At 48.4% G+C, this 71,940-nt stretch overlaps 2 protein-coding genes across 2 annotated transcripts; both read right to left on the minus strand.

Annotated features, from left to right (window-relative positions):
• Positions 1 to 20,359: 20,359 nt before the first annotated feature.
• LOC119921558 (olfactory receptor 14J1-like) lies at positions 20,360 to 23,831 on the minus strand. The gene is made up of 4 exons (XM_038741690.1): positions 23,632 to 23,831; positions 23,183 to 23,369; positions 21,301 to 21,339; positions 20,360 to 20,764 (listed from the first exon to the last, which is right to left on the minus strand). The coding sequence occupies exons 1-4, from the start codon at positions 23,829 to 23,831 to the stop codon at positions 20,360 to 20,362; spliced, it is 831 nt and encodes a 276-aa protein (XP_038597618.1).
• A 31,416-nt stretch (positions 23,832 to 55,247) lies between these two features.
• Positions 55,248 to 56,072, minus strand: LOC119921559 (olfactory receptor 14A16-like). Its single transcript, XM_038741691.1, has one exon. It carries the CDS (start codon positions 56,070 to 56,072, stop codon positions 55,248 to 55,250), a length of 825 nt encoding a protein of 274 aa, XP_038597619.1.
• Between the last annotated feature and the right edge of the window lie 15,868 nt (positions 56,073 to 71,940).

Below are 71,940 nucleotides of genomic sequence, written 5' to 3' on the forward strand. Positions count from 1 at the left end.
TGGTGATACGCTCTTTAACATGACTCTGGGGGTGGCAATGAAAGTTGGAAAATGGGAGGTGGTATGGGAGAAGGGAAGTGAGGATGACCGCAGCTTCATCTGTCTTGTCACATCTGTCCTCTAACTTCAGTTAGTCTTTCTTTCCTTCTTTTCTTCCATCCTTCCTTCCAACCATTCGTTATACATCCATCCATCCTTCCATCCTTCCATCCAGAGCACAGACCCGTGAGTCAGAAGTCGCAGGTTCTAATCCCCGTTCTGCTACTTGTCTGCCATATGACCTAGGGCAAGTCACTTCACTTCTCTATGCTTCGGTTACCTCATCTGTATAATTGGGATTGAGACTGTGAGCCGCATGTGGGACAGGGACTGTGTCCAGCCTAATTACCTATTATCTACTCCAGCACTTAGAACAGTGCTTGACACATAGTATGCAGTTAGCAAAGACCATAATTATTACTATTATTATTATCAATGATATTTATTGACCACATCCTGGGTGCAAATCAGTGTAGTAAACTCTCAGGAGATTTGTAAAGAGATAAAATTGCATTGCTCCTGCTCCCTAGGAGATTATGATTTAATTGGGGAACTAGACACAGAATAAATCATACAGAGGAGGAAGGAGAGAAGGGAAAGATGAGAAAGTGTGTGAACGCTTGATTCAAGAGTACAGTTTATATAGTCAGTATGAAGAGTGTTTCAATGGATTTGTAATCAGGACAAGTCAGAAGAAGCAGCGTTGCCTAGTGGGTAGAGTATGGACCAGGTATTCAAAAGGACAGGTTACGATCCTGTTACCACCACATGTCTGTTGTGTGACCTTGGACAAGGTTGATTAACTTCTCCATGCCTCAGTTCCCTCATCTGTAAAATGAGGATTGAGATGTAAGCCCCACGGGGGACATGGACCCTGTCAAATCTGATTAGCTTGTAACTACTCCAGCACTTAGTATAGTGCCTGATATATAGCAGTGCTTCACAAAGGCCATAAGTTAAAGTTACAGTTGGCTGCTTGACTGACAGGTTGAGTATTTCAGGTTGTGAATTAGACAAAGATGAAACCATTCATAGTGGCTAAAGACTGTCGTTGAAAACAGGAACAGTTGGGACGCTGGAATGCAGCTACTGCTGTTTCCACGGGAACACCAAGGGCCGGAACCATCCCTGATGCTGCAGGGGCATGCCCTTGTCTCCCAGAAGCCTCAGAAACCACGTGACCAGAGGGTGCCTGGCTTGTCCAGGCCCTGAGGTCCCTTGGCAGGGCCCCGAATTATCCTCCACGGATCCCACTCTTAGCAGCTCCTGGTTTATCAATAAGGATGGGGGCCTTCTGGAAAACTTTTCAGGGTCTGAGGTGGAGCAGTGAACTGAGCTCCTCTCAGTTCCTTCCCGGCTGACCGAACCCAGGAGTATGAGGGGGTAGAGTGGATCAGACCAGCCCTGCAGACGCTAGCGACCAGCCCCACGCTGCCCCGGTGAGAGTGACCGGGGATGAGTGGGATGGAGAGGTATGGGGCACGAGGCACTCTCTCCTCGACCCCCTCCAGTCTGGCTTCCGTCCCCTACATTCCACGGAAATTGTGCTCTCAAAGGTCACCAATGACCTCCTGCTTGGCAAATCCAACGGCTCCTACTCTGTCCTAATCCTCCTCGACCTCTCAGCTGCCTTTGACACAGTGGACCACCCCCTTCTCCTCAACACGCTATCTGACCTTGGCTTCACAGACTCTGTCCTCTCCTGGTTCTCCTCTTATCTCTCCGGTCGTTCTTTCTCAGTCTCTTATGCAGGTTCCTCCTCCCCCTCCCATCCTCTTACTGTGGGGGTTCCCCAAGGTTCAGTGCTTGGTCCCCTTCTGTTCTCAATATACACTCACTCCCTTGGTGACCTCATTCGCTCCCACGGCTTCAGCTATCATCTCTACGCTGATGACACCCAGATCTACATCTCTGCCCCTGTTCTCTCCCCCTCCCTCCAGGCTCGCATCTCCTCCTGCCTTCAGGACATCTCCACCTGGATGTCCGCCCGCCACCTAAAGCTCAACATGTCGAAGACTGAGCTCCTTGTCTTCCCGCCCAAACCTTGTCCTCTCCCTGACTTTCCCATCTCCGTTGACGGCACTACCATCCTTCCCGTCTCACAAGCCCGCAACCTTGGTGTCATCCTCGACTCCGCTCTCTCATTCACCCGTCAAATCCAAGCCGTCACCAAAACCTGCCGGTCTCAGCTCCGCAACATTGCCAAGATCCGCCCTATCCTCTCCATCCAAACCGCTACCCTGCTCATTCAAGCTCTCATCCTATCCCGTCTGGACTACTGCACTAGCCTTCTCTCTGATCTCCCATCCTCGTGTCTCTCTCCACTTCAATCCATACTTCATGCTGCTGCCCGGATTATCTTTGTCCAGAAACGCTCTGGGCATATTACTCCCCTCCTCAAAAACCTCCAGTGGCTACCGATCAATCAGCGCATCAGGCAGAAACTCCTCACCCTGGGCTTCAGGGCTCTCCATCACCTCGCCCCCTCCTACCTCACCTCCCTTCTCTCCTTCTACTGCCCAGCCCGCACCCTCCGCTCCTCCACCGCTAATCTCCTCACTGTACCTCGCTCTCGCCTGTCCCGCCATCGACCCCCGGCCCACGTCATCCCCCGGGCCTGGAATGCCCTCCCTCTGCCCATCCGCCAAGCTAGCTCTCTTCCTCCCTTCAAGGCCCTACTGAGAGCTCACCTCCTCCAGGAGGCCTTCCCAGACTGAGCCCCTTCTTTCCTCTCCCCCTCGTCCCCCTCTCCATCCCCCGTCTTACCTTCTTCCCTTCCCCACAGCACCTGTATATATGTATATATGTTTGTACATATTTATTACTCTATTTATTTATTTATTTATTTATTTATTCATTTATTCATTTATTTATCTTGTACATTTCTATCCTATTTATTTTATTTTGTTGGTATGTTTCGTTCTGTTCTCTGTCTCCCCCTTTTAGACTGTGAGCCCACTGTTGGGTAGGGACTGTCTCTATGTGTTGCCAATTTGTACTTCCCAAGCGCTTAGTACAGTGCTCTGCACATAGTAAGCGCTCAATAAATACGATTGATTGATTGATTGAGGATGAGGATGGAAGAGATGGAGCCAGTCTGGGGCCTACGTTCGGGTTCAGACAAGGGCCGCGGCCCCAGCGTGGCAGGGATGCTAGCAGGAGGGCAAGTGTTTTCCATTTCAGTAACCCCCAACCATCACACGCCTCCCCTTTCTTCCTCAAACCTTGCTATCATGCCAAGCACCCGCCGGGCTACGGTGCCCCAGGACAGTTTCAGCACTGTGGACAATCAATCTGGATTTCGGTGGATCCTAGAATGCCTTGCAGAGGCTAAATATCAGGCAGAACTGAGAGGGTGTGACAAGCTTTGGACCGCAACTGATATTCACAGCAATTCCTCCCTGTAAGAGATCTTTCCAAATGTTGGGAGAAGACATATAGTGAGAAAGGTTGTAATCCCTGCCCTCAAGAATTTTCCTGCCTACTGAGCTAGGTTGACATAGTATAATTTACTATCAATCAATTAATCTTGAATCATATTTATTGAGTGCTTACTGTGTGCAGTAAGTAGCCGAGGTATTCCACCACCACGGTGCCCAGCGTGTACAGGCCCTCCAAGTCCACGGCGATGTAGGTGCGCAGGCCGTTCAGGTCGTGGCTGGGGGTGGTGTAAGCGATCGTTTCGCCCCCGGAAGTCCTTGTAGTGGTCGCGCCCATCGAAGCCCAGGCTGAAGAAGATGTTATTCTAGAAGAATATCTGCATCTTGGTATCCTCGCTGGGGTTGATGGCCATCACGTTCCCGTCGATCCCGTCATGGCCCCCCGGGTGACTGACGCCGTGAGGTCACTGTGTACCTGGAGGGGGCAGGGGCTCGGCTCAGGGAGGAAGTCCCCGGGACGGATGATGCTGGTCAGTCTGTGGGCTCAAGTGTCGAGAGGCGGTGTTGGGGGAGAGTGGGGTCAGCTGCCCACCCCAACCCCCCACCCACACAGAACCATCCCCTAGCCACCCCTGTACCTTGAAGAAAGCTAGTTGCCTCAGCGGCTGCTCAGGCAGGTTTCTTCCAGGGAAGCTCTCGCGTTGTCTCCAGCTCCTAGTTCCAATCCCGCGTTTGGTGCGTGGGGAAATGGAGGTGGGAGGGCGAGAGTCAGGGGGCCATCACTCAGCAGGGTGCGATCTGCACCCCAACCTGGTCTCTCTGGGTTTTCAGAGGGGAGATGCCACGATTCTCCCAGGGCTCCACGCCAGGGAGTTTGGGAGGGCAGACACGGCTTCACCCGAACCCCCACAGCCACTCCCTCAGAAAGGGCTGTGCCCCCTTCAACCTGGAGCCACAGTGACAGGCCAGGAAGTGTAGACGGGACATGGGAATGCCGGGGTGCTGACCCTATGGGGCAGGAGGCGAGGAGGGTGGGCAGGCAGGCACCTGTCCAAGGATGAGCTCCTCGTAGCCCAGACGCGAGGTGTAGGTGTCCTCAGCCCTCACGGAGTTCATGGTGTACTGGGCCGGGGTCCTCGTCCTGCTGTACACTTGGAATAGGGTGGTGATCTTCTTGAAGGGGTGGCGCTGTACGCTGCAGTCGGAGTTGGGGAGGGGGAGGGGGCACAGACATCATCCCCAGGGTACGAGGATTCTCTTCACCACGCCGGCCCTTCACCAAGCCCGGGGGCTCCCAGCTGCGCCCAGACCAGCCGAGCTCTTGGGCTCATTTTCTCCAGCCGGTCGGGGGCCCCGGCTACCACTTCCCCCCAACCCTGTGCGAGAGGACGGAAGAAGTCCCGATGTTAAGCCCTTCCCCCTCCCCAGGGACTGTATTCTGGGCCACGCTGGAGCACTGGGGGACAAGCCCTTCAATCTCGTTAGGCCATGGCTGTTGGCTCCCCGCACCCAGGAGCAGGAGGGGGGAGCCTCCCTCCTCCAAGTACCTTTTCTTCGGCAAGGCAGCAAAGTTTTTTTTTTAAAGGCCTGGCTGATCTGGTTGAAGAGCTCCACCAAGGAGCTGAGGAAGCGGGGGCTGGTAGTCTTGGGGCTGAAGCTGTATGCCGTGGACCTGAAGGGGGACATGGCACGATCACCTCCCCTCCCACTCCGCCTGCCACCATGCCATGAGCCCAGAGTCCTTCCGAGGAGACCCTCACTCACTGGTTTAGGTAGAAGCTGGGGGTAGAAGCGGTGATGCTAACATAGCGGTCCTTGGCCGTGACCAGGTACAAGTAGGCCAGGTCCCCGTGCATCTTGCGGTTGCCGGGTGGTCGGTTCCACCCGCTCATGGGGAGCACCTTGTGCACTGCAGGGGCTGGGGAGGAGGGGTTCATGAGCAACAGGGGAGGCCGGCCAAGGCTGTTGCACTTTCCCTAAATCCCCGCCCAACGGGTATCGGTGCCTTTCCCCCGCCGGCGCCGAACCCGGTCCCCGCGGCCAACCCACCTTCCAGTCGTGGTTCTAGGGCTGCAGGGCGCACAGCGGCCGCTCCTTGCTCCCGGGAAGCCTGTGCTCGGGGGTCGTGCAGTACATCTACTCTAGCTCCCCGGCCTTCTTCTTCAGCTTGCCTCTGTCTGTGGGGTTGGAGGCCGCCATCAGCGCCCTGTCGCTGCCCACCCAGGGCCAGAGCCGGCCGGGGAAGCCCTCCCTGTCCCACTCCCAGAGGGCCCCGCCGCCGCTCCCTTGGCCCCTACCGCCAAGGTGGCCGTCAGTGAAGACGCTCAGGAAAGACAGCGAGTTGCAGGCCAGGCCGGTGAAGGCGTCAGACGGATCCAAGCTCTTCAGCAGGTCCCGGATGTGGCACAAGTGGAACAGGGCCTCGAGGACAGTGTAGGGCTTCTGGGTGAGGGGGAGAGCCAGAAGCGGGCTGACGGTCGGGGCAGGGGGAGGCTGGGGACATGGCGAAGAAGAGGTAATCCCAGAATCTCCCCCCATGGGCCAGAGACACAGATCCGCAAGGTCCCAGAATGACCGGGGTCCCATGCCCTTCCTCCGCGGCGGGAAACCAGGCCACCCACCCTCTGACCCAGCCCCGGACAGGGTGGGATGAGGGCGAGGGCTTCCCTTCCACCACTCGGAACGAGACCCCCTCCTGCAGCCCCTCGATGGTCTTGAGGTCAGCGAAGTTGTGGAGGATGTTGCTGTCCAGCTGCAGGGAGAAGCACGTGCGATGGCAGGTGTCTTCTCAGTCCATGAGCACCTGGTGGATCACCTGCTCCATCTCCTGCGTAGAGACCTGCAGCCAACAGGGCCAACAATCATGGTCTGACCTTGGTGTCCCCTCTGCCCTCTCCCATCCGGCCCCGGAGACTCTGACTCCAAGGTCTCTCCTCCACTGGGACGGAAGGAGAAGGGGCAGGAGCAGCCTGACCTTGTCTATGAGGGATGGGGGCTGGGTTGGCCTGGAGCAGGGAGTCTAGCTAGACCTTGCCCCCGAGCCGCCAACGCCCTCGGGGGTTAGGCCCAGTCCTTCCCAACGGAAGTCACTCCACAGGCCCGGGCAGGCGGGGTTGGCTCAGCCGAAGGGTTCTCCTCAGCAGTGGTGCGATGGCTGAAGTTCAGCCCAGGGACGCCCTCTCGGACTGCGGCTGTCGCCTCTGCCTCCATCTTGGCTTTCCTGTCCCCCACAGGCCAACCGCTCTCCTCCTCCCATCTCCCGTCCACACCTGTAGAGAAAAAGAAAAAGATCTTGACGGTGAAGCCTGTGCCCCGGATGTTGATGACCTCCTTCTCGTCGCCCGGCTGCCCGTCCCCGTCCTCCTCCTCTACATGCCCGTTCGACCATAGCTCCTCCTCTTTCCCGTTATAGCTGCCCCATTCACCAGCGCTATGACCGTCAGGAGTTTTGTCCAGCGGTAAAGGGAGTGGAGAGGGGAGGTTAGGGGTCCGTTAAGGCCCAGTTCCCGAGATTGTGCGGGCACACCCGCCCAATGAGATGTTATGTGAGCCTGCCTATCGGGCAGCGCCCTGGAAAAGGGGAGGCAGGCAGAAGAGCGGCCCCCTGACCTCCACCTCCACCTCTCTGAAGCACCCCCCACCACCACCACAATCCACCCAAGGAAGGCTCTATGGACAGGAAGCCCCAGGGCAGCCACTGTCCTCACCCGCTGGGGAGTGCTGGGGAGTGGGATTCCGTTAGAAAGGGGGTGGGACTGGCTGCCAGGAGACCTGGGTCTGAGACCCAGGTTCGTCACTGGTCTACCAGGTGACTATGAGCAAGTCATCTAGCCTCTCTGGGCCTCTGTTTCCTCCTCTGCATTATGCAGGGCAGCGGACTATGAGGCCCTGACCATCCCCATTGAATATCAGCCGGCTCCTCTGGGTCCTTTGGGTCAGTGTCACCCACTGGCCCTGCTCAGGCCCTTGGCGAGGTTGGATGGATACTGCTCTCCCCTCAGCCCCCCGACACCCACCCACAAGGGTTCCCAGAAAGGTCCTCGGCGGTAGTACTAAGCACTTCGAGAGTAATAATAAAATAGTAGTACTTGTTAAGCTCTTACCCTGTCCCAAGCACTATCCTAAGTGTTTGGCTAGATAAAGGGTGAGCAGGTTAGATACAGTCCTTGTTCCACATGGGGCTCACAGTCTTAACACCGATTTTACAGATTCATTCATTCAATCTTATTCATTGAACGCTTACCGTTTGCAGAGCATTGTACTAAGCGCTTGGGAAGTACAAGTCGGCAACATATAGAGATGGTCCCTACCCAACAACGGGCTCACAATCTATAAAGGGGAGACAGACAACAAAAGAAAACATGCAGACAGGTGTCAAAATCGTCAGAACAAATAGAATTAAAGCTATATGCACATAATTAACAAAATGAATAGGATAATAAATATATACAAGTAAAATAAATAAAGTAATAAATCTGCACAAATGCATGCAAGTGATGTGGGGAGAGGAAGGAGGTACGGCGGGAGGGTTGGGGAGTTGGAGAGGAAAAAAGGGGGCTCAGTCTGGGAAGGCCTTCTGGAGGAGATGCACTCTCAGTAGGGCTTTGAAGGGAGGAAGAAAGCTAGCTTGGCGGATGTGCGGAGGGAGGGCATTCCAGGCCAGGGGAAGGACATGGGCCGGGGGTCGATGGCGTGAAAGGCGAGAACGAGGCACAGTGTGGAGGTTAGGGGTAGAGGAGCAGAGGGTGCGGGCTGGGCTGTAGTAGGAGAGAAGGTAGGTGAGGTGGGGGTGGGGGCGAGATGATGGAGAGGGATGGAGAGCCTTGAAGCCGAGAGTGAGGAGTTTTTTCTTGATTCGAAGGTTGATGGGCAACCACTGGATATTTATGAGGAGGGGAGTGACATGCCCAGAGCATGAGAAAATCCGGGCAGCAGCGTGAAATATAGACTGAAGTGGGGAGAGACAGGAGGATGGGAGATCAGAGAGGAGGCTGATGCAGTAATCCAGTCAGGATAGCATGAGAGATTGAACCAGCAAGGTAGTGGTTTGGATGGAGAGGAAAGGGCTGATTTTGGCGATGTTGTGGAGGTGAGACCGGCAGGTTTTGGTGACAGATTGGATGTGTGGGGTGACCGAGAGAGCAGAATCGAGATTGACACTAAATTTGAGGTCTTGTGAAATGGGTAGCATGGTAGTGCCGTCTCCAGTGACGGGAAAATCAGGGAGAGGGAAGGGTTTGGGAGGGAAGATAAGGAGCTCAGTCTTGGTCATATTGAGTTTTAGATGCGGGATAGACATCCAGATGGAGATGTCCTGAAGGCAGGAGGAGATACGAGCCTGGAGGGAGGGAGAGAGAACCGGGGCAGAGATGTAGATTTGGGTATCATCAGCGTAGATATGATAGTTGAAGCCATGGGAGCGAATGAGTTCAACAAGGGAGTGAGTATAGATAGGGAACAGAAGAGGACCAAACACTAACCCTTGAGGAACCCCTACAATGAGGGGATGAGAGGGGAAGGAGGAGCCCGTAAAGAAGACTGAGAATGAACAGCCGGATCGATAAGAGGAGAACCAGGAAAGCACGGAGTCTGTGAAGCCAAGGTTGGATACCGTGTTGAGGATAAGGGGTTGATCCACAGTTTCGAAGGCAGCTGAGAGGTCGGGGAGGCTTAGGATAGAGTAAGAGCCGTTGGAGTTGACAGGAAGGAGGTCACTGGTGACCTTTGAGAGGGAAGTTTCGGTGGAATGTAGGGGATAGAATCCAGATTGGAAGGTGTCAAGGAAAGAGTTGGCGTTGAGGAATTTGAGGCAGCGAGTGTAGACGACTCGTTCTAGGAGTTTGGAAAGGAAGGGTAGGAGGGAGATAGGGCGATAACTAGAAAGGGAGGTGGGGTCAAGAGAGTTTTTTAGGATGGGGAAGATGTGGGCATGTTCGAAGGCAGACGGGAAGGAACCAGTGTAGAGTGAGTGGTTGAAGATGGACGTTGAGGAGGGGAGGAGGAAAGGGGCAAGATATTTCATAAAATGTAAGGGAATGGGGTCTAAAACACAGGTGGATGGAATAGCACTTGAGAGGAGGGAGGAGATTTCATCTGAAGATACTGCTGGGAAGGTTGGGAGAGTAGTGGAGAGGGTTGAGAGCAGGGTGGATGGAGAAGGGGGAGGAGTGACTTTGGGGAGCTCAGACCTGAAGAAGTTAATTTTACTAATGAAGTAGGAGGCCAGATCGTAGGGGTGAGGGACGGAGTGGGGGGGGGGGGCGGGTAACTGGGAGCCTGAAAAAGGAGCAAAATGTACGGAACTAATGACGGGGATGATGGGCATGGGTGTTAATATAGAGAGGAGAAATGGTTTTGCCGGGCAGAGGAGAGGGCAGAATTAAGGCAGGAAACGTTAAACCTAAAGTGAGCAAGGTTGGCTTGGTGTTTAGACTTTCACAAGCAGCGTTCAGCAGCTCAAGCATAAGAGCGAAGGAGGCGGACAGTGGCAGTGATCCAAGGCAGTGGGTTAGTGCTACGAGAGTGGTGAACGGAAAAGAGAGTGATCGAGTTGATTTGAGTAGAGAGGGTGAAGTTAAGAGCAGTTAATATGGTCATCGAGATTTCATAGAGAGGATAGGGAGGTGAGGTGGGGTATGATGTGCAGAGAAAGATGGATGAGGTCGAGAGACGGGTGGTCTCTGTGGGGTGGTAATATAGATTTATAGCGGGAAGGAGTGTGAGCGAGGAGACAGGTGAGAAGGCTATGATCAGAGAGAGGGATTTCAGAGTTGATGAGGTATCTGAGGTTCAGAGAAGTTAAATGACTGGCCCATGGTCACACAGCAGGCATGAGGCGGAGCTGGAGTTAGAACCCAGGTCCTTCTGACCCTTGACTCCCAGGCCCGTGCTCTATCCACTTTATAACGCCATGGGAGACACATTTCCTGCCCCTTCTAGAAGGAAAAAAAGAATGAAAAGATCAATATGCCATTATTGCATGCCATTTTACATATGTGGAAACTGAGTACCAGTGAAGTGAAGCGACTTCCCCAAGGCCCCACAGCAGCGAAAGGACAGAGCCAGGATTTTAAACCAAAGTCCTCAGACTCCCATTAAGCTATGCCTAGGACAGTACAATAGAACAGAGCTGGTAGATGTGTATGCTGCCCTCAAGGAGCTCACAGTCAGGAAGAGAACTCCTGGGCCCATGCTTTTTCCACTAAATGAGGATGGAAATGAGTTGATTCGCCCTTGAGTTAGGTGAAGTTGATTTAGAGGGCTGGGAAATGAATCGGGGAAGCTGTTTGGGGGAGGGGGTATTTAGCAGTAAAGAATTCAGAAAGAACTGTGCTCTTTCTGATATTGAGCTGATAAGAGAGGGAGTTACAGACTAGGATGGAAATGGGAGAGTCGATCGTGAGTAAGAACATGAAAGTTGCTTTGAGAACTGAAAAGACGAGCTGAACGATGCAAAGAAGGTGAAGTGCAGCAGTAGGGTGGAGAATCTTCAAGACGATTGCGAGTTTTTGTTCTTGTGAAAAGAAACAACTTGTCAGGAGAGGAGGTTGAGGAGAGGAGAAGACGTAGGCTGAGCGATGTATTAGGAAAGAATTAGATGAATGAAAAGGTATACTTGTGTTCGTATGTGTACTGGTGTGAATGCAGAAATGTGAGTAAATGTACTCAGTTTGATGTATATGTGGATTTTTTTGTTGTTTATTTTATGATATCGTTAAATGCTTATTATATGCCAGGTACTTTACTAAGCACTCGGGTGGATACAAGCTAATCAGATTGGACACAGTCCATGACCCACATTGTGATTTTAGTCGGATGAGGTAACAGGCACAGAGAAGGTAAATTACTGCCCCAGGTTATACAGGGGACAAGGGGCGTAGACAGGATTAGAATCCAGGTCCTTCTGTCTACCAGGCTCATTCTCTCTCCGTTACATGGTTGAATTTTCGTATAAAGGCACCTCTTGTTTGACTCTAAAACCACCGGAAAAAGTTCACATCAGTCATGTTCATATCTTTATGTTCTCTGACCTCTCCTATCCCTATTCATTTTAGTTTCAGTCTCCTCAACCGAAAATAATATCCTTGATATTTCTTAAGTGCTTACGATGTTCCAAGCAAAGTATTAAGTCCTGGGGGAGATTTAAGGATAATCTGGTAGATTCACAAAGGATTCGCAAAGTTGGAGGGAAAACAGGAATCGAATCCTCATTTTACCATTGGGAAAACTGAGGCTTCGAGAAATTAAGTTACCGTCCCGTGGTTATGCATCCGACAAGTGGTACAGATGAGATTGGAACCCAGGTCCTCTGACTCCCAGGCCTGTGTTCTTCCCAATAACACCCTGCCTCTACACAGTTCGAAGCTCGGTGCTTCCAATAGAATGGAAGCTCCTGGGGTAGTGATTACGTGTCCTCTATATATCTTCAATAAATAGAATTGATTGACTTAGTCCTATTCCTTCTCCCACAACATCAATGTCTCTAAATCAAAGTCTTTCCTCCCTCATCCAGTACAGGGAGTCGACATCATTTCCCAGAAATGTTCAATGTCTCCACGGTGAACTCAGAGATCAGTTTGAATTCAATAACTCTCTCCTCTCCATAGTGAATCAACCTTAAGTGTCCTGTCAATTGCTTCACTCATCCCATCAATTGACTCTTACTTTGGCTCTTCCCTCATCCATTGCAGAAAGTCAAATGCCGAACATCTCCACGGTGAGGGAATTCCTCCTGCTGGGTTTCTTGGAGGTCCGGGATCTGCAGCTCGTCCAGGTCTCCTGTTGTACCTGGCGGCTCTGACAGAGAATCTCCTCATCGTCGTCGTCGCCACCCTTGAACGGTGCCTCCACACACCCATTTACGCCTTTCTCAGGCACCTGTGTGTCTCGAACCCTACCTCGTTTCTGTCACTGTCCCCAAATTCGTCACCATCTCCTTGAATAATAACAGCCCCATCTCCTACCTGGACTTTGTGGCCCAGCTCATTCTGTTGGTCTTGTTTGCCACTTAGGAGTATTTTGTTCTCACGGTGATGCCCCACGACCACTACGCCACCATCTGCCTCTCCCTGGACTACGACGTTGTCATTAACAGAGTGGCCTGTGGGGTCCTAATTGAAGTATTGCTTTCAACTCCGACCTTCTCTTTGTCCATTTTTAGGCCCAACATCAACCAGCAGTTTTTCTGGGACGTCCCCTCCCTGCTGAAGATCACCTTCTCCGAGGACCATATCGCGGTGAGCATCACCCCCCGGGGAAGAGTTAGGAGGATGCTGAGGATGCCGGCCGCTGAGGGCCAGAACAAAACCTTCTCCAACTGCTTGCCTCTCCTCGCCGTTGTTATCGTTGTCAATTCTACAGCCATCACCGCATATCTGAACCCCCCCTCAGACTCCTCCTCGACGCTGGACCTGCTGGTGTCCATGTTCTACTCAGTGTTACCTCCTGCTCTGAACTCCCCATCTACAGCCTGATGAACAGGGACGTGAAGGCCGCCAACGGGAGAGTTATACAGAGTAGATTTTCCCACCCTTTTCCCTGGAAAAACTGTCTCCTTGTGTTGGTATTGCCATTGCTAACCTCAGTAAGACACACTACAGAAGAGTGCATATGAACGGTTGTCTTTTCCTGCTGAAAGGAGACTCTCTCGGAGTTCGGACGGACGTCTGATAAGATCAGTGTGTGATGGACAATCTTGCCTTAGAGGGCACTGCTCTGGGGTCGATACAAGCTAACAGGTTGGATCCAGTTTATATCCCACAATGGGCGCAGTCTTCATCCCCGCTTTACAAAATAGGGAACTGAAATCCCAGAGAAGTGAAGTGACTTGCCGAAGGTCCCACAGTAGACAGGTGGCAGACCTGGGATTATCACGCAGGTCCTTCTGACTCCCAAGCCCGAGCTCTATCCACTTGTCCACGCTGCTTCTCTTGGGTAAGTCATTTAACCTTCATAATTAACAAAAGTATTTTTCCTTCCCAGACCACTGAAGCTCTACATAATCTCAGTCTCACGTGATGTGGAAAAATTCCCTCCTTGTGTTTCATTCCTTAGTATCGATATCTTCTTCTGAATAAAGTTTATCTCTCCGACTTGCTACTTTTCCTTTCTGAGAGTGAACGAGTTATCAGTGCTGTGACTTGTGAAGTGAAGTATTGTGATCTAGTGGAAACAGCATGGGTCTAAGAGTCATTCGTTCATTCAATCGTTTTATTGAGCATTTACTATGTGCAGAGCACTGTCAGAGCGACTGGGTAGACTGTAAGCTTATCCAAACTGCCAAGGCTGTGCCACAGTGCCAAAACCCGGCAGGTGGCTGCCTGGTAGCAGTGGTTGTTCAAATCGTGCAAACTGCATGGAAGAAGGCAATAGTAAACCACTTCTTTATGTTTACCAATAAAACTCTATGGATACACATACCAGAATGACTATTGGCAGTTTATCCATAAAGTCTCCTTCCATGCAGTGAAAACCCCAGTCTCTGCCGTTGTCTTTGATGCACATTTTGATCATTTGTTCATTCTCCTTTGAAGCTTTCCTATCCTGCTGCTGCCCAGCACTGGTAAATCAACTTTGTCTGATGCTTCCGAGGCTATCTCTCAATGGCATAGCTCTCAGCATCATTGGCACACTCAAACTCTCCTGCCACGGTAAGGCATTGATTCGTAGAACTTTCGTTCAGAAGAATTGATGGTGGTGCTGTTTTTTTTTTCTCAGAATCAGTCACTCTCTCTCATCACTGACAATCACGTTCCTGCTGAAAACGTTTTTGACATATAGGAACCACTGACAGCCGAGGTGACTGTAGTATCGTGCCAATGTTCGGTTGTAGCATCCCAGCCTGTTAGGCTGTTGCCTTGATAGCCAGGGTGGGGATGATTGAGGGAGGAGAACTGTGTCAGCGATGGGGCCACTGGTGGATAGAGCTCGGGCCTGGAAGTCAGAATGATGTTGGTTCTAATCCCGGCTTCCTCACAGGTCTATTGTATGACCTTGGGCAAGTCACTTCACTTCCCTATGCCTCTTTTACCTTATCTGTAAAATGAGGATAAGAGTGTGAGCCCCATGATGGACAGGGATTGTGTCCAACCTGATTACCTTGTATCTAACCCAGCGCTTAGAACGGTGCTTGGCACACAGTAAGCGCTTAATATGTACCAAAATTATTTATGATTTATTATTACTGGGAAGCCATTCCCCTCTTATAAGCCTGCCCTGTTTGGGGCATGGTCTTGTTCTGAACTGCTCTTTCCCCTGTAGTCTGTGAGCCCATTGTAGGCAGAGATTGTCTCTATTGCTGAATTGTACTTTCCAAGAGCTTAGTACAGTGTTCTGCACACAGTAAGCGCTCAAAAAATACGATTGAATGAATGAATGAACTGTAATCTGTTCCCCGAGTGCGAGAATCTCTCCAGAATGGCTCCATCTCTGACGTCACCTTTCTGGTTCCATCCTGCCTATCTCCACGCCCCCCTCACTCTCACCAGGGCAGTTGGGTTTGGCAGGGGGAACTGACCTCCTCTGAACTGGGCTGGTCTCCCCTTTCTTCTCGGATTCTGGTTTCGGTCAGCCACAAAGGGACGGCCAGGAGCCCTCAGCCACTCTCCACTCTCCCATGGATGCTGACGTGCTCTCCAGTTGGTCCCCGTCCCCATAGATAAAGCAGTCGCTGCTCCGAAGGGCATCTTTGGAGGACCGGCCTGGGCCGCTGTTGAGGGACCCCGTTGGCCAGGCGACACGAGAACCCTCTGGAGACAAGGACCTGGCACTCCCAACTGCAGCAACGGTCCTGGCCCATGATGTTCCCATAGCAACAACAACATCGTTTTCTACATAGGTATCCCCGTGCCCAGAGAGACAGAGAGACAGGGAGAGAGTGATATCCTTCTGAATAGGAGAAGCAGCATGATTTAGAGGAAGGAACCTGGACATGAGAATCCCAGCTCTCCCGAATGCTTGCCGGGTCACCTTGTGCAAGTCACTTCACTTCTCTGGGCCTCATTTTCCTCAGCTGTAAAATGGAGATGCAATATCAGTACTCCACCCCTCATAAACAGTTCATGTGTGACAGGGATTGTGTGCAACCTGATTGATTTGTATCTATCCCAGCGCTTAGAACAGTGCTTGACACAAAGTAAGTGATTAACAAATACCATATCAAAAATAGAATATATCCTCATATCCTCATTGGGGGAGTACAATTAGTTACTCAGAGTAACCAATGGAGAATCAGAGCCCTCAACACAGAGGTAGGGAGTGACATATTGGCAAGCTAGTGAGTGTCTCGGGACTAGAAGCAGCTTGGCCTAGTGGAAAGAAACCAGGCCTGGGAGTCAGAGAACCTGGATTATAATCCTGATTTCACTGCTTATCTGCTGTTTGACCTTGAGCAAGTCACTTTATATCCCAATGCCTCAGGTACTCCCCTCTGTGGACTGAGAGTCCCTTGTAGGCTAGGGACTGTATCCAACGTGATTATCTTGTAACTACCCCAGCATTTAGCTACATGTTAGCTAAGTGACCTTGGACAAGTCACTTTAGTTCTCCTATGCATCAGTCTCCTTATCCGTAAAATGGGGATCAAATCCTGTGCCCTCCTTATTTAGACTGTGAGCCCCATGTGGACAAGGGTTATACTCAACCTGATTATTCCTTCTTTCATTTATTCAATCATATTTATTGAGCGCTTACTATATGCAGAGCACTGTACTAAGCACTTGGAAAGTACAATTCAGCAACAAAGACAGACAACCTCTGCCCACAACGGGCTCACAGTCTAGAAGCGGGGTGACGGACATTAAAACAAGTTAACAGGCATCAATAGCATCAACATAAATAAATCAGATTATATATGTATATGTATATATATATATATACACACATCATTAATGAAAATAAACAGAATGATGAATATGTACAAATATGCACATGTGCTGTAGCAGGGGGCAAGTAGAGCAAAAACAGTGAGTCGGGGTGATGGGGAGGGGAGCAGAGGAAAAGAGGGGCAGTCTGGGATTGGCTTGTATCCACTCCATTAAATAGCTCAGTGGCTGGCACAAAGTAAGCGTGTAACCAATACCTTTAACAAAATGTCCTCACTGGTCTCTGAAAGGATTCAGCCTCCTCCTAGCTGGGTCTACAAAAACATGCATAACCATAGAGGTGGTCCAAAAGTGCTGAAGAGGTAATTTTATCAATCATTCAATCTGTAGCATTTATTGCACTCCTAAGGTTTGCAGAGTCCTATGATAAGATCTTTAAGAGAGTACGATAGACTATTAAGACATAAACCCTCTCCTGAATCAAGAGGAGGGGAAACAGACACTAATGACAGAAAGAAGAAGGAAAAGTAAGAGTTTAAGTAAAAGGGTATGTGAAAAATCAAATGGCTCCTTTTGTTGACCTTTCATCGGTTCCACAGCACTTACATCCTTATCCATCATTTATTTATTTATATTCACGTCTGTCACCCCTTATAGACTGTAAACCCATCGTAGGCAGGGATCGGGCCTACCAACTCTGTTATATTTACTCTTCCAAGTGTGTACTTCAGTGCTCTGAGCTCAGTAAACACTCAATATGTACGATTGATTGATTTATTGATAACCCCACCAGGCCTCTGTCCTCCGCATCTTCAAAATCCTTCTGAAATCTCATCCCATGCCACGCTAAGAAGTGGCAGGGCTTAGGGGAAAGAGAATGGGCCTGGCAGTCAAAGGACATAAATTCTCCAGCCTCTGCTATTTGTATACTGCGTGATCTTGGGCAAGCCACTTTGCCTCAATTACCTCATCTGTAAAATGGGGATTAAGACTGTGAGTCTCACGGGGGACAACCTGATGACCTTGTATCTACACTAGTGCTTAGAACATTGCTTGGCATATTGTAAGCACTTAACAAATACCATAATCATCATCATCATCATCATCATCATCATCATCATCATCATCATCATCATCATCCAAAACGTTTCCCCATTCATTTCTCTTCCCCCCAGATCACACCCACTAACTCCCTTTGCTTTTCTAAAGATTTCTTAAGCTTGTTATTATGAAGGAATGTGTCTGCTAATTCTGTCGGATTGTACTCCTTACCCAAGCCCTTAGTACACTGCTCTGCAAATAAAAAGCATTAAATTAATACCACTGATTGATTTTTACAGTCTATAAGGGGTGACAGACGTGAATATAAATAAATAAATGATGGATAAGGACGTAAGTGCTGTGGAACGGATGAAAGGTCAACAAAAGGAGCAAATCCAAGCACAAGGGTGACACAGAGGAGAGTGGATTGAGTGGGGAGCAAGTTCCTGACAGGAGTAATGGCAAGAGCTGGATGGCTGTTACAATCTCTGTGATCCGGGGCTCCCCTCCCTGCTCAGGGATCAGAAATGGTATTTGTTAAGCACTTACAGCATGTCAAACACTCTTATAAGTGCTAGGGTAGACACAAGTGAATTAAGTTGGACACGGTCCTTGTCCCGCATGGGGCTCTCCATCTAAGTAGGAGGGAGAACAGAAGAAGAGAGGCACAGAAAAGCAAAGTGAATTGCTCAAGGTCACACGGCAACGTGTCGGAGCTGAAATTAGAACCCAGGTTCTCTGACTCCCAGGCCCGTGATATATCAATGAGACCATGCTGCTTCTCACTCCTTAACTTTATAGACTTCATCCACCCCACCTTCTCACCAACTTAGTGCAAGCTTGATCTTGTCAACTCTAATCGTTTTACCTTCATTCATTGAATCGTATTTATTGGGCACTTACTGTGTGCAGAGCACTGTACTAAGCTCTTGGGAAGTACAAGTCGGCAACATATAGAGACAGCCCCTACCCAACAACGGGCTCACAGTCTAGAAGTCTGTATATGTTTCCTATTACTGTCTTCCATACAGAAAGAATCGGGGTTGCTACATTCCGGAAAGCAATAAGAAATTATAACTGTAATCAATTAATCGGTCAGTCAATAAACGGTGTTTATTAGTGTTTTTATGTATGAAGCACTGTACGAAATGCTTCGGAGTGTCAATAAAACTGTTCAGTGAGGTGGGAGTGAGCTCTCAAAGTCATAGAAGCAACAATCGCCTTGCAGGTAAACCACAGGTCTGAAGGTCAGAGGACTTGGGTTTTATTCCCGATCTGCCACTTTTCAGCTGGGTGACTTTGGGCAAGTCAAGTAATTTCTCTGGGTCTTAGTTACCTCATCTGTAAAATGGGGATTAAGACTGTAAACCCCACGTGGGACAACCTGATTACCTTGTATCTATCCCAGTGCCTAGAATAGTGTTTGACACATAGTAAGCACTTAACAAATACCATCATCATCATCATCATCGTCATCATCATTATTATTGTTATTATTAATTTCATCACCTCCATATGTCTGCTGTGTGATCTTGGGCAATTAACTTCACTTTTATGTGCCTCTGTTTTACAACTACACCCCAGCTCACACTCTTTAGTCCCTTGTAATAATAATAATAATTGTAGCATTTCGTAAACACTTATTATGTATGACGCACTGTATTAAGTGCTGGGGTGGATACAAGCAAATTGGGTTATACACAGTCCCTGTCCCTCATGGGGCTCATAGTCTTAATCTCCATTTTACAGATGAGGTAAATGAGGCACAGAGAAATGAAGTGACTTGTCCAAGGTCTCACAGAAGACAAGTAGCAGAGTCAGGATTAGAACCCAGGTCATTCTGACTCCCATGCCCGTGCTTTATCCATTAGGGAGTGCTGCTCTTCAAGCCAACCTACTCACTCTCCTTTGCCTTCCTATTTTCCATTGCTGGTATCTCGGTCACAGTTTCTAATCCCGGCTGTACCACGTGCCTGCTGTGTGACCTTGGACAAGTCACTTAACTTCTCTGTGCACCAATTCCTTCTGCAAAAATGGGGATTCGATTCCTGTTCTTGCTCCTACTGTGAGAACTGTGTGGGATCTGAGTATCTTGTAGCCATCCCAGTGTTTATTGCAGTGCTTAGCACATAGTAAGCACTTAACAAACACAATTCTTATTACAAGTCCCTATTTTCCTCCCAGACTAAGTCCCCCTTTTCTCAGCTCCCCCTCCTCTCCGCATCATCCCATCTCTCTTCCTTTGCTCTTTCCCCGTCCCACAGCACTTATGTATATATGTACATACCTATAATTCTGTTTATTCATATTAATACCTGTTTACTAGTTTTGTTCTGCATATATCTATAATTCTATTGATTTCTATTGATGCCTGTTTACTTGGTTTGTGGTCTGCCTCAGCTCTTCTAGACCGTGAGCCCATTATGTACAGGATTGTCTGTATTGCTGAATTGTACTTCCCAGGCACTTAGTACAGTTATCTGCACACAGTAAGCGTTCAATAAATATGATAGAATAAATGAATGAATTGCCTGTTCAGAATCCTGTACCACCTATGAACTTGAGTACTCACAAACCCCCATAGCATTTATGTAAATACTGTATATATCTTATTATTTACACACTAAAATATCCCCTTTTCTTTCTTCTTCTTGTCTGTAGTTTATTCTGGTAGCTTTTCCCCGTTAGATTGTAAGCTTGTTGAAGGCAGGGACTGTGTCTTCTAACTCTTTGCATTCTCCCAAGTGCTTAGAAAAGTGCTCTGCACAAAGTCAGAGTCTAATACGCACCATTGATTGACTGATTGATCATGCCTACTACTTCCACTCTTCTATTCAAAGCACCTCGTACAGTGCTCAGGCTCAGTTGACTCACAATGAGTGGTCCTGAATGGTTGACAGCGAACGTGTCTACCAACGCGGTTATACTGTCCTCTTCCAAGCGCTTAGTACAGTGCCCTGCACATCGCAAGCACTCAATGAATATAATTAATTGATGGATTAATTGATTCCTTTGGAAAAACTTGGGCAACTCACGCTTGGGTACAAAGATCAGGTCTCTGACCAATATTGGGATCAGTCAAGTCAGAAGATGACGATGTTCTCTCAAATATGGAAGCCATTCCCTCCAAGGATCCTCCCCAGGGTGGTCATCACGTTCCGGTTCCTCAGGCTGTAGATGATGGGATGAGTCAGGGTGCACCACGGTGTAGAAAACAGATACCAGAAGGTCCAGGGTCGGGGAGGTGTCTGATGGTGGCTGCAGGTGATCGAAGGCGGACGTCGTGAGAAACATGCTGACCACCAGAAGGTGAGGCAGGCAGATGGAGAAGGCTTTCGACCGACAATCGGCTAATGGGATCCTCGGTACAGTGGAGAAGATGGAGTCATACGATGCAATGATGTAGACCAAGCATACGAAACCCAAACAGGAGCCAATAGAAACACTCACATCGATGGCGACATGGTTCTCGGGGCAGTTGATCTTCAGCAGTGAGGGAACGTCGCAGAATTACTGAGGGTCGACGTGGGACCCACAGAAGAACAGGGAGAAGGTCGAAGCAGAAAGCAAGACTCCAAACAGACTCCTGGTGATACAGGAAGCGGCCGCCATCAGCCCACAGGCCCCTCGGCTCATGACGACCTCATAGAGAAGGGGATAGCAAATCGCAATGTAGCGGTCTTGGATATCGCCGTGATGATGAACGTCCCTGAACCGCCAAACAGAGCCACCGAGAAGACATGAGTGGTACAGCCCAGGAAGGAAATGGATCTACGGTCAATCAGGAAGTTGTGGATAGATTGGGGGACGGTAACAGACATGAGGCAGAGGTCGATGATGGACAAGTGCCTGAGGAAGAAGTACATGGGGGTATGGAGGCGCCAGTCGAGGGTGGTAATGGCGACGAAGAGGAGATTCCCCATCAGGGCCACCATGTAGAGCAGGAGGAACAGTGCGGCCTGGACCAGCTGCAGCTCCCAGACCTCCGAGAATCCCAGCAGGAGGAATTATGTTTTCACGGTGATGTCAGTCATTTTCCGGCAATTGACGTTGACTGCCTAAGGACATTTAGAAAAACTAGGGATGAGAATATTGCAGAGAAAAGTGCAGAGGAGAGAAGAAGATCTTTGGGTTGGAGGGAATCTCCGTTTTTTTTGGTAATTTTTAACGCTTACCTTGTGCCAGACATTGTACTGAGCACTGGAGTAGGTAGAAACATATCAGGTTGTACATCTCCTCCAGTCAACCTGCCTTGGTTCAGGACAGTACTGAAACCATTCCTGACTCCTGGAAGTCTATTCCATTTGCAAACATCTGCAGTCATTGTGGTCACATAATTCTACATAATTGGAGAAGCAGCACCGACTAGTGGAACAAGGATGGACCTGGAAGTCTAGCGGACCTTGGTCTTAATCGCAGCTCTGTTACTAACCTGCTGGGCCACCTCGGGAAAGTCACTAAACTATTCTGTTCCTCGGTTTCCTCATCATTCCCTTTCCGGAAATAATAAGAACCCTGGAGATTTGAACCTCATTTCATACCAGGAATTAGGACCATCTGAATATCTCAGCCAAAGCAGTGTGGCCTAATGGAAAGAGTCCGGGCCTGGGAGTCAGAGGACCTGGGTTCTAATTCCAGCTCCACCGTTGGTCTGCTCTGTGACCTTGGTCAAGTCCCTTCACTTCCCTGTTCCTCAGTTCCCTCCTCTGAAAAATGGGAATTCAATACATGTTTTCCCTTTTACTGTGAGCCTCATGTGGGATCTGATTATTTTGTACTTATCCCAGTGCTTAATATAGAGCTTGGAACATAGGAAGCACTTAACACATACTATTTTTAAAAAATGTGGGGAGGATTGAGGAGGTAAGCAGAAAATTGTTGGAGGAATGAAATCTAGGTGGGCCGCACTGCTCAAGGACCGTGTTCTACGGAACAACAGTAGGTCAGGGGATGGACACTGTATGAACTCCCAGAACTTTATTGCAGACTCTGGTGGCAAGCAGAACAAGAAGCCATTTTAGAAAGATCTGGTACAGGAACCGTTTTAGGATGCAATAAGTGGTGGCCATTTGGGAATAGTAGCAATCAATTTATCATACTTATTAAGCGCCTACTGCTTGCAAGGCAATGTACTGAGAATTTGGAACTACAATATAACAGACTTGGTAGACATGTTCCCTGTCCACAGAGAGCTTACAGTCTAAAGAGAGAGACAGATATTAATATCAATAAATAAATTGCAGTTATGGACATAAGTGGTGTGGGGCAGAGGGTGCAGTGAATAAAGGGTGTACATCCAACTTCAAGGGTGACACAGAAGGAAGTGGAAAAAGAGGGCTTAATTAGGGAAGGCCTCTTGGAGGAAATGCGCCTTCAATATGGCTTTGAAGGTAGGGCGAGTAAATGTCTGTTGGACGTGAAGAGGGAGGGCGTTCCAAGCCAGAGACAGGACATAAGCCAGGAGTCGACAGGGGGTCGAGGGGTCGAGGTACAGTGAGTAGCATTAATGAGGCAGAGTGTGTGGGCTGTGTTTTCGTGGAAGATAAGGGCAAGGTGATTTAGGAAGAATTATCTGACTCCCGAGAAATGGGTATTAACTCAAAACCTTCCTCAGAGCGACCTTCATATCCCTGTTTCTCAGGACCATCCTCTCACACCCAGCTGACTCCCCAAGGCAGCCTACATGTCCCTGTTCCTTAGACTGTAGATGAGTGGGTTCAGGGCGGGGGGCACCACAGAGAAGAGCACAGACACCAGCAGGTCCAAGGTCGAGGAGGAGTCTGACATGGGCTTGAGATAAGCAAAGTCTCCGGTAGAGAGAAAAACGGTGACAATGGTGAATTGGGGCAGGCAGGTGGAAAAGGCTTTGGCCCGACTCTCGGTGGACGGAAACCTCAGTACGGCTGAGAATATGAGGACATAGGAGACGACGATGGAGATGAAGGAGACGAAAACAAAGCCGATACCCACAGCCACCCGGCGTGAGACAACGTGCGTTTCTGAACAGGAGGTTTTCAGTAAGGAGGGGACATCGCAGAAGAACTGCTGGATCACGTTGTACACACAGAAGCTTGACGTGAACGTCTGGCTGAGCACATCGCCCCGAAAAGCCCTCCGTTGAGCCAGGTCTTCCCAAAGGACCCTAGGTCCATGATGACGTCGTAGCACAAGGGGGAGGCAGATGGCGGTGTAGCGGTCGTAGGACATCGCCGTGATGACGGACAGTTCTGAAGCAGCAAACAGATCCATCCAAAAGACCTGGGCCTCACAGCTTCTGAAATAGATGGATCTGTTGTTGATCAGGAAGTTGTGGATCGATTTGGTGGAGGTTACGGAGATGTATCAGATACCCAGTACGGACAGGTGGCTGAGGAAGAAGTGTGGAGGTGTGGAGGCGCCGGTCAAGGGCGGTGATGGCGTCGATGAGGTGATTCCCGATCAGGGCCTCCAGGTAGACCAGGAAGAACAGCACGGCATAGACTAGCTGCAGCTTCCGGACCTCCGTGAATCCCAGCAGGAGGAAGTCCCTCACTGCCATGTCGTTGGCCATGTGGTCTTAGTACTTCCTGAGGGTACCAAGAAAGCAATTGAATATCACTCCGAGAAAAACATAAACAAGTGAAATTGTTAGGTTGCATCGGACCTCTCAGATTCCTCTTTCTCCTGCCTCTGGCCTGGAATGAAGACAAACACTCAAACCGATTTATTCTTCCGAGAACTTTCCCTGTTCTTAAATGTTTGTGAGGACTGAGATACTGAAACTCCTCTATTTATCTATTCACTAAACTATCTGCCTGGAACGCCCTCTCCCTTCATGTCTGGCAGATCACCACTCTCAGAAGAGAAGTCACTTAACTTCTCTTTTTTAAAAAAACTGGTACTCATTAAGCGCTTACTATATGACAAGCACTGTTCTAAGCACTGGGGTAGATCCAAGCTAAACAGGTTGAAGACTGTCCCTGTCCAACTTGGGGCTCAGAGTCTTAATTCCCATTTTACAAGTGAGGTAACTGAAACACAGAGGAGTGAGGTGTCTGGCCCAGAATAACAAAGCAGAGAAGTGGCAGAGCCGGGATTAGAATCCAGATCATCTGACTCCCAGGCCTGGGCTCTATCCACACAACCAGCGGCTACCATTCGAGGAAGGATGCCAGCCCTGGTTCTGACCTATGACCTTACATAGTCAGTTAACATTGATTGCATCTGTGAGGCAAAACAAAAAAAAACTTCCATCTTACCTCTAAAGGCTCCCCTTCCCTGTTCTTCATACACACCGGGGCAGGCCGGGAGGATAGGAGGGGCCTCTCTCTGTTGGCTTCGGCTGGTCTCGGCTGGGGCCGAAACCCCTCCCATCTGTCCTCCTGGCTGATCCCAGAACGCTCTGGCGCAAGTACCAAATATTTCCGTTCCATCTACCCGCCCCTCTCACAGAGGTGGAAATACTCTGCCATCGAGCCGGGCTCTGTGGAGAAAAGGGAGGGGTCCCTCTGGGAGGACCCGCTCAGATTTCGTTTCAGGAGTTGCTCCATAGGAACCCAGCCAGTGTGTGAAGAAGCAGTGTGACCTGGTGGATAAAGCATCGGGTGGGGAGTCAGTAGATCTGGCCCCTCCCCTGGCTTGGAATGCCCTCCCTCCGCAAATCCGCCAAGCTAGCTTTCTTCCTCCGTTCAATGCCCTACTGAGAGCTCACCTCCTCCAGGATGCCTTCACAGACTGAGCCCCCTGCTTCCTCTCCCCCTTCTCCCCCTCCCCATACCCCCGCCTTACCTCCTTCCCCTCCCCACAGCATTTGTATATAGGTATATATGTGTTCACATATTTATTACTGTATTTATTTATTTACTTGTACATATTTATTCTATTTATTTTATTTTGTTACTATGTTTTGTTTTGCTGTCTTTCTCCCCGTTCTAGACTGTGAGCCCGCTATTGGGTAGGGACCGACTCTAAGTGTTGCCAATTTGTATTTCCCAAGCGATTAGTACAGTGCTCTGCACACAGTAAACGCTCAATAAATACGATTGAATGAATGAATGAATGAATGAATGAATAGTACAAACTCAGCAAGCTGTCTACTCAGGGACCTGGGACAAGTCACTTCACTTCTCCGTGCCTCAGTTCCCTCATCTGTAAAATGAAGATTAAGACTTTGAGCCCCATTTGGGACGATTTGCTTGTATCTATCCAAGCACGTAGAAAAGTGTTTGGCATATAGTAAGCACTTAACAAATTCTACAAATATTGTCATTATCATCCCAGACTAAGCCCCCTTGTTTTCCTCAGCTCCCCCTCCCAGTCGCCTTCAATCAATCAATCAATCAATCGTATTTATTGAGCGCTTACTGTGTGCAGAGCACTGTACTAAGCGCTTGGGAAGTACAAGTCGGCAACATATAGCGATAGTTCCTACTACCCAACAGTGGGCTCACAGTCTAAAAGGGGGAGACAGAGAACAAAACCAAACATATTAACAAAATAAAATGAATAGAATAGATATGTACAAGTAAAATAAATAAATAAATAGAGTAATAAATATGTACAAACATATATACATATATACAGGAGGAGTGGGGAAGGGGAGGAGGTAAGATGCGGGGGATGGAGAAGGGGACGAGGGGGAGAGGAAGGAAGGGGCTAAGTCTGGGAAGGCCTCCTGAAGGAGGTGAGCTCTCAGTAGGACCTTGAAGGGAGGAAGAGAGCTAGCTTGGCGGATGGGCAGAGGGAGGGCATTCCAGGCCCGGGGGATGACGTGGGCCAGGGGTCGACGGCGGGACAGGCGAGAACGAGGCACGGTGAGGAGATTAGCGGTAGAGGAGCGGAGGGTGCGGGGTGGGCTGTAGAAGGAGAGAAGGGAGGTGAGGTAGGAGGGGGCGAGGTGATGGAGAGCCTTGAAGCCCAGGGTGAGGATTTTCTACCTGATGTGCAGATTGATTGGTAGCCACTGGAGATTTTTGAGGAGGGGAGTAACATGCCCAGAGCGCTTTTGGACAAAGACAAAGACTTGTTCCTTTTGCTCTACCTCCCCACCCAGCCCCACGGCACTTGAGCACTTGAGAATAGATATAATTCTTTGTATTTATATAAATGACAGTTTATATTAATGCCTTTATTAATGACTTGTTTTGATGTCTGTCTCCCCCTTTCTAGACTATAAGCCCTGAGTGGGCAGGGATTGTCTTTCTTTAGTGCTGAATTGTACTTTCCAAGCACTGTGCTCTGCACAGAGTAAGCGCTCAATAAGTATGATTGAAACAATGAATCAATGAATATCATCATTATTATTAATCCCAGCTCTACCGCTTATCTGCTCAGTGACTCGATATCTATCTGTAATTATTATCATTTTAATGGCATTTGTGCAACATTTACTATGTGCCAGGCACTGTACTAAGCTCTGAGTTAGGCACAAGGTAATCAGGAAGGACACAGTTCCTTTCCCATATGGGGCTCACAGTCTGAATCCCCATTTTACAGATGAGTCAATTGAGGCACAGAAAAGTGAAGCGACCTGGCCAAGGTCACACAGAAGACAAGTGACAGATCAGCTCCTTTCGATTCCCAGGCCTGTGCTCTAGTTACTAGAAACATGTTTCTTCTGTTATCCCATCACTTAGTACTGTACTTGAAACATAGTAAGCATTTAAGTACCATTAAAAACCAAAATTTAAGGCTATAGTCTTTCTCTCCAGATCCTGCTTTCTCCCTGGGCAATTATGACCCAGGATAATAATAATGCTAGCATTTGTTAAGCGCTTACTGTGTGCTAAGGACTGTTCTAAGCGCTGAAAGGTATAAGGTAATCAGGTTGTCCCGCATAGGGCTCACAGTTTTAATCCCCATTTTACAGATGAGGTAACTGAGGCATAGGGAAGTCCAGTGACTTGCCCAAAGTCACACAGCTGACAAATGGCAGAGCGGGGGTTAGAACCCATAACCTCTGACTCCAAAGCCCTGAGACACGCTGCTTCTCAAGATCTGTTCTATCTGGTCCTCTAAAGGACTCTGATTGTGGCCCATTTCCTGTAGCATTGCTTTCTGGGTATTCCTAGTCTTTTACATCCCTACCTCCTTGGTCCTGGATGCCCTGTCTTTGAGAGACGACCACCAGCCCCACAGCAGACTCTCAGCATCCTCTGACCACTCCACCCTTGGTTTCCGGGATCTGCCCAATTTCTCTCTGACCATCGCCCTTCTCTGCCTTCTTTGTCTCTCCCATCGTCTCCTCTGAACTTTGTGGCTTCCAGTCCCCGTGCATCGTTGGGGATTGGGAAGGAAATCAATCAATCAATCAATCGGTTTTTATTGAGCATTTACTGTTTGCAGAGCACTGTACTAAATATTTGAGAGAGTACAAGGCAAAGGAGTTAGTAGAAATTATACTTGTCCTACGGGGGGAGACAGACATTAAGGTAGAGAGGGTTAGGGGAAATAGTAGATCATGAGACTATTTGTGCGAGTATCGTGGGGCTGGGGTGAGTATCAAAGTGCTTAAGGGGTACACAGTCAATTCCAAAGTCGAAGCAGAGGGGAGAGCAGACAAGAGAAATGGGTTTCAGTCACAAACGTTCCTCAAGGCGGCCTTCATGTCCCTGTTTTTCAGGTTGTAGGTGGGGGGGTTCAGGGTGTGGAGCACCATGTTATAGAACACGGACACCAACAGGTCCAGCGGCGAGCGGGAGTCTGACACGGATTTGGGGTAGGTGAAGATTCCGGTCGAGAGAAAAAGGATGACAATGGCGAGGTGGGGCAGGCAGGGGTAGAAGGCTTTGGCCCGACTCTCGGTGGACGGGAACTTCAGCACGGCCAAGAAGATGCTGACATAGGCTACGACGATGGAGATGAAGGAGAAGAAACCAAAGCCGATACGCATATCCACGCTGAGGTCAACGGCATTGTGCATTTCTGAACAGGAAATCTTCAGTTAAGAGGGGACGTCGCAGAAGAACTGCTGGATAATGTTGGACTCACAGAAGCTAAATATGAACATCCCGGCTGTGTACATCGCCCGAACAGCCCCACTCTGAGCCAGAAGTCGGCAATCATCTTTCACAGGACTCTCTATTCATGACTACATCGTAGCGGAGGGGGTGGCAGATGGAGGCGTAGCGGTCGTAGGGCATTGCCGTGAGGACGGACAGCTCTGAACCACCAAATAGAACCACCAGAAAGTCCTGAGCCGAAGATCTTCTGAAATAGATGGATCTGTTGATGCTCAAGGATTTGAGGATCGATTTTTGAATGGCGACGGAGGTGTAGCAGATGTCGAGGACGGACAGGTTCCTGAGGAAGAAGTACATGGAGGTGTGGAGGCACCGGCTAAAGGTGATGTCGGCGACAATGAGGAGATTCCCCTACAGAGCTGCCAGGTAGAGCAGGAGGAACAACTGCAGCTCTTGGACCTCCGAGAAACCCAAAAGGAGGAATTCTGTCACAAGTGTGTAATTGGCCATGTAGTCTGAGGACTGTCTGAGGGTACCAAGAAAACAGTTGAGTATCACTCCGGGAAACACATAGGAAAAGTGAAATTGTTGGGTTGCATTGGGCCTCTCAGATTACTCTTTCTTCTGCCTCTGGCCTGGAATGAAGACAAGCACTAAAACCAATTTATTCTTCCATGAACGTTCAGTGATCTTAAATGTTTGTGAGGACTGAGATACTTCAACTCCTTTTATTTATCTATTCACACTAGCCTATCTGGCCTGGAATGCTCTCTACCTTCATATCTGACAGACCACCAATCTCCTCTCCCAAATAAACACAAAGATAAACACGAAGTGGCAGGATGACAAAGACAGGCAGATGCAGAGAAATAGAGATAGGGAGACTGAAGCACAGAGACCAAACAAGATTCAAAGAGATACCTAAACCAAGAGACAGAGTTTTAATTACAGCTCTGCCACTAGCTTGCAGTGTGACCTTCTGTGAGACCCTGGGACAGTCACATACCTTCTCTGGCCTCAGTTACTTCATTTGCAAATAGTGATTAATTACCTTTTCTCCCTGCTATGTAAACTGCAAGCCCCATTTAGGAGAGGGTCTACGTCCAATCTGATTATTAGAGAAGCAACATGGCTTAGTGAAAAAAGCAGCACAGGCTAGGGACTCAGAAGATGTGGGTTCTAATCCTGCCTCCACCACTTGTCTTTGCACTTGCCCCCTACAGCCTGGGAGGAAAGGTCTAGTAAATATGCACTTAGCATAGCCTAACAACATCAGTCAATGGTATTTGAGTGCTTACTCTGTACAGAGAACTGTACTAAGCCCTTGTGAGAGTACAATAGAACAGGTTGACATGATTCCTTCCCTAAAGAATCCTACAATCTAGTGGTGGAATCATCATTATTTAGCATTAAGTGCCATTGAGTCGGCACTTATGTACATTCCAATCAATCAATCAATCATGTTTACTGTATACAGAGCATTGTGCTAAGCACTTGAGGAGGGTACAGTGTAACAGAATTGGAAGACACATTCCCTACCCCCAAGGAACTTAGGCAGAGTTCAGAGGGGGAGACAGACATCGGTATAAACATACAAATTACATCTATCTACATAAATGCTGTCGGGCTGAAGGAGAGGAGAATGAAGTGTATTATATCCACCGACTTATTATATTATAGTACATTATATTGTATTATATTGTATAAAAAAAATTCATTAGTTACATCTAGAATTGATTTATTTATGTTTGTGTCTAGCTCCCCCTCTAGATTATAAGCACATTGTGGGCAGGGAACACATCTACCAACTCTTTTATATTGTAGAACAGTACTTGACACATAGTAAGCACTTAACAACCACCATAATTATTACTATTATTACTCTCCCAAAAGCTTAGTAGAGTGTTCTGCATACATGAAAAGCTCCATAAATCAATCGATTTATTAGTGATAGTTGGTGGTGCAGTTTTCTGGATTCACTTGTTTCTGCTGGGTAAATTCTGTAAGGTTCCAGCCTCCATTTGAACACGTGTCTGGTCAAAGAAGGACAGGCCATAGCTGTGTCTGGTTGTTTGGGGGCCTCAAGGCATAGTGGGGAGACCTTGGGCTTTATTACCCAGTAGCCTTCAGGGAAAAGGGAGTTGGCATCCCCGGGGTGAGCCCAGAATGCATACCTGTGTGGTACCAGATTATGCCGCAGTGGAAACAGAGGAAGGGAAGGGGTGACATCAGCTCTCTGATCTCCCCCGGGTCCAAACTCCCCAGACTGTTGAGATGTGTGAGGAGAATTAAACAGTTCCAACAGTGACTGTGCTTCTCTTTTTTAATTTTACGGCCTTTGTTAAGCGCTCAATACTTTCCAGGCACTGTACTAAGTACTGGGGTAGATACAAACTATCAGGTTGGACACAATGCATGTCTCACACTGGGGTCACATTTTAATTCCCATTTAAAGATGAGGGAACTGCGGCCCCGAGATGTGGGCGGTCCCCGGAGACCCACAGACGTAAGGAGAGTTGATATGGGGGAGGAGGATGAAGTTACCAGCTCTGATTAGACCATTTGAACTCTGCACCTTCTGGGATGGGAAGTGAGGGTTTCAGAGGGGCAGTCTACTGGAAAGGGCCCTGGAATGGCCCCTCTAGACTGTGAGCCCATTGTTGGATAGGGACCGTCTCTGTTGCCAATTTATACTTCCCAAGCGCTTAATATAGTGCTGTGCACACAGTAAGCGCTCGGTAAATATGACTGACTGACTGACTGAATGAATGAATGAATGACTGGAAACCTTAGTTTGGCTTGTTGCCAGCTATAACCTTGGGCAAGTTAATTAGCTTCTCCATACTTCAGTTTCTTCACGTGTACTCTCCCAAGCATTTAGTCATTTAATCACTCAAGCATCTGGGAGAGTTCCTATAATAATAGTAATAATTTTGGCAATTTTTGAGTGCTTACTATGTTCCAGACACTGCAATGGATACAAGGAAATTGGGTTGGGCACAGTTCCTTGCCCGACATGGAGGTCACAGTCTCAATCCCCATTTTACAGATATGATGACAGAGGCACAGAGAAGTTAAGGAACTTGCCCAAGGTCACAGACAGACAAGTGACAGAGCTGGGATTAGAACCCATGACCCTCGGACTCCCAGGCCTGTGTTCTATCGATGGCGCCATGCTGCTTCTCCTGTAAATAACATGCACATACACTGCCCACAACAAATTTACTGCCTAGACGGGGAGACAGACATTGATATAAATAAATAAATTCCAGATATGAAAATAAGAGTTGTTGGGCTGAGGGAGAAGTGAATTAAGGGAGCAAATCATGGCAAGGCAAAAGGGAGAGGGAGAAAAAGGAAAGGAGGGCTTAGTCGGGGAAGGCCTCTTGGAGGAAATGTCTCTTCAATAAAGCTTTGGGGGGGGGCAGGGTCATTGTCTGTTAGATTTGAGGAGGGAGTGTGTTCCAGGACAGAGGCAGAACGTGTACGATAGACGAGATTGAGGTACAAGGAAAAAGTTGGTGCAAAAGAAGTGAAGTATGTGGACTGGGTTTCAATCCAGTGCTCAACACAGATTAAAGGAGTATCCAGTTCCCAAAGGTCACAGATAAAAGCGTATAGATGACAAGGAAGGGAGAAGGAGCAGGAGAAATAAGGGCTTAGTCGGGGAAGGCCTGTTGGAGGAGATGGGAGTTTAATAAGGCTTTGAAGGTGGGGAGGGTGGTGGTTTGTCAGATATGAAGGGGGAAGCTGTTCTATGTCAGAGGCAGGATATGGGCGAGGGTTTGGCGGTGACATGGACAAGATAGAGGCACAAATTGTACTATTTGAATGAGTCAATCAGTGGTATGTATTAAGTGCTTACTGTGTGCAGAGCACTGTACTAAGCGCTTAAAAGAGGACATTACAATAGAGTTGATAGATATGTTCCCTGTCTACGCCTATCTATCCTAATCTAGCACAAGGGTATTTTTTTTAAGTTCAGTGCTTGGCACATAGTAAGCACTCAATAAATATGGCAGAGGACAGGGGTTCTAATTTCAGCTCTGCCATCGGTCTGCTGTGAGATTTTGGGCAAGCCATTTACCTTCTCTATGCCTCAGTTACCTCATCTGTCAAATGGGGATTAAGATTGGGAGCCCTCTGCGGGACACTGGACCGTGTCCATCCTGAGTAGCTTGTACTTACCCTAGTGCTTAAAGCAGAGCCTGGCACATAGGAAGCGCTTAGCAATTATCATTAAAAAATGAAAGCACTCAATAAATTTGATTAATTGAATATCTAGGTGCTGAAATCTTCAGAGTGCACATATAATAATAATAATAATGGCATTTGTTAAGCGCTTACTATGTGCAAAGCACTGTTCTAAGCGCTGGGGAGTTTACAAGGTGCTCAGATTGTCCCACGTGGGGCTCACAGTCTTCATCCCCATTTTACAGATGAGGTAACTGAGGCACAAAGAAGTTAAGTGACTTGCCCAGAGTCACACAGCTGACAAGTGGCAGAGCCGGGATTCGAACCCATGAACTCTGACTCCAAAGCCCGGGCTCTTTCCGCTGAGCCACGCTGCTTCTCTTTGAAGAGACATATCTTTGTCCTTCAATGGATCTACGCTTAGTAGAGTGCTTTGCATACGGTAAGCACTCAATTTAATACAGCTTATTGATTGGTGGATAGAGTCAATGCTGATCTTCCACTTTTGAAAACACTAGAGGCATTCCATTCTACATGACAAATTTCCACCTCAGGACCCTCCCCAATGCAGCCTTCATGTCCCGGTTTCTCAGACTGCAAATGACGGGGTTCAGGGTAGGGAGCACTATGGTGTATAACGCGGACATCAGCAGGTCGAACACCAAGGAAGAGTGTGAGGGAAGCTTGAGATAGCCAAACACGCCTGTGGAGAGGAAGACAGTGATGACAATGAGACTGGTCAGTCAAGTGGAGAAGGCTTTGGCCGGCCCTCGGCGGCCAGCATCCTCAGCATGGCCCAGAAGATGCACATGTACGAGACGACAATGGAGACGAAACAACCGAAGCCCAGAAACAAGCTGAGGCCCAGAACGACGATCTCATCACTGTAGCGTCTGGAACAGGAGAGCCGGATGAGGAAAGGGATGTCGCAGAAGAACTGACGGATGGCGTTGGTGTCACAGAAGAGGAGGGAGAAAGTCACGGCCGTGTGGATGCCTCCGTTCAGCCCCCTGCTGAACCACGAAGTGGTGGCCATCTTCCTACAGGCCCCTCGGCCCATGATGCCCTCGTACCACAGGGGGTGAAAGATGGCGGCATAGAGGTCATAGGACTTCCTCGTGAGCAGGCTCACTTCGACACCCCCAAGGATGATTACGAAGAAGACTTTAGAGATGCAACCTGAGACAGAGATTTCTCTGCAGTCGGTCAGGGATTTGTGGATGGAACTGGGGACGGTGACAGAGATGAGGCAGAGGTCAAGGACGGACAGGTTCCTGAGGAAGAAATACATGAGGGGGTGGAGTGTCCGGTCGAAGGTGGTGACGGCGACGATGAGGAGACTCCCCGTCAGGGCTGCCAGGTAGACCAGGAGGAACATCACGGCCTGGGCAGGCTGTAGCTCCCGTATCTCCAAGAAAGCCAGCAGGAGGACTTGCCCAAAGTCACACAGCTGATAAGTGGACGAATGGGGATTAGAACCCACGACATCTGACTCCCAAACCCACGCTCTTTCCACTAAGCCATGCTGCTTCTCACAATCAATCAATCAGTCAATCGATCAATGGTATTTATTGGCTATTTGCAGAGCACTGTACTAAATGCGTGGGACAGAGAGCCAAGCTAGCTCTCTTCCTCCCTTCAAGGCCCTGCTGAGAGCTCACCTCCTCCAGGAGGCCTTCCCAGACTGAGCCCCCTCCTTCCTCTCCCCCACGTCCCCCTCTCCATCTCCCATCTTACCTCCTTCCCTTCCCCACAGCACCTGTATATGTGTATATGTTTGTACAAATTTATTACTCTATTTATTTATTTATTTATTTATTTTACTTGTACATATCTATTCTATTTATTTTATTTTGTTAATATGTTTGGTTTTGTCTCCCCTTTCTAGACTGTGAGCCCACTGTTGGGTGGGGACTGTCTCTATACGTTGCCAACTTGTACTTCCCAAGTGCTTAGTACAGTGCTCTGCACACAGTAAGCGCTCAATAAATACGATTGATTGATTGATTGACTGACAGCACGATACAACAGAATTAGCAGACATTTTCCCTGCCTACAGTGAGCATACAGTCTAGAGGGGGAGATAGATATTAATATAAATAAATAAATATGGCACAAGGCACCATATCACAGGCCATGGCAGGATGGAGGGCAGGTTAAGACATCTCAGGGCAGGGTCTCTTCAACCTCCAAGGGACCCTCAAACTAACAAGCCTGGGAGAAGCAGCATGGCCTAGTGGTAAGAGCATGGGCCTGGAATTCAGAGGAGCTGAGCTCTAATTTTGACTCTGTCAACCGCTTGCTGTGTGACCTTGGATGAGTCACTTAACTTCTCTGTGCCTCAGTTCTCCTCTTCTCTCCCTTACTTAGGCCGTGAGCCCAGAGCAGGACAGGGACTGTATCCAAACTAATGAATTTGTAATCTACGCCAGCTTTTAGAAGAGTAATAATAGAATAGTGGAACAGTACATAATGTAGAGCAGTAGAATAGAATAATAATTAGAATAATAATAGTAATATTCCATAATAGTGATAAAATAATGATAATAGTGATATAGTAAGCACTAAACAAATACCACTTAATACCTAGACGTAGTGTGGCTTAGTGAATAGAGTTCGGTCTTGGGAGTCAGAGGTCATGGGTTCTAATCCCAGCTCCACCACTTGTCAACTGTGTGACTTCGGCAAGACACTTCACTTCTCTGTGCCTCAGTTCCCTCATCTGTAAAATGGGGATGACGTCTGTGAGCCCCACGTGGTAAAACCAGATTACCTTGTATCTACCCTAGTGCTTGGAAAAGTGCTTGGCACATAGTAAAAGCTTAACAAATACCATCATCACCATCAAAAAGCCTCTTCGTTCTCAGTCCCAGCTTCAGTCCAGAACATCTCTCCCGAGCCTAGTCATCCCCTGTCCTGTAAACTATACCCTGATTCTGGCCTAATAGAAAGAGCATAATCCCGGCTCTGCTGCTTGCCTGTTGTGTGACCTTGGGTAGGCTACTTCCCTTCTCTGCATTTCAATTTCGTCAACTTAACACCCCATTTATTAAAATCAGGAAAATCAAGCTCACCTTCTTCACGGGTCTACTTAGAATCAGGGCTGGAATGAAATGAGAGAGCTCTGCATGCTCCCTCTAGACGATCAGCTCGTTGTAGACAGGGAATGTGTCTACCGACTCTTCTGTACTCTTCCAGTTGCTTACTTCAGTGTTCTTCACACAATCGCTAAATAAATACCACGAATTCATTGACTAATGTCTGCCTCCCCACCTACAGTATAAACGTGCTGAGGCAGGGATCATGTCCACCGAATCTGCTATATTGGACTCTTCCAAACGCTCGCTCAATGCTCTGCACACAGTATATGCTGGATAGTGCCACTGATTGTTTGACTAACATCTGTCTCTAATTCTAGACTGTAAGCTCGTTGTGGACAGTGAACGTGCCTACCCACTCTGTACTAGTGTACTCTCCCAAGTGCTTAGTGCAGTGCTCTGCACCCAGTAAGCACCCGTTGATTGATGGATTCTCTCCTTAGCTCTCAAAATTACTCGGTTCTCAGCCACCACACTCACGATCTCCAGAAAGTGCTCTAGATCTCTGATGGTCATCCCATCTGAGCCCAGAACTGATGGCCAATACTCTCAGAACAGTGTGCTGCACAAACAGAGGAGTCAGGTTTATGAACTGAAAAACGTACAATTCTCATCTTCTCCCATCCCTTGGGGATCTTACCTGCTCAAAGAGGCTAGGATTCCAAGTGGGCTGTTATGTTCACCCTCTAGAAGCAGAAAACTCACAAAACTCACGGGAGAGATTGGACCACTTAGATTTATCCACCTAGATTTATAATAATTATTAATATTATCATCATTGTTGTTTCATTTGTTAAGTGCTCACTATTCAATTATGATATTTTTAGCACTCACTATGCTGTTATTATTGTATACATTAAACACTCACATTGTCATTATCATGGCATTTGTTATGCACTCATATTGTTATTATTATGGCATTTGTTAAGCGCTAACTATATTATTATAATGGCATTTATTAAACACTAAATTCTTATTATGGTATGTGTTAAGCAATAACTATCTTATTATGACATTTGGTAAGCACTTGCTAGATTATTATTACGGTATTTGTTAAGCACTTAGTAAATTATTGTTATGGCATTTATTAAGCACTCACTATATTATTATTAAAGCATTTGATAAGCATTTACTATATTATTATTATGGTATTTGTTAAGCACTCATTATATTATTACTATGGCATTTCAACCTCTTTCTATATTATTACTGTGGTATTTGTGAAGCACTCACTATCTTATTACTAAGGGATTTAATAAAAATTATAATACTAATGATAATGGTATTTGTTAAGGGCTGACTGTATGCTACTAGGCACTGTTCTAAGACCTGGGGCACTGTTCACTCACTATATTGTTGTTATAGCACTTGTTAAGCACTACTTATGTTATCATTATGGAATTTGTTAAATACTTACTACATTATTATTAAGGAATCTGTCAAGCACTTACTATATTATTATTATGGCATTTGTTAAGCATTTATGTTATTATTATTATGATATTTGATAAGCACTCACTATATCATTATTATGGCATTTGTTAAGCACTTACTATATTCTTATTATCATTGTGGAACCTGGAGGATGAAGGACAACTATCGATCAATAAATGGTATCTACTAAGGAATTAAGTGCTTAGTACAGTGCTCTGCACATGGTAGGCACTCAATAAATAATATTGATAATGATGATGATGCAGAGCACTGTACTAAACGCTTGGGAGCATTCGATAAAACAGAGTTGGTAGATGTGATTCCTGTCCACTTTTAGATTGTAATCTGCATGAGGAACAGGTACTGTGTTTAATCCCCTCACGTGTACTTTCTCCTATCATTTATTATTCATTCAGTTGCATTAATTGAGCCCTTACTAAGTGCAGAACACTGCACTAAGCTCTTAGTATAGTGCACTGCACACAATAAGCACTTAATGAATACAGGTACGACTAATCCTGTGTATTTGAATATGTATTCCTGGACCCCTGGTTAAGTGGACTGTCCAAGCAGCGCTTAGAGTAGTGTCTCTCCTCGACCCCCTCCAATCTGGCTTCCCTCCCATACAGTCCACTGAACCTTCCCTCTCAAAGGTCACCAATGACCTCCTGCTTGCCACATCCAACGGCTCCTACTCTATCATAATCCTCCTCGACCTCTCAGCTGCCTTCGACACTGTGGACCACTCCCTTCTCCTCAAAACGCTATCCAAACTTGGCTTCACAGATTCCGTCCTCTTCTCGTTCTCCGTTTATTTCTCCGGCCGTTCATTCTCAGTTTCCTTTGCGGGCTCCTCCTCCCCCTCCCATACCCTTCCTGTAGGGGTTCCTCAAGGGTCAGTTCTTGGTCCCATTCTGTTCTCTATCTACACTCACTCCCTTGGTGAACTCATTTGCTCCCACGGCTTCAACTAACATCTCTACGCTCATGACACCCAAATCTACATCTCTGCCCCTGCTCCTTCTCCCTCCCTTCAGGCTCGGCTCTCCTCCTGCCTTCAGAACATCTCCATCTGGAGGTCTGCCCACCATCTAAAACTCAATATATCCAAGACTGAACTCCTTATCTTCCCTCCCAAACCTTGCCCTCTCCCTGACTTTCCCGTCACTGTAGACGGAACTACCATCCTTCCCGTCTCACAAGCTCTCAACCTTGGTGTCATCCTCGACTCTGACCTCTCGTTCACCCCTCACATCCAATCCGTCACTAAAACCTGCCGCTCTCACCTCCGTAACATCGCCAAGATCCACCATTTCCTCTCCATCTAAACCGCTACCTTGCTGGTTCAATCTCTCATCCTATCCCGACTGGATTATTACATAAGCCTCCTCTCTGACCTCCCATTCTGCGGTTTCTCCCCACTTCAGTCTATACTTCACGCTGCTGCCCGGATCATCTCTGTGTAGAAACGCTCTGGGAATGTTATTCCCCTTCTCAAAAATCTCCAGTGACTACCAGTCAACTTATGCATCAAGCAAAAACTCCTCACTGTCGGCTTCAAGGCTATCCATCACCTGGCCCCCTCCTACCTCCCCTCCCCTCTCTCCTTCTACAGCCCAGCACGTACCCTCTGCTCCTCTGCCACTAACCTCCTCACTGCGCCTCGTTCTCGCCTGTCCCACCGTCTACCCCCGACTCACGTCATCCCCCTGGCCTGAAATGCCCTCCCTCCGCACATCCGCCAAGCTAGGTCTCTTCCTCCCTTCAAAGCCCTACTGAGAGATCACCTCCTCCAGGAGACCTTCCCAGACTGAGCCCCCTTTTCCCTCTCCCCCTCCCTATCCTCCCTGCTCTCCCCCTTCCCCCCCCCCACAGCACCTGTACATATGTTTGTACAGATTTATTACTCTATTTTACTTGTACATAATTACTATTCTATTTATTTTGTCAATGATGTGCATCTAGCTTTACTTCTATTTATTCTGACGACTTGACACCTGACCACATATTTTGTTTTGTTGTCTGTCTCCCCCTTTTAGACTGTGAGCCCGTTGTTGGGTAAGGACCGTCTCTATATGTTGCCAACCTGTACTTCCCAAGCGCTTAGTACAGTCCTCTGCACACAGTAAGCGCTTAATAAATACGACTGACTGAATGAATGAATGTTTTACGCATAGTAAGCGCTTAATAAATACAATTACAAACTTCTACTATTTACCTGAACGTATACTCCTGGACCACTGGTTAAGTGATTTGTTTAAACAGTGCCTAGAAAAGCGTTTGATGCATAGTAAGCACTTAACAAATGTCATAAAAACAAACAAACAAAAATACTCCAAGTGTGCCAGGAGATTAGCAAAGTCCTGGCAGGAAGTGCAGTGTCTCAGGTGGTTTCACTCTCTCTCTGAGCTCCTTGTCTGTCCGTGGACTAGCACCCCAACTAGTAAAAGTGGTGGCAGGGGGAACACAGTGATGCAACGATGCTCTGCTACATCTCCCAACAGGAGAGGGATAGAAACAACCCACCCACCTCCACGGCTCGGCTAGTTCCAGCCTCTCGTCAAACAGAGAGGAGGTGAAAATCACAGATTTGCTTTTGGGGTTCCAAAGTTTGGAGAAGAGGAGGCGGACGAGATTGGTCGACTCAATCTCTACCATCTCACTTGATGACCTGTACTTGAGTACTCTATCAGTTTTCCGATTGTCAGGAGAAGTGTTGGGTGTGGGGTTTAGCGGCCACGGTGGAGACGTCGTGTTGCCTAGTGGAAAAATCCCGGGCCTGGGGAGTCAGAAGGATCTGGGTTCTAGTCCCGGCTTTAACGCTTGTGTGCTGTGCTTTGGACAAGTTATTTGGATTCTCAGTGTCTCAATTACCTCCATTGTAAAATGGGAATTAAGACTGTGAGCTCCATGTGGGACAGGGACTGTGTCCAACTTGATTAGCTTCAATCTACCCCAGTGCTTAGTATAGCTCCTGGCACATAGTCGGTGCTTAAGTTATTCCATAAAGAAAATATTTTTCCTGAAAGGATCCAGACGGTTTCCGTGCATCTCTAGACTGTATGCTCATCTATTTTTATTTATGTAGAATTTATTATGCACTCCCCAAGTGTCAAGCACTGTTCTAAGCACAGGGGTTGATACAAGTTAATCTGTTTGGAGGCCGATTGATCCCACATATGGCTCACAGTTTACGTAGGAGGGAAAGCAAGCTCCGTGTGGTCAGGGAATGTGTCTTTCAACTCTGTTGTACTCTCCCAAGTGCTTAGTATAGCACACAGTGAGCGCTCCCCCTTCTAGACTGTGAGCCCGAAGTTGGGTAGGGACCGTTTCGATACGTTGCCGACTTGCATTTCCCAAGCGCTTAGTACAGTGCTCTGCACACAGTAAGCGCTAAATAAATACGATTGAATGAATGAATGAATACCACTGGTTGATCGATATTGATGTCGAGATAAAGGGTGTATACTAGTGGAAAGAGAAGAGGGATGGGAGTCAAACGGGTGGGAGTCACCTGCCTGCTGTGTGATCTTGGACAAATCACTTAAATCCTCTATGATTCAGTTTCCTCATCCGAAAAATGGGCATTAAAATACCGGTTTTCCATCCTCTTAGACTATGAGCCCCGCGTGGGTCAGGAACTGTTTCTGATCTGATTGGACTTAATCCATTCCAGTGTTCAGAAAATACCAAAAGTAGGATTCAAGTCTGATGAATCAAACATATTATTATTATTATGGTATTTGCAGTCTAATAAAAAATGGGTAACCTCAAGCTTACCGTGTGTTATCAATGAATCAATCGATCAATCAGTGGTACTTATTGAGTGCTATCAGTTATTTGTATTTATTGAGCCCCTACTACGTGCATAGCACTGTACTAAGCACTAGGGAGAGTATAGTATGAGTTGGTTAACATGTTCCTTGTCTACAAGGAGTTTATAGTCTAGAAGGGAAAGCAACCATTGATTAATCAAGCTATCAGTCAGTGGCATGAATTGAGCGCTGACCCTGTGCAGAGAACTGTACTAAGCAGTTGGGAGAGTCAAATATGTGTCACCATGATCTTGTCCAACAGAGGAAAGTAGGAATAGTAGGACAAGTATTTACAAAGAGCTCACTGTGTGATGATACAACACATTTAGAATGGTTGAAAACGATCTTCTCCTACACAGCTAAGACATCTTATCTCTGGGAAGGAAATGGCCAGTCTCACAGCGGTGAGGGGATTCCTCCTACTGCGATTCTCCTAGGTCCCAGAGCTGCAACTAGTCCACACCACACTGTTCCTCCTGGTCTACTTGGCGGCACTGATGGGGAATCTCATCATTGCAGCCACCGTCCTAGACCGGCGCCTCCACACCCCCATGTACGTCTTCTCAGGAAACTGTCCATCCTCGATCTCTGCTACATCTCTGTCACCGTCCACAAATCCATCCACAACTCCCTGACCAACTGTAGAGAAATCTCCTTCCTGGACTGTGTCTTTCAATAGTTTTTCCTACTGCTGTTCACCTTTTCTGAGCTGTAATTCCTGATGGCCATGTCTTACGATCACTACGCCACCATCTGCCACCTCCTGAGCTACGAGGTCATCATGGACCGAGGGGCCTGTGGGAAGATGGCGGTCGCCTCCTGGCTGGGTGGTACCATGAGTGTCGCCATGCACGTGGCCGCCACCTTCTCCGTCGGCTTCGGTACGTCCAACGTGATCAGCCATTTTTTCTGTGACACTCCCCAAATGATGGAACTTTCAATCTCCAGGGGAAACTTCCAGGAAATTGGAGTCACGGGCTTCTCCGCCATTCTGTACGTCTCATGTCTTGCTTCCATCGTCGTCTAGTACGTACACATCTTCCGGGCCGTGCTGAGGATGCCGGCTACTGAGGGCCGGGCCAAAACCTTCTCCACCTGCCTGTCTCACCTCGCCGTGGTGATTTCATTCATCTCCATGGGAACTGTCTCCCACATCAAGCCGCTCTCAGACTCCTCCTCGACGCTGGACTTCCTGGTGTCCATGTTCTACACCATGATTCCCCCCACCCCCGAACCACCTCATCTACAGCCTGAGGAACCGGAACGTGAAGGCAGCTCTGAGGAGTGTGTGAGAGGATGGCTCTGAGAAACTGGGACACATGAAGTTCGTCTTGGGTATGGGTATCTTTGGGGAGGAACATCATGGAGGAAACAGATCACCTACTTCTAGGGAAGGCTCAGTCAATCGATCACTCAATTAAATAAACAAAAACTTTTGATGGTATTTGTTTAGCATTTCCTATGTGCCAGGCACTGAACTAAGTACTGGGGTAGATACAAACTCATCAGGTTGGACACAGTCCCTGTCCCACGTAGTAATAACTCCCAGTTTACTAGTGGAACCTTGAAACAAACTCCATTTAACGGTATCAGTGGTATTTCGTGAGTACGTACTGTGGAGAGCACTGTTCTAAGCACTTGGGACAATACAACACTGTTGGTAGAAATGTTCCCCGCCCATACCTAGCTCACAAACTATGCAAGAGGGAACCCCTGAACTAAACCACCCAGACCTGTAATTCTACAGCAAAGCATACAAGCCTGAGTAGAAGTGTGAAGAGTGGAAAATGCAGAGGGCATGGTGTCAGAAGGCCCTGAGTACTAATCCCGGCTTCACCACCTGCCTGCTGTGTGATCTTGGGCAAGTCACTTTACTTCCCTATACCTCAGCTACCTTATCGCAAAAATGGGGATGAAGATTGCGAACCCAATGTGGGACAGGGGCTGTGTCCAACCTGATCAGTTTGTATCGACTCCAGCCCTTAGTACAGTGTCTGGCCCATAGTTGGTGCTCAATAGCAACACCAAGAAGGAGAAAGAATCAGAAGCAGTCAAGGTTGTGTCTGTAAACAGACTGGCCTGTGTTTCAGCAGGGACTAAAGTAATAAACGATAGTGAGAGACTCTGAACTCTTCTCATTGGACCTAGAACAACAACAACAAGCAGGAGAAAGAATCAGAAGAAGTCAAGGATCAATCATTCAATCAATCGTATTTATTGAGCGCTTCCTATGTGCAGAGCACTGTACTAAGCGCTTGGGAAGTACAAATTGGCAACATATAGAGACAGTCCCTACACAACAGTGGGCTCACAGTCTAAAAGGGGGAGACAGAGAAACCAAACATACTAACAAAATAAAATAAATAGAATAGATATGTACAAATAAATTAAATAAATAAATACATAGAGTAAAAAAAATGTACAAACATATATACATATATGCAGGTGCTGTGGGGAAGGGAGGGAGGTAAGATGGGAGGATTGAGGGGGACGAGGGGGAGAGAAAGGAAGGGGCTCAGTCTGGGAAGGCCTCCTGGAGGAGGTGAGCTCTCAGCAGGGCCTTGAAGGGAGGAAGAGAGCTAGCTTGGCGGATGGGCAGAGGGAGGGCATTCCAGACCCGGGGGATGACGTGGCCCGGGGGTCGATGGCGGGACAGGCGAGAGCGAGGTGCGGTGAGGAGATCAGCGGTGGAGGAGCGGAGGGTGTGGACTGGGCTGTAGAAGGAGAGAAGGGAGGTGAGGTAGGAGGGGGCGAGGTGATGGAGAGCCTTGAAGCCCAGGGTGAGGAGTTTCTGCCTGATGCGCAGATTGATTGGTAGCCACTGGAGATTTTTGAGGAGGGCAGTGATATGCCCAGAGCGTTTCTGGACAAAGATAATCCGGGCAGCAGCATGAAGTATGGATTGAAGTGTAGAGAGACACGAGGATGGAAGATCAGAGAGAAGGCTGGTGCAGTAGTCCAGACGGGATAGGATGAGAGCTTGAATGAGCAGGGTAGCGGTTGGGATGAAGAGGAAAGGGCGGATTTGGCAATGTTGCGGAGCTGAGAGCAGCAGGTTTTGGTCACGGCTTGGATGTGAGGGGTGAATGAGAGAGCGGAGTCGAGGATGACACCAGGATTGCGGGCTTGTGAGACGGGAAGGATGGTAGTGCCATCAACAGAGATGGGAAAGTCAGGGAGAGGGCATGGTTTGGGAGGGAAGACAAGGAGTTCAGTCTTCGACATGTTGAGCTTTAGGTGGAGGGCGGACATCCAAATGGAGATGTCCTGAAGGCAGGAGGAGATGCGAGCCTGGAGAGACGGGGAGAGAGCAGGGGCAGAGATGTAGATCTGGGTGTCATCAGCGTAGAGATGATAGTTGAAGCCGTGGGAGCGAATGAGGTCACCAAGGGAGTGCGTGTAGATCGAGAACAGAAGGGGACCAAGCACTGAACCTTGGGGAACCCCCACAGTGAGAGAATGGGAGGGGGAGGAAGAGCCTGCAAAAGAGACGGAGAAAGAATGACCGGAGAGGTAAGAGGAGAACCAAGAGAGGACGGAGTCTGTGAAGCCAAGGTCAGATAGCGTGTTGAGGTGAAAGGGGTGGTCCACCGTGTCAAAGGCAGCTGAGAGGTCGAGGAGGATTAGGACAGAGTAGGAGCCGTTGGATTTGGCAAGCAGGAGGTCATTGGTGACCTTTGAGAGGGCAGTTTCCGTGGAATGTAGGGGACGGAAGCCAGACTGGAGGGGGTCGAGGAGAGAGTTGTTATTGAGGAATTCTAGGCAGCGAGTGTAGACAACTCGTTCAAGGAGTTTGGAAAGGAATGGTAGGAGGGATATGGGACGATAACTAGAAGGTGAGGTGGGGTCAAGAGAGGGTTTAGTTAGGATGGGAGAGACATGGGCATGTTTGAAGGCAGAGGGGAAGGAACCAGTGGAGAGTGAGCGGTTGAAGATGGAAGTTAAGGAGGGGAGAAGGGATGGAGCGAGAGATTTCATGAGATGAGAGGGAATGGGGTCAGAAGCACAGGTGGCCGGAGTAGCACTTGAGAGGAGGGAGGAGAGCTCCTCTGAGGATACCGCTGGGAAGGATGGGAGAGTAGCAGAGAGTGTTGAGAGCCGGGGGGATGGAGAAAGGGGGGAAGAGACTTTGGGGAGGTCGGAACTGATGGATTTAATTTTGTTAATGAAGTAGGAGGCCAGATCGTTGGGGGTGAGGGAAGGAGGAGGGGGAGGAACCGGGGGCCTGAGAAGGGAGTTGAGTGTACGGAAGAGCTGGCGGGGGTGATGGGCATGGGTGTCAATAAGGGAGGAGAAATAGTTTTGTCTGGCAGAAGAGAGGGCTGAGTTAAGGCAGGAAAGGAGAAACTTGAAGTGAACGAGGTTGGCACGGTGTTTAGACTTTCGCCAGCAGCGTTCGGCAGCTCGAGCATAAGAGCGAAGGAGGCAGACAGTGGCAGTGATCCAGGGCTGTGGGTTAGTGGTGCGAGAGCGGCGAAGGGAAAGGGGAGCGAGTGAGTCTAGCTGAGTAGAAAGGGTAGAGTTGAGAGCAGTAATCTGATCATCAAGACTGGGTAGAGAGGAGAGGGCGGCGAGGTGGGGTGTGAGGCGCTCCGAAAGATGGGTGGGGTCCAGAGAGCGGAGATCTCTGTGAGGGAGTAATACGGATTTACAGGGGAAAGGAGTGTGAGTGAGGAGGCAGGTGAGAAGATTATGATCAGAGAGAGGGATTTCAGAGTTGGTGAGGGTAGACACAGTGCAGCGGTAGGAGATGATGAGGTCGAGGGTATGACCAAGTTGGTGAGTGGGTGAGGTGGGGTGGAAGAAGAGGTTGGCAGCGTCAAGGAGAGATAGAAGGCGGGCGGCAGAGGAGTCGTTAGGGATATCCATGTGGATATTGAAGTCTCCGAGGATCAGAATGGGCATGGAGAAGGAGAGAAGGAAGGTGAGGAATGGATCAAAGTCGTTAAAGAAGTTGGAAGTGGGGCCCGGAGGGCGGTAGATGACAGCTATAAGAATCTGGAGGCGGGGGGGGGGGTAGAGGCGAATAATGTGGGCTTCAAAGGAAGGGAAGGAAAGGGAAGGGGGAGGAGGGATAGTGCGAAAGCGATATTGGTGGGCGAGAAGGAAACCGACACCTCCTCCTTTTCCGGTGAGTCTGGGGGAATGGGAGAAGAAGAGGCCTGCACTGCAGAGAGCAGCAGAAGAGACCGTGTCGTCTGGAGACAGCCAAATTTCAGTTAGGGCGAGGAGGAGTAGAGAGCTGGAAAGGAATAGGTCCAGGATGAAAGGGATCTTACTTAAAACGGATCGGGAGGATGTGTCTGTAAACAGACTGGCCTTTGTTTCAGCAGAAACCGGCCTTCCCAGACTAAGCCCCCCTTTTCTGCAGCTCCCTTTCCCGTCAGCATCACCTCAACTCACTCCCTTTGCTCTTCCCCCACCTCTCCGCATCCCACAGAACCTATGTATTTATGTATGTATGTATAATTCTATTCATTTATATTGATGCCTGAATACTTGTTCTGATGTGTACGTATCTATAATTTGATTTATTTATATCGATGCCTATTTACTTGTTTTGATGTCTGTCTTCCCCCTTCTAGACTCTAAGCCCTTTGTGGGCAGGGATTGCCTCTATTGCTGAATTGTACTTTCCAAGCGCTTAGTACAGTACTCTGCACACAGTAAGTGCTCAGTGAATACGATTGAATGAAGGAATTAATAAAGGATGAAGATCAAGGATGAAGAACCTTGTCACGCTGTCCACCCCATTATTCATCCATTCACTCAATCATATATATTGATAATAATAATAGCGCTTATTAAGTGCATGACTTAATAATAATAACGTCATTATCATTTATTAAGTGCTTCCTATTTGCCAGGCACTGTTATAAGCACTTGGGTAGTTACAAGGTAATCAGGTTGTCTCACAGTCTTAATCCCCATTTTACAGGTGAGGTAACTGAGGCACAGAAAAGTGCATAGACTTGCCCAAGTTCACACAGCAGACAAGTGGCAAAGCCAGGATTAAAACCCATGACCATCTGAATCCCAGGCCCGTGCTCTATCCATGTATGTCATGCTGCTTACTATGAGCGTACTATATGCAAAGCACTGTACTAAGCACTTGGGAGAGTACAATACAACAATAAACAGACACATTTCCTGTGCACAACAAGCTCACAGAGCTTCTGGAGGGCAGAGCTAACCATGTGCCTTGGTTTCGTTGCACTCTCCCAAGCACTTAGCATAGAATTCGTCTCACAGTAATCAGTCGATCAATAGTATTTGTAAAGTGGTTACTTTGTGCACTGTACTAAACTGTTGAAAAAGCACCATACCCTCGAATTAGAAGTTGTAATCCCTTCCCACAATGAATCATCAGTCTACAGGCGGAGCCTGACATAAATAAATTGGAGATAGAGTACAAGGATGTGTATGTAAGAACAGTAGACCAGACCGTAAACTCCTTGTGAAAACGTGTGAGCTAACTCTGTTACATTGTTCTCTACCAAGCTCTTAGTATAGTGTTCTGCACACACCAAGCACTCAAATACCATTGACTGATTCATGTGGGACTGGGGTGAATATCAAATTACTTAAGGAATACACAACCATAATCATAGGTGATGCAGAAGGAAAGGCAGGTAGGGGAAATGAAGCCTTGATCAGGGAAGGCATCCTGAAGGAGATGTGATTTTCGGAGGGTTTCGTCACTCGATAATTCCACTGATGAGGGAGCCAATAGGATAATAATAATAATAATAATAATAATAATAATAATAATAATAATATTTCTTAAGTGCTTACTATGTGCCAAGCACTGTTCTAAGCCCTGGGGTAGATACAAAGTTATCAGGTTGCCCCAGGTGGGGTTCACAGTCATAATCTCCGTTTTGGGGTAACTGAGGCACAGAGAAGTTAAGTGACTTGCCCAAAGTCACAGAGCTGTTGAGTGTCAGAGCTGGGATTAATGAATTTGAGAATGCTTTGAAGTCCTCAGAAGCTGATAGCTAAGGCATCTCTTTCTCCAAGACTCTCTCCCAGGAGTCCCTGCTCTGACCACCTCTGTGCCCAACTAATTGTTGCAGCTGGAGGGCGTGAGAATCCCAGGGGGGTGCTCCCGCTATCTATGCCAACATATCTCTCTCTTCAGCGATCCCGTGCTCCAGAAATATTGGTTTCCCCAACCCCAAATGTGAAGAGCACCTGGAGAGGCACTCTCGTCCTTGTCTCCTGATTGCCTCTCTCAATTCTTTAGATCCCACAGAAAGGGCAGTAGGACCTTAGAAAGACGAAGAGATGTAGAGAAGAGGCGACGGGAGGAATTAAATTTCCTCGGACGTCAGGTCAACCCCTAGCCATCTTCTCACCGGCCACCCACTCCTGGAGAGATTTGGAAAAGGGGGCTGGGGATAATCATTTCTCCACCTCCCAGCTCAGCTGTATCCAGCTCAGCTTCCTTTTCACATCCTCGCTCACGAGGCTGAGGGTGAATTCTCCAACACTGACTCGAACACAGCTCATCCAGTGTCATCATTTCTCCGGACCAGAGTGGGAATCTGTTTGCCATTTTTTCACACCAGGACTGGTGATTAGGGATGAAACAAAGAACTCAACATTCCCTCCGGCCAGTCTGTAGCTTCTATCATATTTAAGAAAATGGAAATTGGGTATATGTGCTACTAATACAGACTATTTATTGAGCGATCCTTCTGTGAAGAGCAGGGGAAAATGCAATATAGGACAGGATTTCTAACTTCGAGGAGTTTATGGTCTAGTCTGCCCAGTGTGGATTACTCCTGACCTTATCTCAAAACTCCACACTGCCTGCAAAATCGCAGATGCTGAAGTAATCAGGGAGAAAGCCTTGACCATCACTATCCCGCAATTACTAGCCCTGTCACAGCCAAACAAAGAATGTCCACTCCTAAATGTGAGTCCAGGAGTGGCTTGGGAGACAGTCAAGGGAACCAAGAGTGTAAGCTGAGGTTCTTATTGACCTCGGGGAGCTGAGGAGGGGAAGGCACTAAGGAAGAGCTGAGGGGTGAGAAGTAGCTTGGGACTGTTAATAGAGCCAAGGCCTTGGAGTCAGAAGGATCTGGGTTCTGATCCTAGCTCAGCCACCTGTCTGCCATCTACTGTGTAACTTAAGGGCTAGTCACTCCACTTCTCTATGCCTCCGTTTCCCCATCTGCAAAATGGGGTTTCAGTGCATGTGGGACCTGATTATCTTTTGTCTGCCCCAGCGTTTAGTACAGTGTTTGGCATATAGTAAGCACTTAACAAGTGCTGTCTACTTGTTTTGTTTTGTTGGGTGTCTCCCCCACTCTACACTGTGAGCCCGTTGTTCGGTAGGGATTGTCTCCATCTGTGGCCGAATTGTACTTTCCAAGCGCTTAGTACAGTGCACTGCACACAGTAAGCGCTCAATAAATATGATTGAATGAATGAATGAAACAACGAGCTAGAGTCATCCATCAGTAGTATTTATTGAGCACCTACTGTGCAGAGAGCACTGTATTAAGTGCTTGGGAGAGCCCAATATAACAGACTTGATAGACACATTGGTCCCCAGAGAAAGTCGAAGGGAACAGAGAAGGATGGGAAGGAGGGACAGAAAGGGAACGGTGTTAGAAAAATAGATGGAAAATCTAGTTTCTCTCTATTTCTGTTAGAACCTGTTGGGATGCAAAGTCCATATCCTACCTCTCCCTTTTCAGTGCCAAAATACCAGAAATTTCTTCTAAGAGTCTACCCTCAATCCCTCCTGCTTCAAGGTCAGCTACTGACTCTTATCCTGGCTGAAGAGGAGGAGGAATGAAAACCCTTCCCTTTCTGAGCTGAGAAGAACACTTGGAAGATTCTTCACTCCAGGGTATGTTTTGCTAAGAACTTCCCGTTTCTTCAAGGGATCAAATTTCATCTCCTTTTCTCGCCCCTCTCCACATCCGTCCACCTTTCTCTGGAGCCGAGGTGTCCAGAAGGGGACTCGGGACAGCAGCTTGCCTCAGTGGAAAGAGCCTGGACTTGGGAGTCAGAGGTCATGTGTTCTAATCCCGGCTCCACCACTTGCCAGCTGTGTGACTTTGGCCAAGTCACTTAACTTCTCTGTGCCTCAGTTTCCTCATCTGTAAAATGGGGATTAAGGCTCTGAGCCCCCAAGTAGGACAACCTGCTTACCTTGTATCTACCCCAGCGCTTAGAACAGTGCTTGGCAGTGCTTAAAACATACTATTATTATTATTATTATTATCATTATTATTATCTTAGAATCCGAGCCCCCTGGGGGCCAAGAACTCAATCTATTTCACTCCCAGACCTTAGTACAGTGCTTTGCACATAGAAAGAATGAAATAAATACAAATCCTACGACATCGGAATGTCACTGAAACGGCACAGTGTGCTCCATTAATGCTACTGTTGGGTGACCTTGTGCAAGCCACTTAACTTCTCTGCCTCAGTTACTTCATCTTTAAAACATGAGCCCCACGTGGGACAACCTGATTACCTTGTATCTACCCCAGCGATTAGAACGATGCTTGGAACATAATAAGCACTTATGTTCTTGGCACATAATAAACATTTAACAAATGCCATTATTATTATTGTTATTACTACTACTGACTTGCTTTTTCTCTGGTTCTCTTTCTCACTTCCTCTCTCCTGTTTTTCTCTCCCTATCACTCCTTGATACTTTTTTCTCCTTCCCTCTCTTTTCCTCATCCGTGCTTTCATTTTATCTCTCGTCCTCCTGCTATTTTTTTCTGTTTCACTCTTTCACAGTTTCCTCATCTGTAAAATGGGGTTAAGATGGATTTTGTGAGCCCTGTGTGAGCCAGGGACTATTTCCTTTCTCATACCTTGTATCTACCCCAGAGCGTAGCACTTAGTAAGTGCCAGATAATTTTTTTAATGGTATTTGTTAGGAACTTACTATGTGTCAAGCATTGCCCTGAGCACTGGTAAATGGTAAAAATTGCTATTCTTATTATTAATGATGATGATAATAATAATACTGTTCACAGGGCCAACCTGTTCCATTATCTTATATGCCTTATTTACAGGTGATTTGATTAATGGACTAATGTTTCAATAACGGAGAGATAGCAGTTCATTTGCATATTTACTCAATCTGTTCTCAATCTTGAAAATTGAAAACAGTTGAAATTTTGATCTCAACCCTAACTCCATGTGCTCTTTTGAAATAAATCTGTGAATGGTTAGAAATGTTTCCTAATAGGAGGACCCGAATTACCGTTGTTTCAATGAGGATTTGATCGTCATTGACTTTCGTGAGGTTTTACCATGAGAAGCAGCGTGACCTAATGGAATGAGACCAGGCATGGGAGATAGAGGACCTGGGTTCTCATCCCAGCTCTGCCACCTGTCTGCTGTGTGACCTTGGGCAAGTCACTTCACTTCTCTGTGCTTCATTTCTCCCTTTCTCCCTCCTATTTAGACTATGAGCCCCATGTGGGACAGAGATTGTGTCCAACCTAATTGACTCATAACTACCAAAGCTCTAAGAAGAGTGTTCAACACATAGGTAGCACAAAATAAATAATATTTTAAAAATCCCAGCCTCTGCCCCCCAAGAACGTGTAACCCATTGGCAAGGGGTGGAATGTGGGAGGTCAACAAAAGGTTAATAATTATGAGTCATAATAATAATAATAATAATAATGATGATGATGATGATGATGGTATTTGTTAAGCTGTTATCATGTGCCAGGCTCTGTACTAAATACTGGGGTGGAAATAAGCAAATCAGGTTAGACACAGTTACTGCCCTATGTGGGGCTCACAATCTTAATCCCCACTTTACAGCTGAGGTAGCAGAGGCCCAGAGATGTGAAGTAACTTGCCCAAGGTACACAGCAGACAAGTGGCGGAGCAGGGATTAGAACCCATGACCTTCTGACTCCCAGGTCTGTGTTCTATCTACTATGCCATGTTGCTGCTGGGTCATGAACATCGGTAAGCTACAGACTAGGACAACAAGGGTTTTGATTTCAGGGAAGATAAATGTGTTTGTTAAGCACTTACTCTGAGCCAAGCACTATGCTAAACATTGGTGTAGATACACGGTAATCAGGTCAAACAATGTCCCTCTCCCCCTACAGAGAATTTACTGTCTAAGGGGGAGGGAGGAGAGGCACTGAATCCCTGTTCGACAAGTGAGGAAACCGAGGCACAGAGACGTTAAGTGACTTCACCAAGACCACCCAGCAGACAAGTGGTAGAGGCAGAATTAGGATCCAGGTCTGGCAGAGAATGTATCTGTAGGCTGCTATATTCATTCATTCATTCAATCATATTTATTGAGCACTTACGGTATGCAGAGCACTGTACTAAGCACTTGGAAAGTACAATTTGGCAACAGATAGAGACAATCCCTACCCAATAACGGGCTCGCAGTCTAGAAGGGGGAGACAGACAACAAAACAAAGCAAGTAGACAGGTGTCAATACCATCAAAATAGATATATAGAATTATAGATATAAACACATCATTAATAAAATAGAGCACCAAATGTGTAAAAATATGCACAAATGCTGTGGGGAGAGGAAGGGCAGAGGGAGGCAGTGGGGGCGGTGGGAAGGGAAGCCGGAGCAGAGGAAATAGGGGGCCTCAGTCTGGGAAGGCCGTCTGGAGGAGATGAGCTCTCAGTAGGGCTTTGAAGGAAGAAAGAGCTAGTTTGGCTGATATGTGGAGGGAGGACATTTCAGGCCAGGGGAAGATATTGGGCCCGGGATCGATAGCGGGACAGGCGAGAACGAGGCACAGTGAGGAGGTTAGCAGCTGAGGAGTAGAGTGTTTGGCCTGTGCTGTAGAAGGAGAGAAGGGAGGTGAGGTAGGAAGGGGCAAGGTGATGGAGAGCTTTGAAGCCAATAGTGAGGAGTTTTTGCTTCATGAAAAAGGTGATAGGCAACCACTGGGGATTTTTAAGGAGGGGAGTGACATGCCCAGAGCGTTTCTGTAGAAAGATAATCCGGGCAGCAGAGTGAAGTATAGAATGAAGCTGGGAGAGATAGGAGAATGGGAGATCTGAAAGGAGGCTGATGCAGTAATCCTGTTGTGGTAGGATAGGATAGGCTTAGATAGGATGAGATAGGATAGGAATAAGATAGGATAAGATGAAAGACTGAACCAACAAGTTGGCAGTTTGGATGGAGAGGAAAGGGCGGATCTTGGCGATGTTGTGAAGGTAAGAATGGCAGGTTAGGGTGACGGATTGGATGTGTGGGGTGAACGAGAGAGCGGAATCAAGGATGACACCACGGTTGCGGGCTTGTGAGATGGGAAGGGTAGTAGTGCCGTCCACAGTGATGGGAAAATCAGGGAAGGCAGGGTTTGGGAGGGAAGATAAGGAGCCCAGTCTTGGACATTTTGGGTTTTTGCTGGCGGGCAGACTTCCAGGTGGAGATGTCATGAAGACAGGAGGAGCTAAAGCCTGGAGGAAGGGAGAGAAAACAGGGGAGGAGATGTCGATTTGGATATATTCTGCGTAGAGATGATAGTTGAAGCCGTAAGAGTGTATGAGTTCACCAAGGGAGTGAGTACAGATGGAGAACAGAAGGGGACCAAGAACTGACTCTTGAGGAACCCCTACAGTAAAGGAATGGGAGTGGGAGGAGGAGATCGCGAAGGAGACCGAGAATGTACCCCCAGAGAGAAAAGAGGAGAACCAGGAGATAACGGAGCCTGTGAAGCCAAGGTTGGATAATGTGTTGAGAGGAAAGGGATGGTCCATAGTCTTAAAGGAAGCTGAGAGGTCGATGAGGATTATGATAAAATAGGAACCATTAGATTTGGAAAGAAGGAGGTCATTGGTGACCTTTGAGAGGGCTGTTTCGGTGGAGTGTAGGGGACCGAAGCCAGATTGGAGAGAGTCTTGGAGAGAGTTGGAGTCGAGGAATTAGAGGCAGTGACTGTAGATGGCTTATTCTAGGAGTTTGGAAAGGAAGGATAGGAGGGAGATAGGGTGATAACTGGAAGGGCAGTGGGGTCAAAAGAGGGTTTTTTTTTAGGATGGAGGAGTCGTGGAAGTGTTTGAAGGCAGAGGGGAAGGAACCAGTGGAGAGTGAGCGGTTGAAGATGGAAGTTAGGGAGGGGAGGAGGGAAGGGTTGAAACTTTTCATACGATGAGAGGGAATGGATTCCGAAGCACAGGTGGATGGGGTGGCATTTGAGAGAAGGGAGATCTCCTCTGAAGATACTACTGGGAAGGCTGGGAAAGTAGAGGAGAGGGTTGAAAGCCGGGGGGGTGGAGAAGGGGGAGGAGTGACTCGGGAAGCTCAGACCTGATGGAGTTAATTTTACTAATGAAGTAGGAGGCGGAACAGGGGGCCTGAGGAGGGAATTAAATGTCCGGAACAGCTGACAGGAGTGATGGGCATGGGTGTTATATTGTACTCTTCCAAAGGCTTAATACAGTGCTCTGCACACTGTAAGCACTCAATAATCTGACTGACTGATTCTGACTTCCAGGTCTATATTCTTTCCACGAGGCTCTTATTTGTGGGAAGGAAACATGTCCATCAACACTGTCATACTGTACTCTTCCAAATGCTTAGTTGAGTGCAGTAAGCATTCAATAAATACAATTAACAGATGGAGTGCTGCTTTTCCAGCACATGCACAAATCCTCTCCCTTCCTGATTCCCTCTGAAGCCTGCGGACATGAACGACTATGCTTCTTCCCACAGTACCTGAATTTCCACCTCACGTCGGAACACAAAAAGCCGCCTGAAAACAGAGAAGACATCTCAGCGTCTGTTTCCTGCTAAATAATGTCCTGATGGTTTAGAGTTTGAAAGGTACTTTTAATGTGCAATAGATTTTTTTAATGGTACCTGTAAGTGCTTATTATGTGCCATTCAGGGTACTAAGTGCTGTGGTAAAACAAGACAGTTCGGTTGGACACCGTCCATGTCCCAAGACTCACAATTTTCAACCGCATTTTACAGATGAGGTAACTGAGGCACGGAGAAATGAAGTGACTTGACCAAGGTTCATGAAGTCTTCCTGGCAATCAGTTTATTGGGTAGGGAGCCCGTTGTTGGGTAGGGATTGTCTCTATTTGTTGCCGAATTGTAGTTTCCAAGCGCTTAGTACAGTGCTCTGCACACAGTAAGTGCTCAATAAATACGATTGAATGAATAAATTTCATGAGAAAAAATATGGCTTAGTGGAAAGAGTACGTGCTTGGTATTCAGAGGAAGTGGGTTCAGATCCCGTCTACACCATTTGTCTGCTGTGTGACCTTGGACAAGCCACTTAACATACCTGTACCTCAGTTGCCTCATCTGTATGATGGAATTTAAGACTGTGAGCCCCATGAGGGACAATCTGATTACCTTGTATCTACCCAGCGCTTAGAACAGTACTTGGCACCCAGTAAGCGCTTAACAAATACCATAATTATTAACTATTATTATTTTTATTTCAGGGCAACGGCTGTCGACAGAACGCCTGCTCCCAAGGAGTTGACAATCTAAAGGAAAGTTCCTTGGGGCGGCTTCTGCCCTAACAGTTTTTCCATCACCGCCTTCACGTGTCGATTACTCTGGCTGAGTGGATTCAGGGTGGGGGGCACCACAGAATAGAACACAGACGGCATCAGTTCATGTGCCGAGGGGGAGTCAGATATCGGCTTCAAGTAGGCAGAGGAGCCGGAAGTGATGTAAAGTGTGACGATAGTGAAGTGGGGCAAGCAGGTGGAGAAGGCTTTGGCCCGGCCCTCGGCATCCGGCAACTTCAGAACGGCCCAAAAGATGTGCACGTACGAGACAGCGAATAGCATGAAGCAGAAGAAGGGTAAGCTGACGGTCGTGGCTAAACCCAGGTTTTCGGCGCCTTGGCTAGAGAAGCAAGGAAGCCTCAGCAACTGGGGGCCATTGCAGAAGCATAGTTGGACGGCTCTGGGTCCACAGAAGGACAGGGAGACGGCGCTGGTCGTGTAGAGGGCAGCGTTCAGACAGCTGCTGAACCAGGAGGCAGCCAGCATGGAGGCACAGGCCAACCGATGTATGATGGTGTCATAGCGCAGGGGTTGGCAAATAGCCATGATGTGGTCGTGGGACATGACAGTCAGCAAGGCCATCTCCGTTCCCGCTAAGCAAATCACGAGAAAGAACTGGGCAGTGCAAGCAGGCAGGAAGATGGAGTTGACGTTCAAGAGGGAGTCGAGGATGGATTTGGCAACGGTGACAGAGAGGTAGCAGAGGTCGTTGAGGGCCACGTTCCTGAGGAAGAAGTACAAGGAGGTGTGGATGTGCCGGCCGAGGGCAGTGACGGCGACGATGAGGAGATTCCCCATCCAGGCCGCCACGTAGAACAGGAGGAACAGCGCGGCGTGGACCAGGTGCAGCTCCCGGACCTCCGAGAGTCCCAGCAGCAGGAATCCTGTCACCACCGTGCAGTTGGCCATGTCGTCTTACATCTGCCCGGAAGTCCACACTGAGAACTTGAGCATCACCCCACGGACGACAGTCAGAAGAATGAAATTGTTGTGTTGGATGGAGCGTCTCAGATTCCTTCTCCCTCTACCTCCGTCCCTGAGTGGGACTTGGTAATCGCAGAGACGTGGACCATGGCTGGGAGAGGCAGGGAGCTTCCTGTGGACAAATGGAGAATTGTCCACAGCCCAAGATAATCTCTTTGCAGACAAGGAACCCGTCTACCGACTCTGCTACATTGCACTCTCCCAAGCTCTCAATACAGTACTTTGCATCCAGTAAGAGCTCAATAAAAAAGTTGACTAATATCATTTCTATGTGCCTACTATTAATGATAGTATTTTTTAAGTACTTGACATACTTACCTGAAGAGCAGTGTGGCTTGATTCTCTCCCTAGACTGTAAGCTCTTTGTGGGCAGGGAATGTGTCTGTTATACTGTTGTATTGTAATGATGGTATTTGTTAAGCGCTTACTATATGCCCAGCACTGTTCTAAGCGCTGGGGTAGATACACGGTAATGAAGTTGCCCCTCATGCGGCTCAAATCTTAATCCCATTTTACAGATGAGGTAACTGAGGCCCAGAGAAGTGAAGTGGCTTGCCCAAGGTCACACAACAAACAGGTGGAGGAGACAGGATCAGAACCCACGCCCTCTGACTCCCAAACACGGGTTCTTGCCACTAAGCCATTCTGCTTCTCATGCTGCTTCTCTGGGCTGATCCCCCAAGCCAGCCCAGGGTGGGTTTTAGGATGTATTAAGAGTCATTTCTCGTTCTATCTAGTTTTGAAATCAGAAGACGTCAGAAAATACAACTGAGTAAATGACCGACTGATTGTTTGAGGTCAAGAACAAGAAGCAGTGTGGCCTAGTCGTTAGAGCATGGACCTGGGAGTCCGAATGACCTTGGTTCTAATCTCAGTTCTACTACCTTTCTGCTGTGTGACCTTCATCATCATCATCATCAATCGTATTTATTGAGCGCTTACTGTGTGCAGAGCACTGTACTAAGCGCTCGGGAAGTACAGGTTGGCAACGTATAGAGACAGTCCCTACCCAACAGTGGGCTCACAGTCTAAAAGGCTCACCGTCTTGCACAAGTCTTGCACGAAGTCTCTTTACTTTTCTGGGCTTCAGTTCCCTCATCTGTAAAATGGGGATTGAGACTGTGAGCCGCATGTGGGATAGGGATTATGTCCAACCTGATTAGCTTGTATCGAATCACAGCACTTGGTGCAGTGCCTGGCACATAGTAAGGGCTTAACAGATATGACGGAAGGAAAAGAAAGAAGCTGAAGTGTCCACCCGTTGACCCAGATGGTCACTAACAGCGGGAACCGTTAGGATATTGTTACCATGGGAACCCTGCAGATAAGTGCCATCAGCAGATCCTCATCTCTGTGGGGACTCAAAGACTTTGGGGACGAGCCGCCGTGATCTGGTCCTCCGGATACCCCCCTCAGAGAAGCGGTGGCTTTATCTAAAGGGACAGCAGCCCAGTCTGGAAAGCGCACCTCAGTGCTCTTCTAGACTGTGAGCCCGCTGTTGGCTAGGGACCGTCTCTATATGTTACCAACCTGTACTTCCCAGGCGCTTAGTACAGTGCTCTGCACACAGTAATCGCTCAATAAATACGATTGAATGAATGAATGAATGCCCTCGGGAGAACAGAGAGGGGTTGATGGCTCCTCGTTGTCCCTCCGTTGCCGCTGCATTTAGGAGTCCGAGGAGGGAGGGGGGACCAGCCAAGCCCAGAGAAGGTCAGGGGTCCCCCAGACCCATGCCGGGCCAGTGGGAGTGACCGGGGGTAGGGTCGAACAAAGAGAGACCATCAGGCCCATCTATGTGAGTGTGAGGGTCACTCTGGGAAGATATTCAAAGCCGGGGTACAGGGTGGAGTTAGAACCAAGGCTGTGTACACAAGCAGAGAGAAAGCATTTGTCCCTATGGTAGCCCCCTGGTCTCCTCCATCCACCGCCCAAACCCCGGTTACCATGGCTACCAGGCTAAGGCGTTATGGCATGGTGTCAGCCCCAGGCGGTGATGACTTCAACAGTCCGCTCAACCCCCCGGGCTGGTACAAGAGGGTATTACTGAAAATGCACCATCCAGAGGCACCATCACCAATTCCTCCTCACAGGACTTCCCCCACTAAATCTTGGGCGGATGCAAGAGAGAAGCAGTGTTGCCTAGAGGATAGTGCGTAGGCTGGCAGTCAGTGGACTTGGGTTCCAATAACGGCTCAACCTCTTTTTTGTTTTACTGGTATTTGAAATGTGCTAACTATGTGTCAAACATTGTTCCAAGCATTGGGCAAGTTAATCAGGTTGGACACAATCCCTGTGCCTCATGGAGCTCACAGTCTGAGAAGGAGGAAGAGCAGGAGAACTGAGGAACAGAGAAGATAAGTGACTTGCCCAAGGTCACACAGCAAGCAATTGGCCTAGCTGGAATTAAAGCCCAGACCCACGCTCTTTCCACTGGGCCGGCTACTTCTCTTCTGGGGGATTTGGGGCAAGTCACTTTGCTTCTCTGTGCCTCAGTTTCCTCATCTGTAAAATGGGAACTGAGACTGTGAGCCCTATGTGGGACTGGGACTGTGACCCACCCAATTTTCTTGTATTCACCCCAGAGTTTAGTACAGTGCCTGGCACAAACTGAGATCTTAAGGGATACCGTAAAAAGAGAGGTAAAAACCACGATCCCTGCTCTCAAAGTTTTTCCAATATAATAGGCTAGATAGGCAAAATTTCATTTACAATTGGGAGAAAAGAATTGAACAATGGATATGTGGATGAGAAGCAGACTGGCTTAGTGGAGGAGTCAGAGGTCGTGGGTTCTAATCCCAGCTCCTCCTCTTGTCAGCTGTGTCACTTCGGACAAGTCACTTCAATTCTCTGTTCCTCTGTTACCTCATCTGTAAAATAGGGATTAAGGCTGTGAGTCCCAGGTGGGACAACCTGATTACCTTAAATCTCTGCCAGCGCTTGGCAGATGGTACCATTGGCAAGTGGTACCATTATGATCATTATTATTATTAGTGCTTGATTTTCATATTTTTGAGTGCTTGATGTGTGCAGAACGCTATTATAAATGCTGAGGAGAGTACCCTATATTGGAGTTGGTAGACATACTTCCTGCCCACAGGAGCATACGGTCTAGGTGGGGAAGCAGACATTAATCAGTCAACCAATCGGAGATATTTATTGAGCGCTTACTGTGTGCAGAGCACTGTACTAAATGCTTGGAGGAATGCCATATAAATGAATTGGTAGACATGTTTTCTCAAGAAGCTTACAGTCTAGAGTAATGAAACTTACCTTCAGCAGCAATATCCTGAGGGTCTGCGGATGCATTAAGTCTGGAGATGGTCACTGACAGATGGTGGGAAGAAGTGAATTAACTAAATCCACCTTGAGAAGGTGGAATTCCAGAGAGTTTTTGAGGGAGGGATATGTTCGGGCTGGGAAATTGAAAAGGGTGGATTTCCAGGCCAAGGGAAAGGTGGGAGCCAGAGGTGGGAGGAGGAAGCGTCGAAAGCTCTCTCCCCCTTCTAGACTGTGAGCCCACTCTTGCATAGGGACCGTCTCTATATGTTGTCAACTTGTATTTCCCAGGCGCTTGGTACAGTGTTCTGCACACAGTAAGCGTTCAATAAATACGTTTGAATGAAAGAATGAAAGCGAGTCTTGGTAAAGTTCCTTTTGGAGGGTTGGTTGAACAAAATGTATAACAAAGAGTAGAGATTGAACAGGTGGATGGCCCTAAAGCCAGTGATCAGGCATTCACTGAAGTCAACCCAACTACAATCCGTTATTCCTCCAGACTGTAAACTCGTTGTGGGCAGGGACTACATCTGTTTATTATTCTACTGTACTCGCCCCAGCATTTAGTGCAGTCCTCTGCACACAGTAAGCACTTCATAAACATTATGAAACGAATTCATTTTCCACTTTACAGGAGCTGCTTCAGTCAGGTTCCCTGTGCTAGAAGCTGTGTGTGTTTGTGTGTGTATGTGTGTGCATGCAAAGTATTGGGTAGTCTAATCAGCGAAAATGTTCAGGCCGTGGGGAGGGTTGAAGATGCAGATAGAAAAAGATCTTCCTCCAGACTGTAAACTCGATGTGGGCAGGGAATGTGTCTACCAACACTGTTGGGATGGTGAACGGGAGACAATCTCAGGAATTCCCTTTAAATCGACCAAAATAATGTGAAAATCTGGATCTTTCCTTATCCCTGCTATATATGAAACTCAAAGATCATTTTAAATTCAATAACTGTCTCCTTTCCATGAGGCTCTTCCCTCATCAACTGAAGAATAATAATGATGGCATTTGTTAAGCACTTACTATATGCAAAACACTGTTCTAAGCACTGGTGGGGGATACAAGGTGATCAGTTCCCACGTGGGGCTCACAGTATTATTCCCCTTTTTACACTTGAGGCAACTGAGACACAGAGAATTTAAGTAACTTACCCAACGTCACACAGCTGACAAGTGGCGGAGCTGGGATTCGAACCCAGGACCTCTGACTCTCAAGACCGTGCTCTTTCCACTAAGCATTGCTTCAAGTCAATGCTGCCTCCCAGAAATGTCCAACGTCTCCACGGTGACGGGATTCCTCTTACTGGGATTCTCGGTTGTCCGGGAGCTGCAGCTGGTCCACGCTACGCTGTTCCTCTTGGTCTACCTGGAGGCCCCGACGGGGAATCTCCTCATCCTCGCCGTCACCGCCTTCAACTGGTGCCTCAACACCCCCATGTACTTCTTCCTCAGGAACCTGTCTGTTCTCGACCTCTGATGCATCTCCGTCACCATCCCCAAATCCATCCACAACTCCCTGACCGACTGTAGAGAAATCTCCTTCCTAGACTGTGCGGCACAGGTCTGTCTGGTGCTTTCCTTTGGACGTGCAGAATATTTCGTCGTCACGGTGATGTCCTACGACCGCTATGCCGCCATCTGTCGCCCCCTGTATTACGACGTCATCATGGACCAGGGGGCCTGCGAGAATAGGGCCGCAGACTCCTGCCTCTGCGGAGGGCTGTTAGGGGTCTTATATTCAGTTTCGACATTCTCCCTGTCCTTCTACGGTCCAATGTTGTCCAGAAGTTCTTCTGTGACGTCCCCTCCCTGCTTTAGATCACCTGCTCCGAGGACCACATCACCGTCGATGTGAGTATGACCGTCGGGGTAGCCTTACCCGTCTCCTGCTTCGTCTCTATTGTCATCTCTTACGTGCACAACTCCTGGGCCGTGCTGACATTGCCGGTCACCGAGCACCTGCCTGCCTCTCCTTGGCGTCATCACTCTCTTTTTCATGACTTTTTTCTGTGCTTACCTGAGGCCTCCTTCAGGTCCCCCTCGACGCTGGATCTGCTGCTGTCCGTGTTCTACACCATTGCCCCCCGCCCTGAACCCCATCATCTACAGCCTGAGGAACCGGAACGTGAAGCCCGTCCTGGGGAGGGGAATAGGCAGGGAATGGCTTCCTTCTTGGGGACGTGAAGTCACCATACTTTGCCTGCTGAAGTTAACATGGCCACAGTGAATGACCCCAGCATCTTTCAGACACCAGATCTTTGTGTGTTTCATCAAAAGAGCACACTTTGGGAAGGGAAAACCATCTATAACATTTATTTAGAGTAAGCTCCTCATTTCCACAAACAGATTGGGTCAGGCTAGATTCATCTTCTGCCTCCTAAGCTCAGAGCGCCGGCATTGACGCCCGGGACTCCGTTCCCGAGAGGCCCGCCCGCCATCACACCGCGCGGCCTTGCTACTCCCGGAAGGATCCTCTCCTCAGAGCACCGCCATAGACGCACGGGACCTCGTTCCCGAGAGGCCCGCCCGCCATCACACCGCGCGGCCCCTGCTGCTCCGGGAAGGATCCTCTCCTCAGAGCGCCTCTATAGACGCCCCCTGCTTCCACCCCCCGCAACATAAGCGACCTTCCTTAAAGTGCACCCAATACCCCACTTCCCGGTTTGGATCTGACTGACTCTCTCCCCCTCCCCCCCCCCCCCCCCCCCCGCCATTAACGACAACCTCATTCGCACCTACTCAGCCCTCCCATGCTATTTGGCTGTTCACTCCTCTCCCCAGGTATCTCTGCTCCCTGACCCCCCTTAACAGGTCCACCCTACTACAGCACATAATAGTTTGTATCTGCTCTCTGTGACATCATTATCTGCTAATTTTATTATTGCCATAGCATGTTAATCGTTAACTACCCCCTGTGATGCTATCGGCTATTTATATCATTGCTACTGTTTTATCGCTTCTGCATCTCAATTGTTAACCTCCCGCTGTACTGTCACTTGCCCTGCTAAACTCACCATGAACTTTCAATTCCCTTGCTCCCAACTGCCATTCCCATTCCTCACCTACCACTTCCCCTCTCCCACCAAGCTTTTTCCCTCCCTCTCCCCCACCAAGACCACTCCCCCTCACCCCCATCCAAGGATCCCTCTGTACCAGCGCCAATCATCCACTCCTCCCTCCCAGCCCCCTCCCTCCCCTCCTCTCCGCCCCCACCCCATTCCAGTTATCCTTTCGCATCGCCACCCCTATTCCCACTCTCCCCGCCCAGGCCCCCGCCAACTCATCCCAATCCAAACCCTTCCCACCCTCGCACCCTTCCCCCTCCCTCCCCTCCCTCGACAGCTACGGCCAAGTGTAGCCTCTAGAACCCCCGCTCCGTTATAAGTAAGATCCCTTTCATCCTGGACCTATTCCTTTCCAGCTGTCTACTCCTCCTCGCCCTAACTGAAACATGGCTGTCTCCGGATGACACGGTCTCTTCTGCTGCTCTCTCCAGTGGAGGACTCTTGTTCTCCCACTCCCCCAGACTCACCGGAAAAGGAGGAGGTGTCGGTTTCCTTCTCGCCCCCCAATGTCGCTTTCGCACTATCCCCCCTCCCCCTTCCCTTTCCTACCCTTCCTTTGAAGCCCACATTATTCACCTCTACCACCCACTCCAGATTCTTGTAGCCGTCATCTACCGCCCCATCCCGGCCCTACCTCCAACTTCTTTAACGATTTTGACCCTTTCCTCACTTTCCTTCTCTCCTTTTCCATGCCCATTCTGATCCTCGGAGACTTCAATCAATCACACATGCATGTCCCTGGTGACTCCTCTGCCGCCCGCCTTCTATCTCTCTTTGACGCTGCCAACATCTTCCTCCATGCCACCTCGCCCACTCACCAACATGGTCATACCCTCGACCTCATCATCTCCTATCGCTGCACTGTGTCCACCCTTACCAACTCTGAAATCCCTCTCTCTGATCATAATCTTCTCACCTGCCTCCTCACTCACAATCCTTTCCCCTGTAAATCCGTATTGCCCCCTCACAGAGATCTCCGCTGTCTTGACCCCATCCATCTTTCTGAGTGCCTCACAGCCCACCTCACCTCCCTCTCCTCTCTACCCAATCTTGATGATCATATTGCTGGTCTCAACTATACCCTTTCTACTCAGCTAGACTCACTCGCTCCCCTTTCCTTTCGCCGCTCTCGTACCACTAACCCACAGTCCTGGATCACTGCCACTGTCCGCCTCCTTCGCTCTTACGCTCGAGCTGCCGAACGCTGCTGGCGAAAGTCTAAACACCATGCCAACCTCGTTCACTTCAAGTTTATCCTTTCCTGCCTTAACTCAGCCATCTCCTCTGCCAGACAAAACTATTTCTCCTCCCTTATTGATACCCATGCCCAGCATCCCCGTCAGCTCTTCCGTACATTCAACTCCCTTCCCAAGCCCCCGGTTCCTCCCCCTCCTCCTTCCCTCACCCCCAACGATCTGTCCTCCTACTTCATTAATAAAATTAAATCCATCAGGTCTGACCTCCCCAAAGTCACTCCCCCCGCTTCTCCAACCCCCCGGATCTCAACACTCTCTGCTACTCTCCCATCCTTCGCAGCAATATCTTCAGAGGAGCTCTCCTCCCTCCTCTCATGTGCTACTCCGGCCACCTGTGCTTCTGACCCCATTCCCTCTCATCTCATGAAATATCTCGCTCCATCCCTTCTCCCCTCCTTAACTTCCATCTTCAACTGCTCACTTTCCACTGGTTCCTTCCCCTCTGCCTTCAAACATGCCCATGTCTCTCCCATCCTAAAAAACCCTCTCTTGACTCCATCTCACCTTCTAGTTATCGCCCCATCCCCCTCCTACCATTCCTTTCCAAACTCCTTGAACGAGTCGTCTACACGCGTTGCCTCGAATTCCTCAACACCAACTCTCTCCTCGACACCCTCAAGTCTGGCTTCCATCCTCTACATTCCACGGAAGCCGCCCTCTCAAAGGTCACCAATGACCTCCTGCTTGCCAAATCCAACGGCACCCGCTCTATCTTAATCCTCCTCGACCTCTCAGCTGCCTTCGACACTGTGGACCACCCCCTTCTCTTCAACACGCTATCCAACCTTGGCTTCACAGACTCCGTCCTCTCCTTGTTCTCCTCTTATCTCTACGGTCGTTCATTCTCAGTCACTTTTGCAGGCTCTCCTCCCACTCCTATCCCCTTACTGTGGGAGTTACTCAAGGTTCAGTTCTTGGTCCCCTTCTGTTCTCGATCTACACTCACTCCCTTGGTGACCACATTCGCTCCCACGGCTTCAACTATCATCTCTATGCTGAGGACACCCAAATCTACATCTCTGCGCCTGCTCTCTCCCGCTCCCTCCGGGCTCAGATCTCCTCCTGCCTTCAGGACATCTCCATCTGAATGTCTGCCCGCCACGTAAAACTCAACATGTCCAGCACTGAACTCCTTGTCTTCCCTCCCAAACCCTGCCCTCTCCCTTACTTTCTCATCACTGTTGACGTGACTACCATCCTTCCCGTCTCACAGGCCCGCAACCTTGGTGTCATCCTCGACTCCGCTCTCACGTTCACACCTCACATCCAAGCCCTCACCAAAACCTGCCGGTCTCAGCTCCGCGACATTGCCAAGATCCGCCCTTTCCTCTCCATCCAATCCACCACCCTGCTCATTCAAGCTCTCATCCTATCCCGTCTGGACTACTGTATCAGCCTCCTCTCTGATCTCCCATCCTCTTGTCTCTTCCCACTTCCATCCATACTTCATGCCGCTGGCCGAATTGTCTTTTTCCAGAAACACTCTGGACATGTTACTCCCCTCCTCAAAAATCTCCAGTGGCTACCAATCAACCTACGCATCAGGCAGAAACTCCTCATCCTCGGCGTCAAGGCTCTCCATCACCTCGCCCCCTCCTATCCCACATCCCTTCTACAGCCCAGCCTGCACCCTCCGCTCCTCTGTCGCTAATCTCCTCACTGTGCCTCGTTCTTGCCTGTCCCGCCTTCGAACCCCGGCCCACGTCCTCCCCCTGGCCTGAAATGCCCTCCCTCCCCACATCCGCCAAGCTAGCTTTCTTCCTACCTTCAAGGCCCTACTGAGAGCTCACCTCCTCCAGGCAGCCTTCCCAGACTGAGCCCCCTCCTTCCTCTCCCCCTCCTCCCCCTCTCCATCCCACCCGCCTTACCTCCTTCCCTTCCCCACGGCACCTATATATATATATATATATATGTTTGTACATATTTATTACTCCATTTATTTATTTTACTTGTACATAACTATTCTATTTATTTTATTTTGTTAATATGTTTGGTTTTGTTCTCTGTCTCCCCCTTCTGATCTGTGAGCCCACTGTTGCGTAGGGACCGTTTCTATATGTTTCCAACTTGTGCTTCCCAAGCGCTTAGTACAGTGCTCTGCACACAATAAGCGCTCAATAAATACGATTTATTTATTGATTGATTAATTGATTCGAAGGAGAACACAAATCTTAATGGAAGGGGACAATCAAAGTCCTACCTTTGTCATTCAGAACTGATTTTCCCCGAGAAACAATGTCATCTGTGGGGAAGTAGCTCCTGAATTGACTTATCCCACTGCTGTGGAACCCGACCTGAATCTTAAAAACTTTACACTGCCCGATTACCAAGTTGCAGAATGTACCTTGCTCCTATTTTTTTTTTCACTTCTTTTCTCGTCCAAATATGTGTGTGTGTCTGTATATGTGTGCACAGTATGGCTCAAATGAAAGTAATTTTCCCCAGAGTAATTATTTAATTTTTATTTTGCTTGTTTTTGCTTTTTACTGGCGTTCAGAGTAATCAATCTAGTTTTTGTGTTTTTTTTCTAACTGGTATTTGTTAACCACTTACTATGTGACAGAAACTGCCCTAAGCACTTGGGTAGATACAAGTTAATCAGGTTGGACAGTCTGCAAGGACTCCCCTTCGTGTAGACATTGCCAAGATCCGCCCTTTCCTCTCCATCCACACCGCTACCCTTCTCGTTCAAACTCTCATCCTATCCCGTCTGGACTATTGCATCAGCCTTCTCTCTAATCTCCCATCCTCGTGTCTCTCCCCACTTCAATCCATACTTCATGCTACTGCCCGGATTGTCTTTGTCTATTAACTCTCTGGGCATGTTACTCCCCTCCTCAAAAATCTCTAGTGGCATCCAATCAATCTGCGCATCAGGCAGAAACTCCTCACCCTGGGCTTCAAGGCTCTCCATCACCTCGCCCCCTCCTACCACACCTCCCTTCTCTCCTTCTACAGCCCACCCCGCACCCTCCGCTCCTCTGCCGCAAATCTCCTTTCCGTACCTCGTTCTCGCCTGTCCCGCCATCGACCCCCGGCCCACGTCATCCCCCGGGCCTGGAATGCCCTCCCTCTGCCCATCCGCCAAGCTATCTCTCTTCCTCCCTTCAAGGCCCGACTGAGAGATCACCTCCTCCAGGAGGCCTTCCCAGACTGAGCCCCTTCCTTCCTCTCCCCCTGGTCCCCCTCTCCATCCGCCCCCCATCTTACCTCCATCCCTTCCCCACTGCACCTGTATATATGTATATATGTTTGTACATATGTGTTACTCTATTTATTTATTTTACTTGTACATATCTATTCTATTTATTTTATTTTGTTAGTATGTTTGGTTTTGTTCTGTCTCCCCCTTTTAGACTGTGAGCCCACAGTTGGGTAGGGACTGTCTCTATATGCTGCCAACTTGTACTTCGCAAGCACTTAGTACAGTGCTCTGCACACAGTAAGCGCTCGATAAATACGATTGATGATGATGATGATGGTGTAGACCATGATGCCTCCCTAACACTGGATTGTAATAGTACTTCAGTCTTTGCCGCGTCCCTCCCAGACTGACAATTCATCAACGTCCAGCGTTTTCTGTGAACCAAGTAGGGCTGCTAAATATCTGGCTAGGTCCAAGAACAATTCCTTGGTTAAGTGGTGGTGTGAGATTATTTGCCCAAGGAAGAAGACATTTTGACCCGCAGCAGAGGCTGAGTGACCCATTTAGGATCCTGCCCATGGCGGCATTCATGTCCCGGTTTCTCAGGCTGTAGATTAGGGGGTTCAGGGCTGGGGGTACTACCTTGTAGAACACGGACACCAGCAGGTATAGGATCAAGGAGGACTCTGATGGCAGCTTGTTGTAGACAAATACACCCACAGAGGGGAAAACAGTGATGACGACGAGGTGAGGCAGGCAGGTAGAGAAAGCTATGGCCCGGCCCTCCATTGTCGACATCCTCAGCATGGCCCGGAAGATACATGCGCATGAGACGATGATGGACATGAAGCAGACGATAGCTACGGCTGCCCCAAAATTACAGTCGCGTCAATGAGGTTGTGCTTCTCGGAGCAGGTAATCTTCAGCAGAGGAGGGACGTCACAGAAGAACTAGGGGACGACGTGGGACCTGCAGAAGAACAGGGAGAAGGTGGAAGCCAAACCAAAACTAAAAACAGACTGCCGGTGAGCCAGGAAGAAGCCGCCCTCTTCCCACAGGCCCCTTGGTTCATGACGACCTCATAGCCAAGGGGACGGCAGCTAATGACGTAGTGGTCGTAAGACATCTTCGGGGTAATGACCATCTATGAACCGCCAAATAGAACCACCGAGAAGACCTGGAAAGCACAGCCCAGGAAGGAAATGAATCTATGGTCGGTCAGGAAGTTGTGGATGGACTGGGGAACGATGACGGATATGAGGCAGAGGTCGAGGGCAGACAGGCTCCTGAAGAAGAAGTACACAAGGGTGTGGAGGCGCCAGCCGAGGGTGGTGACAGCGATGATGAGGAGATTACCCGTCAGGGCCGCCATGTAGAGTAGGAGGAACAGCGCGGCCTGGACCAGCTGCAGCTTCCGGACCTCTGAGAATCCCAGCAAGAGGAATTGTGTCTTCACGGTGACATTGGTCATTTTCTGGGAATTGAAGTTGACTGTCAAAGGATATTTAGAAAAGATACGGATGAGAATAATATTCCAGAGAAAAGTGCACAGGAGAAGATAAATTCTTTGGGTTGGAGGGAATCTCGGGTTTTTATGGTAATGTTTCACGCTCACTATGTTCCAGATACTGTACTGAACACTGATGAAGTTGTTCATCTCCTCCAATCAACCTGCTTTGGCTCAGGACAGCACTGAAACCATTCCTGACTCCTAGAAGTCTATTCCATTGGCAAATATTTGCAAGGATTGTGGTCCCATAATTTTACATAATTGGAGTAGCAGCAAGGCCTAGTGACAGTAGGATGGTCCTGGGTATCTAGGGGACCTTGGTCTTATTCCTGACTCTTCCACCTACGTGCTGGGCTACCTCGGGCAAGTCACTTAACTTTTCTGTTCCTCAGTTTCCTCATCTGTAAAATGGGGTTTAAGACGGTGAGTCCCATGTGGGACAGGGACAGTGTCCAATCTGATTATATCATATCTACTCCAGCATTGAGTATGGTGTTGGCACATAGTAAGCGCTTAACAAATACCACAATTATTATCATTATTATTAAGAAAGAACACGCGGGTTCATATTGAAATTTCCCTTTCCTGACCCTCACCTTCCCCTGCTTCTCTCCGGAATCACTGGGCCTGTCCCGTGCTGGGGAGCATCGATCTCTGCTGAGAGAGAGGCTCACTCCACCACGTCGGTCCTGGATGTAGGTGAAGCCCTGGGTGAGGGGAGGAGGCTGTCAGGATCCTCCCTCCACCTCTCGGCTCTCCAGATGGCTGCGTCGTCACCTCAGACGACGGCCGGGTTATTTCTTGGGGGATTCCCCATGGGAGGACGGGCTCAAAGCTTTGCATCCTAAAATGGGTCTTGTACCAGATCTTTCTAAAATGACTTCTGGTCCTGCTTGCCACTAGAGTTGGCAGTAAAGTTCTGGGAGGACATATAGTACCCTTCCCCTACCCTACTGCTATTCCATAGAACAAGGCCCATGAGCAGTGCGGCCCACTTAGATTTCATTTCTCCAACAATTCTCTGCTTCCCTCCTCTCTACCCTCCCCCCATTTTTAAAGAATGATATATGTTAAGTGCTTACTATGTGCCAAGCTCTATAATAAGCACTGGGGTAAATACAAAATAATCAGATCCCACACGAGGCTCACAGTGAAAGGGAAACATGTATTGAATTCCCATTTTTCAGAGGAGGGGACTGAGGAACAGGTAACCGAAGTGACCTGCCCAAGGTCACACAGCAGACTAACGGTGGAGCTGGAATTACAACCCAGGTCCTCTGACCCCCAGGCCTTGGCGCTTTCCATTAGACCACGCTGCTTCGGCTGAGGTATTCAGATGGTCCTAATTCCTGGCATGAAATGAGGTTCGAATCTCCAGGGTTTTTACTGATTCCGGAAAGGGAATGATGATTAATCCATTGATAAGGAAGAAATTCCAGAGTGCGAACCACGTCGGACTGGACAGTTATTTAGATTGTGAGGGCCGGGACAGCAGGAAGCCCACGATCCCGGCCTTCTGAGATTCCCGGATGGCCAGATGTCCTAGCGGAGCCCCGGCCCGTCCTCCCACCGGAAATCCTCCAGGAAATAACTGGGCCGTCGTCTGAAGGGACGGCGCAGCCATCTGGAGATCCGAAAGGTGGAGGGAGGATTTTGACAGACCCCTCACCTCACCCAGAACTTTTTATCACCCACACCAGCATACAGGACCGACAGGATGGAATGAGTCTCTCTCTCAACAGAGGTCGATGCCTCCCAGCCCAGAACAGGCCCGGTGACTCCGGAGAGGAGCACGGAACGGTAAGGGGCAGGAAAGGGAAATTTCAATATAAACCAAAGATATAACAGGAATATTCCTGTTCTTTCTTAATAATACTACTTGTGGTATTTGTTAAGCGCTTACCATGTGCCAAAGTACCATACTCAGTGCTGGGATAGGTATGATATAATCGTATTGGACATTGTCCTTGTCCCACATGGGGCTCATCGTTTTATACCCATTTTACAGATGAGGAAACCGAGGAACAGAAAAGTTAAGTGACTTGCACGAGGTCACCCAGCAGGTAAGTGGCAGAGTGGGGATTTAGACCAAGGTCCCCTAAACGTCCAGGACCATCGTCATTCCAGTAGGCGGTGCTGCTTCTCTAATTATGTAGAATTATGTGACCACAATCCTTGTAGATGTTTGCAAATGGAATAGACTTCTTGGAGTCAGGAATGGTTGCAGTGCTATCCTGAACCAAGGCAGGTTGATTGGAGGAGATGTACAACCTGATGCGCTTCTATCTACTCCTGTGCTCAGTACATTGTTTGACACATAGTGAGTGTGAAATATTACCATCAAAAACCCAAGATTCCCTCCAACCCAAAGATCGTCTTCTCTCCTCTGCACTTTTCTCTGCAATATTATTCTCATCCCTATATTTTCTAAATGTCCTTAGGTAGTCAACGTCAATTCCCGGAAAATTACCGATGTCATCGTGAAGACAGAATCCCTCCTGCTGGGATTCTCATAGGTCCGGGAACTGCAGCTGGTTCAGGCCGCCCTTGTTCCTCCTGCTATATATAGCGGCCCTGATGGGAAATCTCCTCTTCCTCGCCATCACCGCCCTCGACTGGCGCCTGCACACCCCCATGTACGTCTTCCTCAGGCCCATCATCGATCTCTGCCTCATGTCTGCCACCGTCCTCCAGTCTATCCACAACTCCCTGACCTACCGATCGTAGATCCATTTTATTCCTATGTCTTCTCGATGGTTCTGTTTGGAGGTTCAGAGATGTTCATCCTCACGGCGATGTCCTACGACCGCTACGTCGCGATCTGCCATCCCCTTCGCTATGAGGTCGTCATGAACTGTGTGGCCTGTGGGAAGATGGCGGCCACTTCCTGGCTCACTGGAATACTGTTTGGAGTCTTGCTTTCGGCTTCGAACTTCTCCTTGTTCTTCTGCGGGTCCCACGTCTACTCCCAGTTCTTCTAGGACTTCCCCTCGCTGCTGAAGATCAACTGCTCTGAGAACCACATCGCTATCGATGTCGGTGTTGCTAATGATTCCTGTTTGGGTTTTGTGTGCTTGGTCTCCATCATGGCATCGTATGCCTCCATCTTCTCCAGTGTGCTGAAGATCCCATCAGCCGATAGTCTGTTGAAAGCCTTCTCCATCTGCCTGCCTCACCTTCTAGCAGTCACCGTGTTTCTCACCATGTCTGCCTTCGATCACCTCAAGCCACCATCAGAAACCTCCCCGACGCTGGACCTGCTGCTGTCCGTGTTCTACACCGTGTTGCCCCCTGCCCTCACCCCCACATCTACAACCTGAAGAACAGGGACATGATGACCGCCCTGAAGAGGATCTTTGGAGGAAATGATTTCCATACTGGGGAGAAAACGTCATCTTCTGATTTGAATGATCCCAATATAGGACAGG

The sequence above is a fragment of the Tachyglossus aculeatus genome (assembly GCF_015852505.1).
Source record: "Tachyglossus aculeatus isolate mTacAcu1 chromosome 12 unlocalized genomic scaffold, mTacAcu1.pri SUPER_6_unloc_3, whole genome shotgun sequence".
NCBI classification, from domain to species: domain Eukaryota; kingdom Metazoa; phylum Chordata; class Mammalia; order Monotremata; family Tachyglossidae; genus Tachyglossus; species Tachyglossus aculeatus.

Bases quoted from the DNA above. Each gene is read 5' to 3' on its own strand.
- LOC119921558 (XM_038741690.1), bottom strand. From the start codon at position 23,831: ATGGCCAACGACATGGCAGTGAGGGACTTCCTCCTGCTGGGATTCACG. The intron at 23,370-23,631 runs GTATCTGATACA...CGATGTGCTCAG, and splicing joins CAGCCACCTGTCCGTACTGG to CCAGACGTTCACGTCAAGCT. The intron at 21,340-23,182 runs GTACTGAGGTTT...AAATGTCCTTAG, and splicing joins ATGTCCTCATATTCTCAGCC to GCAGTCAACGTCAATTGCCG.
- LOC119921559 (XM_038741691.1), bottom strand. From the start codon at position 56,072: ATGGGGAATCTCCTCATCGTCGCCGTCACTGCCCTCGGCCGGCACATC.